Below are 72,089 nucleotides of genomic sequence, written 5' to 3' on the forward strand. Positions count from 1 at the left end.
TGACATCCTTTGCTCCCTCAGCTTGACACATTTCTTAGTCTGGCTAAAAGGATGGTCTCTTTCCTAATGTTCACAATTAAAGGGCTGGTTTGTCCAGGAGATGGCTGACATTTAAGGAGACAGTAAATTAATATGGGACTGAGATATGCCGAGAGTTATTACAAAAGAACATAAGAAATAGGAGCAGGGTAGGCCATCTAGCTCCTCGAGCCTGCCCCGCCATTCAACAAGATCATGGCTGATCTGATAGTGGTTTGGTTCCACTTACCAGCCTGCTCCCCATAACCCTTAATTCCCTTATCGATCAGAAATCTATCTACCTGTGACTTAAACATATTTAACGAGGTAGCCTCCACTGCTTCAATGGGCAGAGAATTCCAGAGATTCACTACCCTCTGAGAGAAGAAGTTCCTCCTCAACTTTGTTATAAACTGACTCCCCCTTATTTTGAGGCTGTGTCCTCTCGTTCTTGTTTCCTTTCTAAGTGGAAAGAATCTCTCTGCCTCTACCCTGTCTCGCCCCTTCATTATCTTATATGTCTCTATAAGATCTCCCCTCAGCCTTCTAAACTCCAACGATATATTATATTGTTAGTTTGTTATGTTATACAGATTAGATATATTTATTGTTGTATAATAAAGTACATTTATTATTACTAGTCTTGTAATATAGTACTTTAGTTACATTATACATTTCCACTCAGTCATTTCAGTCAATAAATATTTCTAGATAGGTTTCTAGATATTGAAGATCTCAAGGGATATGGGGATAATGTGGCAAAATGATGCAGAGGTCGATTGGCCAGTGATCTCACTGAGTGGTTGAGCAGACTTGATGGGCTGAATTGCCAACTGCAGGTCCCATTTGTTGTGATCTTTGTATTCAGGACAGGAAGCAGTGAGCATGGATCTGTCGATCAGCCTGAATCAGCCCCTTCAGGAGAATTGGGAGGGTGAATATTAGATACAGCAGAGTGAGAATGGAGGGAGAGTTTGTGGGATGGAGATTTACATCTTTTGGGGAATGAGAGAGGAAAGAATGTTCCATAGAAACTCAAATTGTCTGTTCTGAATTTTATCCTGTACTGACATTGAAGTATTTTCTAAATTGTTCTTAGAGGCGAATCACAGGAATACGCCCATTTCCTTGGGACCTGAATATCATCGGCCTTTGAATCTCAAAGGACGAATGTTTGCCCAGTCTGTCTGCTGCAAGTGATCAGTGTGATTGTAAGAGTATGAAGACACACAGACTCCTGAGTGAGATTTCCAGTGCACCGACTGTGGAAAGTTAGACCAGTTACACAGCCTGAACAACATCCATTCACAGTAGTGAGAGACCGCACACATGTTTTGAGTAAGGTCAAGGCTTCAACTGATTGTCTGACCTGGAGAGGCACAAGGACACCAAAAACATGGAGAAACCGTGGAAATGTGTGGACTGTGGGAAGGAATATGGAGCCCCATCTGTGCTGGAAGCACATCGACGCATTCACACCGGCGAGAGGCCGTTCACCTGCTCTCAGTGTGGGAAGGGATTCACTCTGCTATCCCATCTACAGTCACACCAACGAGTTCATACTGCAGAGAAGCTATTCACCTGCTCTCAGTGTGAGAAGGGATTCAGACATTCATCTGCTCTGCAGCGACACCAGTGGGTTCACACCATGGAGAGGCCATTCACCTGCTCTCAGTGTGAGAAGGGATTCACTCACTCATCCCAACTGCAGGCACACCAGCGAATTCACACTGGGGAGAGGCCATTTGCCTGCTCTCAGTGTGGGAAGGGATTCACTCACTTATCCCACCTGCGGACACACCAACGACTTCACACTGGGGAGAGACCCTTCACCTGCTCTCAGTGTGGGAAGGGATTCAATCAGTTAATCAGCTTGCAGACACACCAGCGAGTTCACACTGGGGAGAGGCCATTCACCTGTTCTCAGTGTGGGAAGGAATTTACTCAGTTATCCCATTTGCGGACACACCAGCGAGTTCATACTGGAGAGAGACCATTCACCTGCTCTCAGTGTGAGATGGGATTCAACCAGTTATCCAACCTGCAGACACATCAGCGAGTTCACACTGGGGAGAGGCCATTCACCTGCTCTCAGTGTGAGATGGGATTCACTCACTTGTCCAATCTGCGAAGACACCAGAGAGTTCACAATGCGGAGAGACCATTCATCTGCTCTCAGTGTGGGAAGGGATTTAGTGAATTATCCAGCCTGCAGGCACACGAGCGAGTTCACACTGGAGAGAGACCATTCATCTGCTCTCAGTGTGGGAAGAGATTCAGCCATTCATCCACCCTGCGGACACACCAGCGAGTTCACACTGGGGAGAGACCATTCACCTGTTCTGAGTGTGGGAAGGGATTTTGTAATTCATCCCACCTGCTCAGACACAAACAAGTTCACGAGTGATGACAGGGGTTGGACTCCGCTGTTATTGTTTCTGCTCTCAATTACATCCATGACTTCATTTTGTTCATTCTCACAGTTGATTAATGTGGAGGGTTGGAGGGTTTCTTGATGCTGGACTGGCCGGTCTCCAGACTTTGCCTCCAGTGGGTTGATACTCTTTGAACCTTGTTGCAATTATATGGCTTCGGATTTCTCAAGAATGACAGAATGACAGGGTGTTAGGAAGTTAAAAATATTTTGTTTGCAATTCTGTTTGGAAACCTCCCAAAGTGTGCTATGTTGCCATGAAGATGGGCTGTGCTAGTCTGTTGTGGGACTGTTGGCATTCTACCTTTTACAGACTTTGTTCTCTTTGATTTGATTTATTGTTGTCACATGTATTAGCATACAGTGAAAAGTATACAGACAGAGCATTTGATTTGATTTGATTTAGATTTGATTTATTATTGTCACATGTATTAACAGTGAAAAGTATTGTTTCTTGCGCCTATACAGACAAAACATACTGTTCATAGAGAAGGAAACGAGAGAGTGCAGAATGTACTATTATAGTCATAGCTAGGGTGTAGAGAAAGATCAACTTAATGCAAGGTAAGTCCATTCAAAGGTCTGATGGCAGCTGGGAAGAAGCTGTTCTTGAGTCGGTTAGTACGTGACTTCAGACTTTTGTATCTTTTTCCTGAAGAAGGTGGAAGAGAGAATGTCTGGGGTGCGTAGGGTCCTTAATTATGCTGGCTGCTTTGCTGAGGCAGTGGGAAGTGTAGACAGAGTCAATGGATAAGAGGCTGGTTTGCGTGATGGATTGGGCTACATTCACGACCTTTTGTAGTTCCTTGCGGTCTTGGGCAGAGCAGGAGCCATACCAAGCTGTGATACAACCAGAAAGAATGCTTTCTATGGTGCATCTGTAAAGGTTGGTGACAGCCGTAGCTGACATGCAAAATTTCCTTCGTCTTCTGAGAAAGTAGAGGCGTTGATGGGGTTTCTTAACTATAGTGTCGGCATGGGGGGACGAGGACAGGTTGTTGGTGATTTGGACACCTAAAATCTTGTAGCTCTTGACCCTTTCTACTTCATCCCCGTTGATGTAGACAGGGGCATGTTCTCCTTTATACTTCTTGAAGTTGATGACAATCTCCTTCGTTTTGTTGACATTGAGGGAGAGATTATTGCTGCCGCACCAGTTCACCAGATTTCTATCTCATTCCTGTACTCTGTCTTGTCATTGTTTGAGATCCGACCCACTATGGTGGTGTTGTCAGCAAACTTAGGTGTATAAGGAGAATAGTAGGGGGCTGAGAACACAGTCTTCTGGGGCACTAGTGTTGAGGATGATCGTGGAGGAGGTGTTGTTGCCTATCCTTACTGATTGTGATCTGTGGGTTAGGAAGTTCAGGATCCAGTCACAGAAGGAGGAGCCGAGGCCCAGTCCACATACTTTGGAGATAAGGTTCGTAGGAATAATGGTGTTGAAGGCTGAGCTGCAGTCAATAAATATGAGCCTGACATAGGTTTCTTTGTTATCTAGGTGTTCAGGGTTCAGTGTTCAGGGCCACAGAGATGGCATCTGCTGTGGACCTGTTGTGGTAGTAAGTGAACTGTAGTGCTGGTGAGGCTAGGAATAGGCAGATAGTGCAGCTCAACACGTGGCTAAACAGCTGGTGTAGGAGGGAGGGTTTCAGGTAAGTCATGGGGTTACAGTTGCCTGGGCTTGCAAAATCTCACTAACTGTCCTGGCTGGAGACAATACACATCTCTTTAACCTGTGCTTAACCCTCCACTCACATTGTCTGTACCTTTAAGACTTGATTACTTGTAAAGACTCGCATTCCAACCATTATTTTGTAAATTGAGTTTGTGTCTTTATATGCCCTGATTGTGAACAGAACTCCCACTTACCTGATGAAGGAGCAGCGCTCCGAAAGCTAGTGGCTTTTGCTACTAAATAAACCTGTTGGACTTTAACCTGGTGTTGTGAGACTTCTTACTGTGTTTACCCCAGTCCAATGCCGGCATCTCCACATCCTGTGCTGGACACAGAGATCTGAATATCTCCATGCAGGCTGCCAGGCCTGTGTGACTATGTGACTGGGCAAAAAATGTGTGCAACATGCAGACTGGGGGAACAAGGGGGGGGCGGGGCTCCCGAGTCCGCACGCCTGAACCTGGAGACGTCACCGCAGAGCAGAGTGATTGCTATTGGCTGATTCAGGCAAGGCTCCATTGTGCTGTCACAATGACTGAGGGGCGTTCCCAGCACACAGTGTCCCATTGGCAGCAATATCCTGGTTACAGAAGCAAAACACTGCGGATTGGACACAGCTCAGCGCGGCTGGCGGTCAAAGCCCCGCCCACCCCCACGTGGGCTCTGGCTCCGCCCCCTCATTATCTACATGCGGGAGATTGACCAATGGCAATGCGCGGATGGGTGCTGGTCCACCAGCCAGTCATAATCCGGGCCTTGTGTCAATGGTGACATGGAGCCTCCTCTACACATTAAGATTTGATTTATTATTGTCGCGTGTATTAGGATAAAATGAAAAGTATTGTTTCTTGTGCTATACTGACAAAGCATCCCATTCATTGGAAAGGAGACAATGCAGAATGTAATATTACAGTCATAGCTAGAGTGTAGAGAAAGATCAACTTAATGCAAGGTAAGTCCATTCAAAAGTCTGATGGCAGCAGGAAAGTTGTTGTTTTTGAGTCGGTTGTATGTGTCGTCAGACCTTTGTATCTTTTTCCTGAAGGAAGAAGGTGGAAGAATCATAGAAATCCTACAGTGCAGAAGGAGGTCATTCAGCCCATCGAGTCTGCACTGACAGCAATCCCACCAAGGCCCTATCCCCGAAACCCCACATATTTACCCTGCTAATCCCTCTAACATTCATATCGCGGGACACTAAGGGGCAATTTAGAGAGTATGTCCAGGGTCCGTGGCGTCCTTGATTATGCTGGCTGCTTTTCTGAGGCAGTGGAAAGTGTAGACAGAATCAATGGATGGGAGGCTGGTTTGAGTGATAGGCTGGGCTTTGTTCATGCCCCTTTGTAGTTTATTGCTGTCTTGGACAGAGCAGGAGCCGTACCAAGCTGTGATACAACCAGAAAGAATGCTTTCTCTGGTGCATCTGTAGAAGTTGGTGAGAGTCGTAGTGGACAAGCCAAATTTCCTTGGTCTTCTGAGAAAGTAGAGACATTAGTGGGCTTTCTTAACTGAAGCATTGGCGTGAAATCATAGAAATCATAGAAACCCTACAGTACAGAAAGAGGCCATTCGGCCCATCAAGTCTGCACCGACCACAATCCCACCCAGGCCCTACCCCCATATCCCTACATATTTTACCCGCTAATCCCTCTAATCTACGCATCCCAAGACACTAAGGGGCAATTTTAGCATGGCCAATCAACCTAACCCGCACATCTTTGGACTGTGGGAGGAAACCGGAGCACCCGGAGGAAACCCACGCAGACACGAGGAGAATGTGCAAACTCCACACAGACAGTGACCCAAGCCGGGAATCGAACCCAGGTCCCTGGAGCTGTGAAGCAGCAGTGCTAACCACTGTGCTACCGTGCTGCCCGTGGAGGGACCAAGACTGGTTGTTGGTGATCTGGACACCTAAAACCATGAAGCCCTCCACCATGTCTACTTCGTCCCCATTGATATAGACAGGGACATGTCCTCCACTATCCTTCCTGAAGTATTGACCAATAGCAACGCATGGAGGACCTGAAGGGTGCATGTTCTCAAGCCAATCAGAGTCCGGGCCTTGTGCATGGCCCCATGGAGCTTCCTCCATTGTTAGACCAGCAAAGCTGCTGCTCCTTTCTCTCTGAATGAAGATTGAGCTTCAGATAGACTAATATTGTAGTGCAGCTACGTTATATATTTCCAGTCGTTCATCTCTTGCCTGATTCCACATGGATCAGTAGAGGCTGAGGATCATTGAATATATTCCAGGATGAGTTAGACTGATTTTTGATTGATAAAGGAGTCAAGTGTTATGGGGAACAGGTAGGAAAATGGAGAGAAAGTTAAGATGAGGAGGTGATCTCCTCACTCAAGGATGTGGTGAAGTTTTGGAATTCTGCACCGCAGAGGACTGTGGAGCCTCAGTCATCAAGAATTTTCAAGACAAAGATTGATAGGTTTTGAGATTTTGTTGACAGCGAGCGGTCTGGGGGATAGCGTGGGAAATGGTGCTGAGGTAGATTGTCCAATTCTCAATGAATGGTTGAGGCAGTTCGATAGGCTGAATGGCCAACTGCAGCTCCTACTTCTGAAAAGTTGTGTGCTGGACAGGAAGCAGTGAGCATGGATCTGTCAATCAGCCTCAATCAGCACCTTCAGGAGAATTGGGAGGGTGAATATTAGATACAGCAGAGTGAGAATGGAGGGAGAGTGTGTGGGATGGAGATTTACAGCTTCTGGGGAATGAGAAAGGAAAGAATGTTCCATAGAAACTAGAATTGTCTGTGCTGAATTTCTGTCCTGTACAGTTAGTGGTGACTTTTGTAAACTCTTTTTACAGAATATCAGAAGGTGAGGATTTACAGACAGAAATCTCAAACCAAACTTCACATCAAAATCTGACAGTCATTCAATTAATCAGAACCTGAATATCAGCGACCTTTGAATCTCGAAGGAGAAATGTTTCTCTGATCTGTTTGCTTCAGAAGATTTTAAACATCAATGTGACTGGAAAGCACCAAGACACACACACACACACACACACACACACGAGTGAGAGTGTTCCAGTGCACTGAGTGGAAAGAGTTTTAACCAGTTACACAGCCTGAAAATACACCGCAGCATTCGCAGCGGGGAGAGACTGTACCCGTGTTCTGTGTGTGGACGAGGCTTCAACTGATCGTCAAACCTGGAGGGTCACAAGGACACCCGCACCATGGAGAAATCATGGCAATGTGGGGACTGTGGGAAGGGATTTAGGTTCCCATCTCAGCTGGAAATTCATCGACGCAGTCACAATGGTGTGCGGCCATTCACCTGTTCTGTGTGTGGGAAGCGATTCACTCAGTTATCCAACCTATTGAAACACGAAGTCACTCACACCAATGAGAGACCCTTTAAATGCTCTGACTGTGGGAGCGGCTTCAAAAGTTCTGCAGATCTGACGTCCCACCAGCAAATTCACTCCGAGGAGAGACCGTTCAGCTGCTCCCACTGCACAAAGAGATTTCGAAGATCATCCAACCTGCGGCTACACCAGCGAGTTCACACCGGGGAGAAATCATTCACCTGCTCTGTGTGTGGGAGGCAATTTGCTCAGTTATCCAATCTGTTGAGACACAATCTCTCTCACACCAATGAGAGACCTTTTAAATGCTCTGACTTTGGGAGTGGATTCAAAAGCTCTCAGGAACTGATGTCCCACCAGCGCATTCACACGGAGGAGAGACCGTTCAGCTGCTCTCACTGCTCAAAGAGGTTTAGAAGGTCATCCCACTTGCGGATGCACCAGCAGGTTCACAATGGGGAGAAACCATTCACCTGCACTGTGTGTGGGAAAGGATTTACTCGGTTACCCAATCTGCAGAAACACAACGTCATTCACACTCAGGAGAGACCCTTTAAATGCTCTGACTGTGGGAGTGGCTTCAAAAGCTCTGAGGAATTGATGTCCCACCAGCGCTTTCACTCTGAGGAGAGACCATTCGTCTGCTCTCACTGCACGAAGAGATTTAGAACATCATCCCACCTGCAGGAACACCAGCGAATTCACACCAGGGAGAGACCGTTCACCTGCTGTGTGTGTGGGAAAGGATTCTGTCAGTTAACTAATTTGCGAACACACCAGCGAGTTCACAAGCAATTACAGGGGTTGGATTCTGCTGTTAATCACATCCAGACTGAACCATGTTCATTCTGAGATTTGGTGAAGTGGGAGAGTCGGAGAATTTTTTCCAGTGGACTGACTGTTCTCATGACTTTGCTTCCAGTGGGCTGATGCTCTTTGAGCCTGGGAGGGCACATTTCCACTGAAATGATCCACAAAAACTGATGAAGGACATTTATTTTATCCTGGATTTTTCTACCACGACAGGTAAATACAGAAAGAAGTGGAAAAACACAGCAGGTCTGGCAGCATCTGTGGAGAGAGAAACAGAGTTAATGTTTATTGTCCAGTGTAACTCTACTTCAGAACTACAGAGAGGGAGAAATGTGATGGGTTTGATGCTGCTGAGAAAGGGGGGGGGGGGGGGGTGGCGTGTGGTCAGATAGAAAAAAAGAGAAAATCAGGGATTGGTTAGAGGGCGGGTGAGATTAAATATCAAAAATGTCCTTGAACAAGAGGCAAAGGGAGAGGTAATGGTTGTAGAAACAAAGCATTTGTCCAGAATAAGTGTTAATGGCAGAATAAAGGACAGCTCTGTCTGGAAACAAAAAAAACATGAAACATGATGCATACTGGCACTCGGCAAAAACAAATCAAATGGAGGAGAGAGTTCAGGGTGTGAAGTTGTTAAACTCAAATTGAGTCCAGAAGGCTGTAAAGTGCCACATCGGAAGAGGGGCGGGGGGGTGGCATTGCTAGCCAGGGAAAATGTTACAGCAGTGCTCAGGCAAGACAGATTAGAGAGCTTGTCTACCGAGGCCATATGGGTGGAACTGAGAAACAGGAAAGGTATGACCACATTAATGGGGTTGTATTATAGACCACCCAATAGTCAGCGAGAATTGGAGGAGCAAATCTGCAGAGAGATAGCAGACAACTGCAGGAAACATAAAGTTGTGATAGGAGGGGATTTTAATTTTCCACATATAGATTGGGACTCCCATACTGTTAAAGGTCTAGATGGGTTAGAGTTTGTAAAATGTGTTCAGGAAAATTTTCTAAATCAATATATAGAGGTACCAACTAGACAGGATGCAATATTAGATCTCCTATTAGGAAACGAGTTAGGACAAGTGACGGAAGTGTGTGTAGGGGAACACTTTGGTTCCAGTGTTCATAACGCCATTAGTTTCAACTTGATCATGGATAACGATAGATCTGGTCCTCGGGTTGAGGTTCTAAACTGGAAAAAGGCCAAATTTGAAGAAATGAGAAAGGATCTAAAAAGCGTGGATTGGGACAGGCTGTTCTCTGGCATGGATGTGAATGGTAAGTGGGAGGCCTTCAAAGGAGAAATTTTGAGAGTGCAGAGTTTGCATGTTCCTGTCAGGATTAAAGGCAAAGTGAATAAGAATACGGAACCTTGGTTCTCGAGGGATATTGGAACTCTGATAAAGAAGAAGAGAGAGATGTATGACATGGATAGGCAACAGGGAGCAAATAAGATGCTTGAGGAGTATAAAAAGTGCAAGAAACTACTTAAGAAAGAAATCAGGAGGGCTAAAAGAAGACATGAGGTTGCTTTGGCAGACAAGGTGAAGGATAATCCTAAGAGCTTCTACAGGTATATTAAGAGCAAAAGGATAGTAAGGGATAAAATTGGTCCTCTTGAAGAGCAGAGTGGTCGGCTATGTATGGAACCAAAAGAAATGGGGGAGATATTAAATGGGTTTTTTGCATCCGTATTTACTAAGGAAACTGGCATGGAGTCTATGGAAATAAGGCAAACAAGTAGGGAGGTCATGGAACCTATACAGATTAAAGGGGAGGAGGTGCTTGCTGTCTTGAGGCAAATCAGAGTAGATAAATCCCCAGGACCGGACAGGGTATTCCCTCGGACCTTGAAGGAGACTAGTGTTGAAATTGCAGGGGCCCTGGCAGATATATTTAAAATGTCTGTATCCACGGGTGAGGTGCCGGATGATTGGAGGATAGCTCATGTTATTCCGTTGTTTAAAAAAGGCTCAAAAAGTAATGCAGGAAATTATAGGCCGGTAAGTTTGACGTCAGTAGTAGGTAAATTATTGGAAGGAGTATTAAGAGATAGGATCTACAATTATTTGGATAGACAGGGACTTATTAGGGAGAGTCAACATGGCTTTGTGCGTGGTAGGTCATGTTTAACCAATCTATTAGAGTTTTTCGAGGAGGTTGCCAGGAAAGTGGATGAAGGGAAGGCAGTGGATGTTGTCTACATGGACTTCAGTAAGGCCTTTGACAAGGAGGTTAGTCAGGAAGGTTCAGTCGTTAGGTATACATGGAGAGGTAGTAAATTGGATTAGACATTGGCTCAATGGAAGATTGTGATGTGGAGATGCCTCCACTTCTTGCCTTCAAACAACCGCACAACCTCAAACAGACCATTGTCCACAGCAAACTACCCAGCCTTCAGGAGAACAGTGACCAAGACACCACACAACCCTGCCACAGCAACCTCTGCAAGACGTGCCGGATCATCGACACAGATGCCATCATCTCACGTGAGAACACCATCCACCAGGTACACGGTACCTACTCTTGCAACTCGGCCAACGTTGTCTACCTGATACGCTGCAAGAAAGGATGTCCCGAGGCATGGTACATTGGGGAAACTATGCAGACGCTGCGACAACGGATGAATGAACACCGCTCGACAATCACCAGGCAAGACTGTTCTCTTCCTGTTGGGGAGCACTTCAGCGGTCACGGGCATTCGGCCTCTGATATTCGGGTAAGCGTTCTCCAAGGCGGCCTTCGCGACACACGACAGCGCAGAGTCGCTGAGCAGAAACTGATAGCCATGTTCCGCACACACGAGGACGGCCTCAACCGGGATATTGGGTTCATGTCACACTATTTGTAACTCCCACAGTTGCGTGGACCTGCAGAGTTTCACTGGCTGTCTTGTCTGGAGACAATACACATCTTTTTAGCCTGTCTTGATGCTCTCTCCACTCCCATTGTTTTGTTTCTTAAAGACTTGATTAGTTGTAAGTATTCACATTCCAACCATTATTCATGTAAATTGAGTCTGTGTCTTTATAAGCTCTGTTTGTGAACAGAATTCCCACTCACCTGAAGAAGGGGCTTAGAGCTTCGAAAGCTTGTGTGGCTTTTGCTACCAAATAAACCTGTTGGACGTTAACCTGGTGTTGTTAAACTTCTTTCAATGGAAGAAGCCAGAGAGTGGTTGTGGAGGATTGCTTCTCTGAGTGGAGGCCTGTGACTAGTGGTGTGCCGCAGGGATCGGTGTTGGGTCCATTGTTGTTTGTCATCTATATCAATGATCTGAATGATAATGTGGTAAATTGGATCAGCAAGTTTGCTGATGATACAAAGATTGGAGTTATAGAGGACAGTGAGGAAGGTTTTCAAAGCTTGCAGAGGGATTTGGACCAGCTAGAAAAATGGGCTGAAAAATGGCAGATGGAGTTTAATGCAGACAAGTGTGAGGTATTGCACTTTGGAAGGACAAACCAAGGTAGAACATACAAGGTAAATGGTAGGACATTGAAGAGTGCAGTAGAACAGAGGAATCTGGGAATACAGATACATAATTCCCTAAAAGTGGCGTCACAGGTAGATAGGGTCGTAAAGAGTGCTTTTGGTACATTGGCCTTTATAAATCAAAGTATTGAGTATAGGAGTTGGAATGTTATGGTGAGGTTGTATAAGACATTGGTGAGGCCGAATTTAGAGTATTGTGTGCAGTTTTGGTCACCTAATTACAGGAAGGATATTAATAAGGCTGAAAGAGTGCAGAGAAGGTTTACAAGGATGTTGCCGGGACTTGAGAAACTGAGTTACAGAGAAAGGTTGAATAGGTTAGGACTTTATTCCCTGGAGCGTAGAAGAATGAGGGGAGATTTGATAGAGGTGTATAAAATTATGATGGGTATAGATAGAGTGAATGCAAGCAGGCCTTTTCCACTGAGGCTAGGGGAGAAAATAACTAGGGGACATGGGTTAAGGGTGAGGGGGGAAAAGTTTAAAGGGAATATTAGGGGGGGCTTCTTCACACAGAGAGTGGTGGGAGTTTGGAATGAGCTGCCAGATGAGGTGGTGAATGCGGAGTCACTTTTAACATTTAAGAAAAACTTGGACAGGTACGTGGATTTAATCTCAGTTGTTTGGATTTAATCTCAGTTGTTTGGGTTTAATCTCAGTTGTTTGGGTTTAATCTCAGTTGTTTGGGTTTAATCTCAGTTGTTTGGATTTAATATCAGTTGTTTGGATTTAATCTCAGTTGTTTGGGTTTAATATCAGTTGTTTGGGTTTAATATCAGTTGTTCTGGGTTTAATCTCAGTTGTTTGGGTTTAATATCAGTTGTTTAGGTTTAATCTCAGTTGTTTTGGGTTTAATCTCAGTTGTTTGGGTTTAATATCAGTTGTTCTGGGTTTAATCTCAGTTGTTCTGGGTTTAATATCAGTTGTTTGGGTTTAATCTCAGTTGTTTGGGTTTAATCTCAGTTGTTTGGGTTTAATATCAGTTGTTAATATCAGGGATTTGTTCCCAGGAGCAGGCTGAGGGTAAGAGAGTGGGTTTTCTGACTTTAATTAATTATTTATTTTTTCAGTTAATTTTGGGTTTAAAATCGGAGGTTTTTTTCAAAACCGGAAGTCGGGCCAGGAGAGGCCTGGGGAAGTTTTTGGAGGGTTTAAAAGCGCACCAAAGTATACAGCGGGCAGCATCGTAGCGGGCAGCAGAGTGAGTGGGAAGTTGAGTGAGCTGTCAGGGCTTTGGCTCACAGGGCTTGGACGAGCAGGGGTGAGTTTTTGTTTCCTTACACTCTTATTAACTTTTCACTGTCTTGCTTGACATAAAGTGTCCAGTATGAGTGTGAAACCAGTGTGTTGTTCCCAGTGTAGGATGTGGGAGGTCCTGGAGGCATCTGGCCTCCCGGACATCCACATCTGTGAGGGGTGTGTCGAGCTGCGGTTCCTGAGGGACCGTGTTAGGGAGCTGGAACTGCAGCTCGAGGATCTTAGGCTGATGAGGAGGTGATAGACAAGAGCTATCATCAGGTGGTCACACCAGGGCAACGGGAGGAGGCCAAGTGGGTGATGGCCAGGAAGGGTAAGGCTAGGGTGGTTGAGAGCACCCCAGTGGATTTGCCCCTGCACAACAAGTACTCCTGCTTGAGTACTGCTGGGGGGGACAGCCCGCCTGGGGGAAGCAGCAGTGGCCGTGTCTCCGCAGTGGAGTCCAGCCCTGTAACTCAGAGGGCTAAGGAAAAGAGGAGGAAGGCGGTATTAATCGGGGACTCGATGGTGAAGGGGACAGACAGGCGTTTCTGCGGAGGTAGGCGGGATTCTCGCATGGTGGTCTGCCTCCCTGGGGCCGGGATCCAGGATGTCGCTAGTCGCGTCCCGGAAATCCTGAGGTGGGAGGGAGAGGAGCCTGAGGTAGCGGTACATATTGGTACCGCTGATGTGGGTAGGAAGGGAGAAGGGGTCATGAAAAGGGAGTACAGGGAATTAGGGAGACAGCTGAGAAAGAGGAAAGCAAAGGTAGTAATCTCAGGATTACTGCCTGTGCCACGGGAAGGTGAGGGCAGGAATGGAGTGAGGTGGAAGATGAATGTGTGGCTGAGGGACTGGTGCAGGGGGCAGGGATTCAGGTTCCTGGACCATTGGGACCTCTTTAGGGGCAGGGGTGATCTGTATACAAAAAACGGGTGGAACTTGAATCACACGGGGACCAATATCCTGGCCGGTAGGTTGGCTAAGGTTACTGGGGAGAATTTAAACTAGATAGGTTGGGGGGAGGGGAGCTAGAAGAGTTGACTAGGATCAAGGAACTAATTGATGGGGGGGAGGATGCAGGGGTAAGGGGAATTACAAAATTAATGGTAGAGGAGAGGGTGCAAGTGAATGAAGGCGGTAATTTAGATAAGGGAGTAGAGGGAGAGGGTGTTCGCGACTCATCAAAGCGGGTCCAGATAAAAGCTGGAATAAGGACACTTTGCCTGAATGCACGAAGCATTCGGAACAAGGTAAATGAGTTGATGGTGCAAATCAGCACGAGTGGGTACGATCTAGTGGCCATTACAGAAACGTGGCTGAAAGGTGACCAGGACTGGGAGATGAATATCCAGGGGTATCAGGCGTTTAGGAAGAATAGACAGGAAGGAAAAGGTGGTGGGGTCGCGCTATTAATAAGAGATAATATCAGGGTAGTACTGAGGGATGACATAGGCTCTGAGGAACAAAACGTGGAATCATTATGGGTAGAGATGAGGAATAGTAGAGGGAGAAAGACACTAGTAGGTGTGGTATATAGGCCCCCAAATAATAATGTTGAGGTAGGGAGGGCTATAAACAAGCAGATAAGGGATGCGTGTAAAAACGGAACGGCAATAATCATGGGGGACTTCAACATGCACATTGACTGGCAGACTCAAGTCGGTAAGGGTGGAATGGAGGAAGAGTTCTTAGAATGCTGTCGGGATAGTTTCCTTGAACAGCATGTTACGGAACCGACAAGGGAACGAGCTATTTTGGATCTGGTATTGTGTAACGAGGTAGGTAGAATTAAGGATCTTATTGTGAAGGACCCTCTTGGGTCTAGTGACCACAATATGGTCGAATTTCTGATTCAGATGGAAGAGGAGAAAGTTTGGTCCCAAACCAGTGTCCTCTGTTTGAACAGAGGGAAATATAATAGGATGAGGGATGAATTGGCTAAGGTAGACTGGGAGAGCAGGCTGGCAGGTAGGATAGCTGAGGAACAGTGGAGGATTTTTAAGGAGATCCTTTTCAGTTCTCAGCAAAAATATATTCCAGCAAAAAACAAGGATTGTAAGAAAAGGGAGAACCAGCCGTGGATAACGAAGGAAATAAAGGAGAGTATTAAAATAAAAACAGCTGCGTACAGAGTGGCCAAAAATAGTGGAGAAACAAGTGATTGGGAAAAATTTAAGAAACAACAAAGAGAGACTAAGAAAGCGATAAAGAAAGGAAGGATAGACTATGAAGCTAGGCTAGCAATTAATATAAAAAATGATAGTAAAAGTTTTTATAAATATATAAAAAGGAATAGAGTGGCTAGAGTGAATGTTGGACCCTTGGAGGACGAGAGGGGGGAGTTAATAGTGGGAAATGAGGATATGGCTGAGTCTTTAAATAAGTTTTTTGTGTCGGTCTTCACGGTGGAGGACACAAATAGTTTGCCAAATATTAACGATAGAGGGTTGGCAGCAGGAGAAATACTTAATACAATTAATGTTACCAGAGAGGCAGTGCTGGGTAGACTAATGGGACTGAAGGTGGATAAGTCCCCGGGTCCGGATGGAATGCATCCCAGGGTATTGAAAGAAATGTCAGAGGTAATAGTGGATGCGTTAGTGATTATTTATCAAAACTCGTTGCATTCTGGGGTAGTGCCGGTTGATTGGAAAACGGCTAATGTTACGCCGCTGTTTAAAAAAGGAAGGAGACAAAAGGCGGGTAACTATAGGCCGGTCAGCTTAACGTCTGTAGTAGGAAAATGCTGGAATCCATTATTAAAGAGGAGATAGCAGGGCATCTGGATAGAAATGGTTCGATCAATCAGACGCAGCATGGATTCATGAGGGGAAAGTCGTGCTTGACGAACATGTTGGATTTTTATGAAGATGTGACTAGGGCGGTTGATGGAGGAGAACCGGTGGATGCGGTGTTTTTGGATTTCCAAAAGGCGTTTGATAAGGTGCCCCATAAAAGGCTACTGAAGAAGATTAGGGCACACGGAGTTGGGGGTAGTGTGTTAAAATGGATTGGGGACTGGCTATCCGACAGGAAGCAAAGAGTCGGAATAAATGGGTGTTTTTCCGGTTGGAGGAAGGTAACTAGTGGCGTGCCGCAGGGATCGGTACTCGGGCCGCAACTATTTACCATTTATATAGATGATCTGGAGGAGGGGACGGAGTGTAGGGTAACGAAGTTTGCAGACGACACAAAGATAAGTGGAAAAGTGAATCGTGTGGAGGACGGAGAAGATCTGCAGAGAGATTTGGACAGGCTGAGTGAGTGGGCGAGGATATGGCAAATGGAGTATAACGTTGAGAAATGCGAGGTTATACACTTTGGAGGAAATAATAACAAATGGGATTACTATCTCAATGGAAACAAATTAAAACATGCTACCGTGCAAAGGGACCTGGGGGTCCTTGTGCATGAGACGCAAAAGCCCAGTCTGCAGGTACAACAGGTGATCAAGAAGGCAAATGGGATGTTGGCCTATATTGCGAAGGGGATAGAATATAAAAGCAGGGATGTCTTGATGCACCTGTACAGGGCATTGGTGAGGCCGCAGCTGGAATACTGTGTGCAGTATTGGTCCCCTTATATGAGGAAGGATATATTGGTATTGGAGGGAGTGCAGAGAAGGTTCACCAGGTTGATACCGGAGATGAGGGGTTTGGATTATGAGGAGAGGCTGAGGAGATTGGGTTTGTACTCGTTGGAGTTTAGAAGGATGAGGGGGGATCTTATGGAGACTTATAAGATAATGCGGGGGCTGGATAGGGTGGAGGCGGAGAGATTCTTTCCACTTAGTAAGGAAGTTAAAACTAGAGGACACAGCCTCAAAATAAAGGGGGGTCGGTTTAAGACAGAGTTGAGGAGGAACTTCTTCTCCCAGAGGGTGGTGAATCTCTAGAATTCTCTGCCCACTGAGGTGGTGGAGGCTACCTCGCTGAATATGTTTAAAGCGCGGATGGATGGATTCCTGATCGGTAAGGGAATTAAGGGTTATGGGGATCAGGCGGGTAAGTGGTACTGATCCACGTCAGATCAGCCATGATCTTATTGAATGGCGGGGCAGGCTCGAGGGGCTAGATGGCCTACTCCTGCTCCTATTTCTTATGTTCTTATGAGAGGGGTGTGGAGGGATATGGTCCAGGTGCAGGTCAGTGGGACTAGGCACAAAAATGGTTCAGCACAGGCAAGAAGGACCAAAAGGCCCGTTTCTGTGCTGTAATGTTCTATGGTTCTATGTTCTGTTTCATTCATAAACTTTTATCAGTAAAAATATTTGATTTTTCTGGACTTTTCCTGATGAGATTGATGCACTTTAAGGAAAGTGGGTGAGAGGGGTTGGCGGGCTCTTTAACAGAGGTATCTCTGAGGTAATTGGCAAAGGAGCCAGAGGGGAGATGAGATTTTATTTTTGACTCAGCGATGTTAGAAAATGGGGTTCAGTGAGTCAATCAACCCTTTCTCCCCTTTTCCCAAACTCTGAAATGATTCACAGTGATAATCCTTATTGGTGACAGTGGTTAGATTTTATTTAGTATCAATAAGAGCTGACAGATGCTAATCATAGAAACCCTACAATACAGAAGGAGGCCATTCAGCCCATTGAGTCTGCACCGACCACAAACCCACCCAGACCCTACCCCCATATCCCAACAGATTTACCCACTAATCCCTCTAACCTACGCATCTAAGGACACGAAGAGCAATTTTTAGCATGGCCAATCAACCTAACCTGCACATCTTTGGACTATGGGAGGAAACCGGAGCACCCGGAGGAAACCCACGCAGACACGAGGAGAATGTGCAAACTCCACACAGACAGTGACCCAGCCGGGAATCGAATCCAGGTCCCTGGAGCTGTGAAGCAGCAGTGCTAACCACTGTGCTACCGTGCTGCCCACAGTCGCATGTTTGTGGGCGGCACGGTACTGCTCAGATGGTACTGTCTGAGCAGTAGTATCAAAGTGCAGCAGCATTACCATTACACTCTGGGTAGAAGCACCATCTGCATGGAAATTCTCCCTGCCCTGCCCCAGATGCCATGGCACCAGTCAATGCAATATGTAAAACCGCGACAAATCTCTGTGCTCGGGGAATCCCTTCTTATACTTTTTTACATCACAAACTCTATGGAGACTGATTTCACCCAATCATTGCTGAGCTAACATTTAAACGGACCAATTACAAAACCTGTCATTGAACCATCTGTACCTGCCCAAGCCACATGAAACTCTCAAACAATTGTCTTCCCACGCTCTGTCAGCATCTCCATGCCAAGCAGTGAAAACATGGTGATCTCAACACCCAAGTGTCATCTAGGATTCAAGGCAGTCTTGTTTTCTCTGTCCTCTGGGAGCTGTTTATCTCCCTGTTCCCACACAGCAAGTCATCTGTTCTGAGCTCTGCTGGTTTTCTGCTGAAGTTTTGCCCCTTTTACACCTTTCGAATCAATAAAGCATTTGGTCAATGAAGACCCAAACCACACTTTTCGTATGAGAAATGGTCGAGGACTCTGGGTCTGTACTCGTTAGAGTAGATTCTTATTGTCACAGATATTAACATACAGTGAAAAGTATTGTTTCTTGCGCGCTATATAGACAAAACATACCGATCATAGAGAAGGAAATGAGAGAGTGCAAAATGTAGTGTTACAATCATAGCTAGGGTGTAGAGAAAGATCAACTTAATGCAAGGTAAGTCCATTCAAAATTCTGATGGCAGCAGGGAAGAAGCTGTTCTTGAGTCGGTTGGTACATGATCTCAGACTTTTGTATCTTTTTCCTGAAGGAAGAAGGTGGAAGAGAGAATGTCCAGGGTGCGTGGGGTCCTTAATTGTGCTGGCTGCTTTGCCGAGGCAGCGGGAAGTGTGTAGACAGAGTCAATGGATTTGCTGGTTTGCGTGATGGATTGGGCTACATTCATGACCTTTTGTGGTTCCTTGCGGTCTTGAGCAGAGCAGGAGCTATACCAAGCTGTCATACAACCAGAAAGAATGCTTTCTATTGTGCATCTGTAAAAGTTGGTGAGAGTCGTAGCTGACATGCCAAATTTGGCCATACAGTCGTAGGTGTATAAGGAGTATCGTAGGGGGCTGAGGACACAGCCTTGTGGGGCACCAGTGTTGAGAATGATCGTGGAGGAGGTGTTGTTGCCTATCCTTACTGATTGTGGTCTGTGAGTTAGGAAGTTCAGGATCCAGTCACAGAAGGAGGTGCTGAGGCCTAGGCCACGGAGTTTGGAGATGAGTTTCATGGGAATAATAGTGTTGAAGTTTAGAAGGATGAGGGGGCATCTTATTGAAACTTACAGGATACTGCGAGGCCCGGATAGAGTGGATGTGGAGAGAATGTTTCCACTCGTAAGAAAAACTAGAACCAGAAGGGGCACAACCGCAGGCTAAAGGGACAATCCTTTAAAACTGAGATGAGGAGGAATTTCTTCAGCCAGAGAGTGGTGAATGTGTGGAACTCTTTGTCGCGGAAGGCTGTGGAGGCCAGGTCATTGAGTGTCTTTAAGACAGAGCTGGATAGGTTCTTGATTAACAAGAGGATCAGGGGTTATGGGGAAAAGGCAGGAGAATGGGGATGAGAAAATTATCAGCCACGATTGAATGGCGGAGCAGACCCGATGGGCCGAGTGGCCTAATTCTGTTCCGATGTCTTATGGTCTACTTTACCATCCCCTCACCTGTCAACCAGAGTATAATCAGAACAGGAATAAAAACAGAAGTGTAACAATCAAATTCAAAATAAATGCACAGCCAGTCATAGAATTTAATTTAATGTCCACTAATTAGCAAGAAAACCCAAAATAAGGGGTCCCCAGGATTCTGACAGTTCTCACCTTGAGGGGCAGGAGAACTCTCTCTCTCAACCATCATGCAATTTCACGCCGTTATTTTCCAGTTCTTTATTAAAACGAAGTTCCTAAGCAAAGAATAGAAATATTTCTGAGAGAAATCTATCACTTATTTATTTAATCTACAGTTTTCTGACTTTCTCTCAAATGCAGATGGATATCAGATTGATATCCAGTAAGGGCGGCACGGTAGCACAGTGGTTAGCACTGCTGCTTCACAGCTCCAGCGACCTGGGTTCGAATCCCAGCTCGGGTCACTGTCTGTGTGGAATTTGCACATTCTCCCTGTGTCTGCGTGGGTTTCCTCTGGGTGCTCCGGTTTCCTCCCACAGTCCAAAGATGTGCGGGCTAGGTGGCCATTCTAAAAAAAATTGCCCCTTAGTGTCCTGGGATGCATAGGTTAGAGGGATTAGTGGGTAAATATGTAGGGATATGGGGATAGAGCCTGGGTTGGATTGTGGTTGGTGCAGACTCGATGGGCCGAATGGCCTCTTTCTGCACTGTAGGATTCTATGATATATTCCACCGAACGACACCCAAGGTGAATTAGAGTGTAGCACACCACATTGGAGGGAGGTTATTAATGTATAGAACACCTCACTGGATAGAGACAGTCAATCTATAACACACCGCACTGGATAGGGACAGTCAGTATAAAACACATCACACTGGATAGAGCCAGTCAGTCTATAACACATAGCACTGGATAGAGATAGTAAGTATATAACACAGCACACTGGATAGAGAGAGTCGGCTTATAACACACCACACTGGATAGAGACAGTCAGTGTATAACACATCGCATTGGAGAGAGACAGGCAGTACATAACACATTGCACTGGATAGAGATAGACAGTGTATAACACAACACACTGGATATAGACAGACAGTGTATAACACAGCACAAAGGACAGAGACAGTGTACAACACACCACACTAGATATAGACAGTCACTATATGACACACCGCACTGCATTGAGACAGTGTATAACACTGGCGCAGAGACAGTCAGTGTGTAACATGGCACACTGGATATCAGCTTGAGAGACTGCTCCAGCCTTGCTACCCATGAGCGAATTTACTCCCTTGAATAGCAGGCCTATGATTAAATTTGTTTTTGTGTATCCAAAAACAGATAACAGAAGCTGCTTTTCTATGCTCCATTGTATTAACAGAATTCGGCCTGTCTACCACTGTGTTTCCCATCATGCTGCATTCAGAATGAAGTTGGCCAAAGTGCACAATACATATATATTGAAAATACAGTTTAAGCTTATAATACTTGGTTAATTTGTGGTTACACAGTTTATAATACCTTTGCAGTTTATAATACCTTTGCATATATTGTTGCAGGCACATTGTGGATTCTTACTATATATAATGCACTTTATAATTACCTTAACCTAGTCTACTTATTATAGTAAAACTAAAATGAAGGGCCTAATACTAGAATTCTATAATACCCCCCCCCCCCCACATCAGGCCCTGCTTTTGGTCCTTGGCTATAGCCCAAGATAAGGCCACTAAATAGAAATGTCCCAATACTTATTGCTGTGTCCTGAAGGACGACTGGTCCCTTTGTATCCTTGCTTGCTCAACTTAACTGCCATCACTGGGACCATCCCTTCTATGGACTTGGACAAACTTGCACAGGCACACTTAATCACATTGACAAGCACCATCAGTGCCAAGATCACCATGAAGAATATTGCAATCCCTTGTAGTATTGATGTTCCCAAGGAGCCCAGCCAGCCTGACAGCCAACCACCTAAGGTAAATGGTTCAGGGTCTTTGAGTTTCTCCACCTCTTTCCTAATATGATTAACCAGATTAGTTATGTTTTCTGAACTATCTGGTATGTCCGTGCAACACCCTGATCCAGTCACTGTACAAGTCCCACCCCTTGCAGCCAAGACTTGATCCAATGCCAATCTGTGTTGAAGTACCTCAGTGCACATGGCTACCATCTCATCATTAACCTTAGCAAGGGTAGGTGCTGTATCATTGGCGACTTGTTCCAAAATGGAGCGTAGAACCAGAATTTTACACATTGCTTTAGCTACTCCATATTAGGGAAACAATATGCCAAAGAACCATTCTGTTTCTGTAATAGCTCATCGATGTCTTGGCAGGGGAGGAAGTTTAGAAGTGTGATATATGTATGGGATTATATATCCAAGGTAACATGACCCCTTTCATTTGACAGGGAGCCAAGGATATGCCCTATCCCCACAAATCCAATATGTTCCATTGAGAGTTGGATAAGCGTTGCCTCCTCTAAAACAATAAGAAATATTGCAAGATTGGTCATTACTGGGTGGACTCAGGCATAACCGGATGTTCGATCTACCATGTGGTCACATTCATTCGTGCCTAAGCTTTCCTCTTGGCCTTCCATGTTTCTAGCAGAATATATCCCTTTTGGTTTTGGTGCTGGCTGTTTTGAATCATAGAATCCTAGAATCCCTACAGTGCAGAAGGAGGCCATTCGACCCATCGAGTCTAAACTAGATGAAACTAAACTAAGAGCTGGTTCCCCTAGGTGTAGATAGGTATATATGTGTTTATATGACCTAACCTCCCTGCACTAGACTCACTGTTAAGAAATTCTTTCCTTACCTCTCTACTGATCCCCCTCCTGCCTGTATGGGGATGTGCGAACATACCCAACACTTCACCTGACTAGTCAATCCAGCATATGTGTGCCATATATAAGTAAGTATTAACACGTACCTCCCGAAGGGAATGTTGAAGGACCTCAGTTGCTGGTCCCACCTGAGTCAAAATCTGTACATTCAATACTAAAAAGATATTATCACATGCATTCATTATAGCAGTCTCTACAATTTCTGCCTTACAATCAAACACAATTGTTGATCAATGTCAGGTAATAATACTAAACTTGCACAATCACCGCGCCATACTTTGCATGCACTCGTGACTTGACTTGCTTCTGCGTTGGGGGATGCCTGGTCGATCTTGATTGGAGCTGTGTCTTGATTGTAGCTGTGTCAGGTCAGAAATCTTCTATGCACATAATCCATAATAGAATCCAGATGGCCTCACGACCTTAAATTTAGCAATGAGAATAAATTTGATCGAATCAGATTCTCTCCACTTCTATATCATAATAAATATTCAGTCGCTGGCTCAGGTTCGCTATCTTGGGGCTTACCACTGGCTTTAACATGAGTACATGGGACTTAATAGGATGGAGGGTTATAGGTAGGCCTAAAAGGTAGGGATATGTTCGGCACAACTTGTGGGGCCGAAGGGCCTTTTTTGTGCTATTGTTTTCTATGTTTCTAAGCTCCACGTGCTCCACGCCCGGGTAAGCGATCAGGTATTCTCGATGATCAGAGACGCTGAAACTTATGAGGATGCGATCGAACTTTTAAAAGGCCAGCACAACAAACAGATTAATGTGATCTACGCCAGACATCTTCTGGCTACTCGCAGACAACAGCCAGGAAAATCGTGCGACCAATTCCTGCGTGCGTTGTGAGCACTTGGCAGGGCCTGCAACTGCAAGGCCGTAACAGCCGCCCAAAACACTGAGGACTTAATCAGAGATGCCTATGTCACGGGTATCAGGTCAAACTATATCTGACAACGACTGCTGGAACAGGGTGGGCTGGACCTACAAAAGACTGTAGCACTTGCCGACTCGTGGCCTTCCGTAATCTCGAGGCCTACACCCCCGACCACGGGAGCGCATCGTGGTCACCGCCACCTCTGTACTCGGGAGGGCCGCAGGCCTACGCCACGCCACGTCCCACCAATGACCCGACCGCTGCGGCAGTCTCTGGAGGCCCGAAGTGCTACTTCTGCGGCCTGGGTAAGCACACCCGACAACGCTGCCCGGCGAAGGATGCGATCTGCTCCGGGTGTGGAAAGAAGCGCCATTACACGAGGGTATGCAAGGCGAAGTCGACCTCCAAGCCCAGTAGCGCCGCGTGCGACTGGCCATCTTGGACACCTTCAGCCACGTGCGGGCCGCCATCTTGGACGCCTTCAGCCGCGTGTGAGCCGTGGGGGCCGCCATCTTGGACGCCGTCAGCCGTGTGTGAGCCATGCGGGCCGCCATCTTGGACGCCTTCAAAATCCAACGGTGGCTTCGGTTACGCTGGACCAATCCAGGCCTCACCAACTCGCCAGGTCCATGATGGACATCGAGGTAAACGGTCGCACTACAAACTGTTCATTTGACTGTGGGAGTATGGAGAGCTTTATTCACCCTAACACAGTGAGTCGGCACGGTAGCACAGTGGTTAGCACTGCTGCTTCACAGCTCCAGGGTCCCGGGTTCGATTCCCGGCTCGGGTCACTGTCTGTGTGGAGTTTGCACATTCTCCTCGTGTCTGCGTGGGTTTCCTCCGGGTGCTCCGGTTTCCTCCCACAGTCCAAAGATGTGCGGGTTAGGTTGATTGGCCAGGTTAAAAAAAAAAAATTGCCCCTTAGAGTCCTGGGATGCGTAGGTTAGAGGGATTAGTGGATAAAAATATGTGGGGATAGGGCCTGGGTGGGATTGTGGTCGGTGCAGACTCGATGGGCCGAATGGCCTCCTTCTGCACTGTAGTGTTTCTATGATTTCTATGACCCATAAGTCAGACCCCCTGGTCGAAAGGGTCCAGCTCCTCCACGCCAACCCCCAATACGCCTATGTGGCGTATCACGACGGGCGGGAGGACACGGTCTCTATTCAAGACCTGGCACCCGCAGGTGCCCCAGGGACCACTACGACCCACAACCCCACACCCCCAACCCCCGTATACAGCACGCCTGAGCCCCGGGAGCTGCCACCACGCGCCCGACAATCGGAAGGGACTACAAACGACTCGAGCGGCTACGGCCTGGCGCCGGAACCAACACCGCGGCCACCGGAACCGACACCACAACCGGCACTACAGTGGTCGCAGCGGCAGATCAAGCCCCCACAGAGACTGAATTTGTAAATATTGTTCCACCCACCTCACCCCTGCCGGAATCTTTTTAAAAAATTGTAATTCTGTAAATATTGTTCCACCCACCTCACCCCCACCGGACTCTTTTTAAAAGCAGGGGGTGAATGTGGTAAACCACTGTTAAGTTTATTGCCTGTGTGTATGTGTGACATGCCTGGGCATGCCCCTGCCAGCCCTGCTTGAGACTCCTCCCCCCCCCCTGGTCCAGGTATAAAGGTGACTGCTCCCAACCCCCCTGCCTCACTCGCCAGACCAGTTCATCAGCATGGGTGTACTCCAAGTCTTTTGTGAATAAAAGCCTATTTGTTCTTGCATACTAACTAGTCTTCGCTTAATTGATAGTGCATCAAGCTGAAGAGGCATTCCCCACCTGAAAATTTATCTCATTTGGTAATATCACAGCTACTGTTGTAGCTATGGTATCTTTACCTGGGAATGCTTCAACCCATCGAGTAAACTGGTCTCCAATTACTAAACAGTACACTTTCCCTGTACCCATGGTAACGGCTCTGTAACATCCATTTGTAAATTCTCCCAGGGTCCTTTGGGTCTGGGTTGACTTCCCATTTTAATCTTGCAGGGATGTCCTGACACCACTAGTGCACAACAAACACCTCTGACAATACTAATATTTCTTCAATAAATCAAGCATCTGTCCCTGCTTTTGTGTGCTATTCCATGATAAATCTTCAGCAGCGAGTGCTGTATTACTTTAGGAATTATTATTTTCCCTTCTCTCCTCAATATTCCATCATGACCTTTCTGCCCTCCGTCTTTTTTCCGTTGCTCCTTTTCCTCTTCATCTGCTGTTCCTGCACTTGTTTTACATCAATATCTGCACTGTCCACAACTGCTACAGCTGCCAACCCTACAGGTTGTGTCCAACCCTACAGGCTGTGTCCAACCCTACAGGCTGTGTCCACTCCCAATCCTCTTCTACTAAGGCCTTTGCTGCCTGGTCGGCAAAATGATTTCCTTGCTGTACTTCATTCTCAATTTTCCTGAGAGCTTGAACTTTTATTACTGCTGCTTCTAAAGGAGCAGTGGCTGCCTGGAGAAAATTCCTGAGTATGTGGGCTATGGAGGATCATTTTCTCCCATCAAGGTGAGGGGCTCTGACCACCCACTAGGCGCAAGTTAGTGCCCTCACACACCGAAGCATCCCTTTGGCAACTGAGTAACTGAGCGGAGTAATATCCTGTCAGTCTCAATCTGTCCCCGTGCTGCTGAGCAACTACAGCTGCCTGTGTTCCATCATCTTCCTCACAGAAAATGTGGAATGGTTTGGTGACCAAAGCTGGGGCTGTCATCAAAACCTGCTTCAAATCTGAAAAAGCCTGTACTTCTGCACCTCCCTACTCTATCTTTTCCTGACTAGCCCTTCCTCCCTTTATCAAGTCCTGTAAGGGCTTTACTACTCGGGCATAATCTTCCACAAAATTCCAACAATAGTTCAAAAGTCTTCAATACTTGTCTTACCCCTTTTCCGGTGAAAAGCCTTTGTACACAAATAACCTTCCCCAGTCCTCTGGAAACTATCTTTTTTTTCCAAATTCTATAACCTAATAACATCTTTGAAACAGAAATCAAACCTTTCAATTTGATCCCAGGCCATAACTTATTTTAATTGTTTGTTCTTATCTTAAATAACATCATTTTATTAAGGTAACTTGCGTACAGCACATTTTCTTCATAGAATCATAGAAACCCTACAGTACAGAAAGAGGCCATTCGGCCCATCGAGTCTGCACCGACCACAGTCCCACCCAGGCCCTACCCCCATATCTCGACATATTTTACCCGCTAATCCCTCTAATCTACACATCCCAGGACACTAAGGGGCAATTTTAGCATGGCCAATCAACCTAACCCGCACATCTTTGGACTGTGGGAGGAAACCCATGCAGACACGAGGAGAATGTGCAAACTCCACACAGACAGTGACCCAAGCCGGGAATCGAACCCAGGTCCCTGGAGCTGTGAAGCAGCAGTGCTAACCACTGTGCTACCGTGTCAGAATCATCCCAAACTTAGAAAACAGTGTTGTGAGCTTTCAACTGCCCATTAGTGTCTATCTTATCTCTTCTTTCCTTTAAGAAAACTTTGTTCCTTCATCCATAGCTATCACCTGAACTGCGTTCTACTTCCTAGAATCCCTTTAAATGCTCTTTTGTATCCAATGAATCCCACTTTTGATTCTGTCCTCCTCTGTTTACTATCAGCTTCTCTGTAACATATCTTTTATTACCCTGTTCATTTTCCTTTCTCATTTATTTCACTGAATTATTTCCCTCATCTCGAATATTAATCTGTCAATTTGGTGTTATAGGTGGGTTCTCCCTTTTAGCCTGTCTGGCATCTAATACAGCTTTCAACCTTCCCATATTCAAAATTTACAACAGGGTGTGCTTTGTGTTCAAAACTACTCTTCCAGTTTTGTGGTTGATTCACTACTTTTCATATCCATGTCACACATTTTAACTAGAATGCATTATAAGGATAATGCAGTATAAGGATTCCCATCATTAAACATGCACTCCCATTCTACCTTATGCAACTCCCCTTTCTGTTAGATTTTTGATTTTATGTCTTAAAACTACTGCAAGTCTGAGAACACAAAGATCCATCCTGTCTGGGACAGAATGGGTTAATTCTCTGCTTGTTTCAGCAGGATGTGGAGATGCCGGCGTTGGACTGGGGTGAACACAGTAAGAAGTCTCACAACACCGGGTTCAAGTCCAGCAAGTTTATTTGGTAGCAAATACCATAAGCTTTCGGAGCACTGCTCCTTCGTCAGGGTGAAAATCTTAAAATTGATTTTCCTTTCCCAAAATTATAATCACAGGAACTAAAAACCTGACAGTCAAAAATTTGGGAAAATATTTCAATATATATATATTTTGAAATATTTTCCCAAATTTTTGACTGTCAGGTTTTTAGTTCCTGCAATTATAATTTTGACATTATCTTCCAAAGGGAATTCCTCTAATTCTGTGCAATGTTCAGATGAAAACAAGATTTAGTAATCTCTTTGAATCTTATTTCCAACCAAGTTCCACCACGGGGACAATTCTTCCAAGTTCACCACAGGACTCTGAACATTTGAGCATCAACAATCCAGTTACAGACCACAAATGTATTATACAGGTCACTAATTGCTCACTCGGACACTGTAGTTTAATTGTCTTTCCCATAGATAATTAGGCAGCACAAAGAGGATGCTACATTATTTTCAGTTTGCAAGATTCTTCCACGTCCATCCTTCTCCCCCCACCCCCCCCCCCCCCCCCCCGCCCCTCCCATCTGAGCCCGCCCCCCCTCCTCCGGCGGATGCCAGCGGAAGGCTAGGAAGGTGCTGCAGGCTCTCGAAGGACTGCAGGTCGGAAGGATGGTGGAGGGAGACCAGCAATCGAGGTAGGTTGGGGGTGTGCTCTGCCGAGGGGGGCCTGCCTCCCAGGGGGGTCCGATCCCGGGGGGGGGGGGGTCTGCCGAGGGGGGCCTGCCTCCCAGGGGGGTCTGATCTGGGGGGGTGGGGGGGGGGGGGGTCTGCCGGGGTGGTTAGCGGGGGGGGGGGGGGGGGGGGGGGGGTGTGGAGGGGGGGGTCTGCGAAGGATGGTCGAGGAGGATGGTGACTTCACAAGGGCAGAGAGGGCTTCGGAGATTCCCCTGCAGAATAGAAATCCGCTTCGGACTTTTATTCTGCAGGTCGCTAAAAGCACGGATGCAGATCAGGCCAGAAGACGGTAAAGTGGGATTTGGCAGTAGAGTTGGGCGCGCGGTTCATTAAGTCGATTTAAATGCATGCATTAGCATTACATTAAATGTATTAACATTTAAATCGTCGGGCCACCCGATCCGGGCGCGGACTGGACCCGCGCCCGAATCGGGTGTCGGTAAAGCCGCGATCTGCTCGGATTCGGGTGCAGATCGCGTTAAAGGCCCGACTTTACCAAAACGGGCGCGAATCTTTGGTAAAATCAAGCCCAGTCAGTGTATAACACATGGCACTGGATTGAGACAGTCAGTGTATAACATATTGTATTGGATAGAGACCTACAATGTATAACACAGCACACTGGATAGAGACAGTCAGTGCATAACACACTACACTGGATAGAGACAGGTAGTGTATAACATATCACACTGGATACAGTATAACACACCGCACTCGATAGACAGTCAGTGCTTAATGCACTGCACTGGATGGAGACCCACAATGTATTTCACACCACACTGGATAGAGATAATCAGTGTATAACACAACACTGGATAGAGATAGTTAGTGTATAACGCACCGCACTGGATAGAGGCAGTAAGTATATAACACAGCGCACTGGATAGAGACAATCAGTGCACAACACAGCACAGTGGATAGGGACAGTCAGTGTACAACACACCACACTGGATTGAGACAGTCAGTGTATAAAAAAAAACACTCTGGGTAGAGACAGTCAGTGCATAACATACCGCGCTGGATAGACAGTCAGTGTCTAACGCACTGCAATGGATAGAGACAGTCAGTCCAACACACTGCACTGGCTAGAGACAGTCAGTGTATAACACACCTCCCTGGATAGACACAATCAGTGTATAACACAGCACACTGGAGAGAGACAGTCAGTGTATGACACAGCACGATGGATAGACAGTCAGTGTGTACTACAGCATACTGGATAGAGGCAGTCTGTGTATAATAACCACACAGGATAGAGACAGTCAGTATATAACTCGCTGCACAGGAAAAGAGGCAGTCAGTGTATAACACAGCACACTGGATAGAGACATTCACTGTATAACACAGCACACTGGATAGCAACAGTCCAGTTTATAACATAGCACACTGGATAGAGACAGTCAGTGTATAACACAGCGCACTGGATAGAGACATTCACTGTATAACACAGCACATTGGACAGAGACATTCAGTGAATTACACAGCACACTGGATAGCAACAGTCAGTTTATAACATAGCACACTGGATAGAGACAGTCAGTGCATAACACACTGCGCTGGATAGAGACAGTCAGTGTACAACACAGCACACCGGATGGAGACAGTCACTGCAAAACATAGCACACAGGAGAGAGACAGTCAGTGTGTAACACAACATACTGGATTGAGACCTTCAATGTATAACACACCACACTGGATAGAGACAGTCAGTGTATAACACACCACACTGGATAGAGACAGTCAGTGTGTAACACACCACACTGGATAGAGACAGTCAGTGTGTAACACTCTGCACTGGATAGAGACAGTCAATATATAAGACAACACACTGGATAAAGTCAGTCACCATATAACATAGAAGATTGGATAGAGACAGCCAGTTTATAACACAGCAGGCTGGATAGATACAATCAGTGAATAACATAACACACTGGATAAAGAGAGTCAGTGAATAACAGCACACTGGATAGAAACAGTCAGTTTATAATACGATGCAGCGGAAAGAGACAGTCAGTGAATAACACTGAAGATTGGGTAGAAAAAGTCAGTGTATAACACACTCTACTGGATAGAGACATACAGTGTATAACACAGCACATTGGATAGAAACAATTAGTGCATACCAGACTGCACTGGATAGAGACAGTCAGTATAGTACACAACACGTTGGATAGAAACAGTCAGCGCATAACACTGAGGGTTGGGTAGGGACAGTCAGTGTATAACACACAACACTGGATAGAGACAGTCAGTGTAGAACACAACACACACTAGTGTGGTGTGAAATACATTGTGGGTCTCCATCCAGTGCAGTGCATTAAGCACTGACTGTCTATCGAGTGCGGTGTGTTATACTGTACCCAGTGTGATATGTTATACACTACCTGTCTCTATCCAGTGTAGTGTGTTATGCACTGACTGTCTCTATCCAGTGTGGTATGTGATACACTGACTACCTCTATCTAGTGTGCTGTGTTATACATTGTAGATCTCTAACCAATGCAGTATGTTACAGTATGTTACAGTATGCACTGGATAGACAGTCAGTGTGTAATGCACCATACTGGATAGAGACACAGTGTATAACGCAACAAACTGGATAGAGCTAGTCAGTGTAAGGCGCACCGCACTGGATGGAGGCAGTCAGTGTATTACACAGCAGATAGGATAGAGACAGTCAGTGTATAACACACCGCACTGATTAGAGACATTCAGTGAATAACTCACCACACCGGATAGAGATAGTCAGTGTATAACACAGCACACTGGATAGAGACAATCAGTTACAACACGCTGCACTGGACAGAGAGACAGTGTATACAACGCTGCACTGGATAGAGACAGACAGTGTATAACACATTGCAGTGGATAGAGACAGTCAGTGTATAACACAGCACACAGCAGGGAGATCACCAGTGTTTAACACACTTCAATAGATTACAAGAATCCGTGAATAACTCAGAGGACGTCTGGTGGAGCTGCAAGTCAGTTGACGTCTGGTGGAGCTGTGAGCCAGAGGATGTCTGGTGGAGCTGAGTGTCACAGGGTATCTGGTGGAGCTGCGAGTCACAGGACATCTGGTGGAGCTGCGAGTCACAGGACATCTGGTGGAGCTGCAAGCCAGAGGACGTCTCGTGGAGCTGTGAGTTACAGGACGCCTGCTAGAGCTGCAAGCCAGAGGACCTCTGGTGGAGCCGTGAGTCAGTGTACGTTTGGTAGAGCTGTGAGTCAGAGGATGTCTGGTGAAGCTGCGAGTCACAGGACGTCTGGTGGAGCTGAGATTCAGAGGACATCTGGTGGAGCTGTGAGTCAGAGGACTTCAAATATTCATCATACTGGTCTGGACAGAATCTGAGAAAATGAGAGGTAGACATATTGGCAAGGAAAAACTGAGGGAGAGCAGCACTGTCAGCATTGAGGGAGTGTCAGGCTGTCAGAGGGTCAATACTGAGGTGGTGTCACACTGTTTGAGTGTCACACTGTCGGAAGGTCACACTTTCGGAGGATCAGTACTGAAGGAGTGTCAAACTGTCGGAAGGTCAGTACTGAGGGAGTGCTACACTGTCAGAGGGTCAGTACTGAGGGAGTGCTGCACTGTCAGAGGGTCAGTACTGAGGGAGTGCCACACTGTCAGAGGGTCAGTACTGAGGGAGTGCTGCACTGTCAGATATCAGCCCGTACACCCAACGCAGACATAGGGAGAATGTGCAAACTCCACACAGACAGTTACCCAAGTCGGGAATCGAACCCAGGTCCTTGGAGCTGTGAGGCAGCCGTGCTAACCACTGCGCCACTGTGCTGCACACAGTGTTATTGTTTATTGCTATGTTATTGTTTATTGTGAGGGGAATTGATTACTGTTGTAGGGAAAAATCCCTTGTACCAGTGCATTCAAGGAGGTCGAATCTCAAGGCAAGGTTCAAAGCGTTTTTCTTTATTGTACAATTACTGTGATCCCAGGGAGACCCCCGTAGCCAGCTTAGAAACAGTGGCTTGGCCACGTTGACCTCAACAGTTACACATTTGCTCTGGATATTTATAGGAATCCAAATTCGAGCGGGAACATTTGCTCATACATTTTTACAATACCTAAAAAGTGTCCTATCTGGTCAGGAAGTTCCCTGGTAGACTTTGTCAATTTGCATCTGTATGGTGTGTGTCCATGTTAATGGGACTGTCTTTTCTTGCCCCGATGTTTTAATGTGTTTCCCATTATCCTCTCGATGTGTCCCCTTATCTAAATCGACCTCTGATGTTTTGTGTCTGTATTCTATGCTTGCGAGATTTGGTGTTAATGTCATTTTGTCCTGCTGTGTGTAGGGGGATTTAATCTAATCTTTTATTCTTTTTATCCTGGTTTATTAAGTTTCTTTGCCTGCCTTGGCCATTTTATTCCCATAATATTTTATTTACAGTACAGTTATGCCATATATCCCACTGCCAGGTCTTGACTCGCAGATATCCCGATCTTCTGGCCAAGGGCCGTTTTAAAATGCAGCTTCGTGCTGTTGCTGGGCAGAATAAAGATCTTCCATCAAACTTGAATTAAAGGTCTCTCAGCTGTGCAGAGGGGGATTTAAACGAATGTCCATTCGGGTGTTCCCCTCTGCATTGTGGGCACGTTATGAATGGTGCCAATCAGTCCAATAAATAAATATGTTTAATGAGGTGAATATTGATGAGATAATAAAAATATGGCTTTGGAAAATGGCCTACTTCATTACAAAGTAGGAAGGTTTTGCTTCATGGGACATGGGTGAGGCCACATCTGCCGTACTGTGTACAGTTATTTAAGGAAAGGTGTAACTGTGTTCAAAGCAGTTCAGAGGTTGACTTGACTAACACCAGGAATGGGCGGGTTGTCTTATAAGGAAAAGTTGGAGGGGTTAGGTTTGTATCCTCCAGATCTATGGTTAAGAGTAAGAGGCGACTTGATTGAAACATTGAAGATCATGAGCAGGGTGGATGTGGAAAGGATTCTCTTGTCAGAGAATCTAGAACAAAGGGTCATGATTTAAAAATTAGGGGTCACTCATCTGAGACAGAAATGAGGAGAAATTGTTTCTCTGAGGTTTGACTCTCAAGGGCGGCACGGTAGCACAGTGGTTAGCACTGCTGCTTCACAGCTCCAGGGACCTGGGTTCGATTCCCGGTTTGGGTCACTGTCTGTGTGGAATTTGCACATTCTCCTCGTGTCTGCGTGGGTTTCCTCCGGGTGCTCCGGTTTCCTCCTACAGTCCAAAGATGTGCGGGTAAGGTTGATTGGCCATGCTAAAAAATTGCCCTTAGTGTCCTGGGATGCGTAGGTTAGAGGGATTAGTGGGTAAATATGTAGGGATATGGGGGTAGGGCCTGGGTGGGATTGTGGTTGGTGCAGACTCGATGGGCGAATGGCCTCTTTCTGTGCTGCAGGGTTTCTAAGTTTCTCTGGAACACACTTCCTTAAAGACAGTGGAAGCAGAGTCTCTGCATGTTTATAAAGTAGAGCTAAATTCTTGATCAATAAGGGGGGTGAAAGGTTATCAGGGGTATTCAGGAATGTGGGATTGAGGTTACAATCAGATCAGCCATGATCTCAATGAATGGGGGAGCAGGCTAAAGGGCCGAGTGGCCTTAACCTGCTCTTAATTCCAATGTTCACATTGTTCACAAGGACAGTGCTGAGGGAGCTCTGCACTGTCAGAGGGACAATGCTGAAGGAATGCTGCACTGCCAGAGGGACAGTAATGAGGGAGTGCTGCACTGTCAGAAGGTCATAACGAAGGGATTTTGGGGTGATCAGCTGTTCCATCGGCTGGGGGAGTGAGGAGCCCTGCAGTTTGGAGCTGAGGGTGTGGATCCACCATTTAGAGGTGATGAGAACTCTCACAGTTTGTAGGAGTTGCTGCAGAGTCACATGTCTTCGGGTTGATGGACACTCTCAGTTTAAGGGGGTGATAAGGTGTCTCACTGATGGGCTCAGTTGTGAAGGGAGGAATTCTCTGGTTTCATGGGGGTCAGAGGGATGGTTGCCAGGGTGATAGACAGGAAAAGGGTTTGGGATCTGGGCTGGTGGATAATCGAGGATGAAGAGAGGAGAGGAGATGAGAAAGAGAAAGGGCTGGGCCAACAGTGGGCTGAGTGAGAGGGTGAGGGCTCTCCAGAGCAGACCCCACATCACCAACCTTTATCGAGCTTCCCACTTACGACAAAGCTTGTAACAGGAGTCTGGATGTAGATCAGAGTCGGGCCCATGTTTGTAGCTGGAATCTGGTTGTAGATCAGAATCTGATCCATGTTGTTTGTAGCTGTTGACTGGTTGTAGACCAGAGTCTGATCCATGTTTTTAGCTGGAGTCTGGCAGTAGATCGGAGTCTGATCCATGTTGTTTGTAGCTGGAGTCTGGTTGTAGATCAGAATCTGATCCATGTTGTTTGTGGTTGTTGACTGTTTGGAGATCAGAGTCTGATCCATGTTTGTAGCTGGAGTCTGGTTGTGGATCAGAGTCTGATCCATGTTTGTAGCTGGAGTCTGGTTGTAAATCAGAGTCTGATCCATGTTTGTGGCTGTTGACTGTTTGGAGATCAGAGTCTGATCCATGTTTGTAGCTGGAGTCTGGTTGTGGATCAGAGTCTGATCCATGTTTGTAGCTGGAGTCTGGTTGTAAATCAGAGTCTGATCCATGTTTGTAACTGGAGTGTGGTTGTGGATCAGAGTCTGATCCATTTTTTTTTTAGCTGGAGTCTGGTTGTAGATCAGAGTCTGATCTATAGAACATAGAACATAGAACATTACAGCGCAGTACAGGCCCTTCGGCCCTCGATGTTGCGCCTACCAGTGAAACCAATCTAAAGCCCATCTAACCTACACTATTCCAATATCATCCATATGTTTATCCAATAACCATTTGAATGCTCTTAATGTTGACGAGTCCACTACTGCTGCAGGCAGGGCATTCCACGCCCTTACTACTCTCTGAGTAAAGAACCTACCTCTAACATCTGTCCTATATCTATCACCCCTCAATTTAAAGCTATGTCCCCTAGTGTTAGCCATCACCATCCGAGGAAAAAGGCTCTCACTATCCACCCTATCTAATCCTCTGATCATCTTGTATGCCTCTATTAAGTCACCTCTTAACCTCCTTCTAACGAAAACAACCTCAAGCCCCTCAGCCTTTCCTCATACGATTTTCCCGCCATACCAGGCAACATCCTGGTAAATCTCCTCTGCACCCTTTCCAACACTTCCACATCCTTCCTATAATGTGGCGACCAGAACTGTACGCAATACTCCAAGTGCGGCCGCACCAGAGTTTTGTACAGTTGCAGCATGACCTCCTGGCTCCGAAACTCAATCCCTCTACCAATAAAAGCTAACACACCGTACGCCTTCTTAACCACCCTATCAACCTGGGTGCCAACTTTCAGGGATCTATGCACATGGACACCCAGATCCCTCTGTTCATCCACACTACCAAGTATCTTACCATTAGCCCAGTACTCTGTATTCCTGTTACTCCTTCCAAAGTGAATCACTTCGCACTTTTCCGCATTAAACTCCATTTGCCACCTCTCAGCCCAGCTCTGCAGCTTATCTATGTCCCTCTGTAACCTGCCACTTCCCTCCGCACTGTCTACAACTCCACCGACTTTAGTGTCATCCGCAAATTTACTAACCCATCCTTCTATGCCCTCATCCAGGTCATTAATACAAACAGCAGTGGCCCTAAAACAGATCCTTGCGGTACACCACTAGTAACTAAACTCCAGGATGAATATTTCCCATCAACCACCACCCTCTGTTTTCTTCCAGCTAGCCAATTCCTGATCCAAACCACTAAATCACCCTCAATCCCGTGTGTCCGTATTTTCTGCAAAAGCTTACCATGAGGAACCTTATCAAACGCTTTGCTGAAATCCATATACACCACATCAACCGCTTTACCCTCATCCACCTCTTTGGTCACCTTCTCAAAGAACTCAATAAGGTTTGTGAGGCACGATCTACCCTTCACAAAACCATGCTGACTATCCCTAATCAAATTATTCCTTTCTAGGTGATCATAAATCCTATCTCTTATAATCGTTTCCAATACTTTTCCCACAACAGAAGTAAGGCTCACCGGTCTATAATTACTAGGATTGTCCCTACTCCCCTTTTTGAACAAGGGGACAACATTTGCTATCCTCCAGTCTTCTGGCACTGTTCCAGTAGACAATGACGACCCAAAGATCAAAGCCAAAGGCTCTGCAATCTCCTCTCTAGCCTGCCAGAGAATCCTAGGATAAATCCCATCCGGCCCAGGGCACCTATCTATTTTTACCCTTTCCAGAATTGCTAACACCTCCTCCTTATGAACTTCAATCCCATCCAGTCCAACAGCCTGCATCTCAGTACTCCCCTCGACACTGTCCCTCTCCAGTGTGAATACTGACGAAAAATATTCATTTAGCGCCCCTCCTATCTCTTCAGACTCCATGTACAACTTCCCACTCCTGTCCTTGACTGGCCCTAACCGTACCCAAGTCATTCTTTTACTCCTGACATACCTATAGAAAGCTTTAGGGTTTTCCTTGATCCTACCTGCCAAAGACTTCTCAGTCCCCTCCTGGCTCTTCTTAACTCTTGTTTGTAGCTGGAGTCTGGTTGTAGATCAGAATCTGAACCATGTTGTTTGTAGCTGAAGTGTGGTTGTAGATCAGAGACTGATCCATGTTTGTAGCTGGAGTCTGGTTGTAGATCAGAGTTTGAACCATGTTTGTCGCTGGAGTCTGGTTGTAAATCAGAGTCTGATCCATGCTTGTAGCTGGAGTCTGGTTGTAGATCAGAGTCTGATCCATTTTGTTTGCAACTGGAGTCTGGTTGTAGATCAGAGTCTGATCCATGTTTGTAACTGGAGTGTGGTTGTAGATCAGAGTCTGATCCATGTTGTTTGCAGCTGGAGCCTGGTTGGAGATCAGAAGCTGATCCATGTTGTTTGTAGCTGGAGTCTGGTTGTAGATCAGAGTCTGATCCATGTTTGTAGCTGGAGTGTGGTTGTAGATCAGAGACTGATCCATGTTGTTAGTAACTGGAGTCTGGTTGTGGATCAGAGGCTGATCCATGTTTGAAGCTGGAGTCTGGTTGTGGATCAGGGTCTGATCCATGTTGTTTGGAGCTGGAATCTGCTTGTAGATCAGAGTCTGATCCATGTTTGTAGCTGGAGTCTGGTTGTGGATCAGGGTCAGATCCATGTTGTTTGTCGCTGGAGTCTGGTTGTAGATCAGAGACTGATCCATGTTTGTAGCTGTTGTCTGGTTGTAGGTCAGAGACTGATCCATGTTCGCAGCTGAAGTCTGGTTGTAGATCAGAGTGTTGTGCCTGCCGCACAGTCTGTTTTCACCCTGAAACGATGCACAAATAACTGCGAGTAAACGTCTTGTTAGTACAACTAATATTTATTTAAGACACACAATCAATAATCACCCACCCAACCAACAATAAGTTATCTTACAGAAAATACTAGAGTTCAAGTCCAATACAAGACCTTGACTTAACTTTGCGTGACTGGCAAGTACCCAAGCAGATATTGGCCTTTATCTGTACACTGGTCTCGGTTGTCCTCTGTGTAGTCTGTTCCTTTGGTCTGGTCTAGCACTCTGGCTCTGGTCTTCCTTCTCGGGTGTGGTGGCTCTCCTCGTGCTGGTCGTCGCTGGCGATGGTCACCGCTGTTGTAGCTCGTCCATGGGGTCAGAGAGAGAGAGAGAGATTCTTGGTTGTGCAGCACCCTTTATACCCCGTTGGGTTTTACGCTCCTTTTGGCCATTGCCAATCAATCGATCAGGACTTGATCACCCTGATCGATAAAGTCCAATCGGGTGCTGCCACACCAATCTCTGGGTGTGTCCCCAACGGCCATGTCTACAGGTGCTGGGGGCACGTAGGGTTCACACGTCCCTCCCAAATAAGGGGTTACGGCACCCTTATGTCTGGTAAACATCCCAGTTTGACCAGGAAGTCTCTTTTGTCCTGGAGATGACCCATATCCTGTGTATTCACCCATCTGGGTTGCAGCCTGTTTATCTCTGTCTTTTAGGCTACAGCCTGTCGTTTTAGTTCTTGCCCAATTGTCCCAGAGTGCTTTACAAATCGCCATTTTAGATGGCCCATTTGGCCACAGTCCCCCCTTTGATCCTGGATGCGAAGCGTGATGGATCACAAACTCAGGACCAGTATCTGTCAGGAATTGCCCAGTCACTCAACAGTCAAGTAAGGCCCAGGCATTGGCATGCACAGTAATAATACATTCCTACAACATATTCCAGAAGCTACAGACAATAGCCCTCTACAAATACAAACAACCACATATTCTAAACCCCATTATTACAATAAGCTAGTTACCCACAAATACAGACAATCAGATATTTCAAACACCATTATTACAATAAACTAATTATAAACCAACATTCAAACAAACATTAGAATAAAGTATTCGCAGATCTGAGGCACATTTTGGTAGTAGAATTTCCAACGGCTCATTAGTACAAATCGCAAAATGGCAGGCTTCCTGTAAACATTGCTCACTGAATTAGAGGGGACCATGGTTCAAGGACGGACCCTACGTTCTGCCTCTGGGTGATCCTCTTTTTCCATCGGCTGAATTGCACTGTGAGGATGATTAGGTATACCAGGTGAACAAAATCTGTACTACCGCCAGGTGTGACATTATGCGAACAAATGGATGGATTTGGATGTTTGAGCCCCAGTTCCAAAGGTCATCCCACCAAGAGGTGACTTTAATTTCTTTAATTCTCCTTTTCACCTCTTGGGTCTGCTGTATTACTTTGGTGAAGGTTCTGGGGGCTGTAGCCAATTTTGCCCGAATCAGGTTCAATTCCTCTGGCAGGAGTTTTAGGCTTGTGTCATATTTCTCATGGTACTCCCCTAGAGTCTGTCGGAGCTCGTCAGTGGCGTTAAAATCTACCCTCTCCCTCTTATGAATGTCTATTAGTTGAATGAGGCCCACCCTGGCTGGTATGTCTGGTTTGATGCAGAATGTGGTGTTAGTAATGTTACAATGTGTCGCGCCATACTGATATTGTTTCAGGGAGGTGGTGAGACAGTATCTCCCTGCTCCCTTGTAAGCCACCCGAGTTATGTCTGTGTCCAGGCTATGAGCTTCTACTGAGCAATTTAGGCTAGTGTTTGTTCTGAAGCCACACAGTGCATGCTCATTCAAGTAAATTGGGTACCGACATGCGATTATTTCATCAGTTTGCTGACATCTGTCCAGAGTAGTGCCTATGAGGCTCCCTTCTTTCTCCACTGCGTACGGTAAAGTGCCGTCGTGCCCTATCCAGATATCCTCATGGATAGTCCCTATATTCTCCACTTCAAAGACCCTCAGTCCGACCTGGTCGTCAGTGATTATGGGGAGCCCTAAGATCATTCCCAGGGCTTTCCCTGGAGTCCCTTTGCAGTCGTCATTGAACCAGACTTTGGTCAACTGTCGCATCTGGCAGCCAGATAACTCGGGGTGTTTCTTACCCGTAAATAAGTGTTCCATCTGTTCGTCACGAATCCAAGATGGAACCTGTCCTCTGCGTACCTGCTCTAGGTTTTCCCTTAACTGTTCTATCATCCACTGTCCATATGCACGACATAAAGTCCGGTTCTGTTGTCGGTCATCATCCTCTAACTTTTCCCTGATAATTTGATTAATTGTCTTGGCGTGTCCTTCTAACACAGCTACCATGTGGCTGCTGGCTGTGTTCCCAGTCAGTTCCCCTTCAGCATCTTGCTGATTGTCCTCATTGATGGAACTTAGTGTCTGTTTAACCTGTTGGGTCAGAACTCTAAGTTTATTGTCCAGGTCAGCTAAATCAAGGGCGTCGATGTTGCTACCCCTGCCCCATATGCTGTGGCCATGTCATTGACTAACTCCCTCCTGGATCTTTCATGTCTTTCATCCATTCCTACCTTCCGTCCTAACAGTCTGCGAGTTAAGTGGAGGTATAATCTCTTAAGTTGGGGAGAGCACCACTCTGGCAGTTGGGTCCCAGCTATATCCACCACCACAGGTACCAATTTGTGGTGAATGTTGTCATACAGGGTTTTCCCTGTGTGTTTTAGTATCAATCCATTCTGTGGGCCGCGAGTGGCTTCAGGACAAATCGAGTGGGATGGGTCTGGGGTTGGCTTCGGCCCAGTTCTTATTTCATACAATGCTAAGTTCCCCTCTATGAGCGTCCCGGGGCACCGCTGCCCGAGCTCTAATCCTTTTTCTGGGCTGTTGGCCAGACATCCAATTTCAGGGCCCCCATTATTTGAAAATCCCCACCAATCCCCTGCTACGGTGAAACTCAGATAACATTCAGTTGAACTGCCATTTGGTTTTCTGTATACCAGCCGCTGGTTGTTACACCCAAACATTATACTCTTCTCGGGGTGCACCCATAACACACCCTCCTCACATTCCCCCGCGTCAGGTGGGGCAAACCATAAATAACCTGGATACCACAAGTTCATCTTGCTTGGAATGTCCTGTGTGCTTATCCCGATGATGAGTCCGCTGAGGTAGATCGTAGGTTGCATCTCTGTTGTCGTCCGTCACTGTCCTGAGAAAATCAATGTAATTTCTGCTGTTACCACATCTAATATTTGATGTATATACATATATTTAAAGTATCCATGCTCCCCCCCACCCCCCTTTTTTTGAATACTTATTTGAGAGTGGTGTGGTCAGGAGGACCCGGGTATCTCAAGTGTCACTTGCATGTCATAACTTTTTAAATTCTAATTGTGGAGCACTACGGAGCAGGTTTTGTTCAGATCGATGAGCAGACGAGTCATGGGGTTGTCAGGAAACAGCTTATTTTAACTGGCCAGCAAAATCAAGGCAGCCGGTTTTAGTCTAGCAGCAGTCACCATTAACTATAGAGATTCGAACAGCACTGGAGTCGGTCTGTAAGGACTTGAAGAAGTGTCTGTTCTCTCAGTGTGTTGGAGTTTGAAAGCGGGCCGCATGTAAAATTTAGCACAAGTGCCTCTCAGAGTTGAAAATGTGTCCCTTGAACATTAGGGGTAAAGAGATGGCCCTTCTATCATTAGAACACTGGAATAAAATTCTCAGTGTCACTTGGAACGCAGAGCAGCTGCATATTGTACCAGGCTTTTGCACTGTAAGAGTTTTGTTTATCTCATTTCCTGTTGAGAATGTAGCTCAGTCGACTTGAAGATTTTAAAATTTAGCACAGCTGCCTCAAAGATTTTAAAATGTAGCATAGCTGCCCAAAGATATGTATAATTTGCTCAATGTTGTCTTAACTGGAGAAAACTGGCGAAAGAGTTGGCGTCGGATTATATAAGTAACCTGGTTAATTGTACTAGCAGTATACAACCGCTTGTAGACTGGTGCTTCCATCAGAGATTCTTGTACCTTGCATTGGTCTGTACTGTAGGCTGAATTTCATCATCTGGTATCTCCTCACTTGGCTTCCATTCCCGTGTCTGTTCGTTGGACTGCACTGTGGGGTCTGCGTTTGAATCAGGGTTCAGGGGTCTTTTATCCTCGTGTCCCAGTCTAATTAATCTATGTGTCTGGTCCCTTATCCATGTGGGGGATGCAGCATCGAGTGTCCCCATCAAAATAACCTGTTGTCATTTAGTCAGGGCCTCACTGTTGGGCCTGGGGCTGTTAAGGTTTATGTTTATGGGAGAATCCATAATGCTGCGAGGGCCGATATCTGGCGAGTCGCGCCAGTCCTCTAGGATGCACAAGTCTCCTGTTATGTCTGGGTCAATCAGTACCCCTAGGGGCACTTCAGGTGTGGACGAGGCTCTGGGCTGTAGCGTGATAGGGGTAAGGGTCTGGTCTGAGCCTGGAAGTGGATGAGAAGGTGTCCGGGGAAATACATTTCCTGGGTGAGGCCATTCCAGTCGCCGAGTGTCATCCTCCCCTATCTCTAATGTGAGATGGTGGAAGTGATTATTCTGAGTCCCGTAAGCTTTCAGTTGATTGACGTGAAACCAACCAGTTTTCCCGTTGGCGATTAGGACTGAGGGGCTTATTTTGTCGGTGATGGTGTGCAGGTCTGCATATCTCGGGGACAAGAAAGCACTGGGGTTGTCGAGAGAAATCATCACCCTGCTGGCCAACTGTATATTCCACCAGGTGTACCCTTTTATCGAAATATGCCTTGCTCTGTTTCTTTTTAACTCCTAATCGGACAGCCGCGGCTAACTGGGCTGCTTTAATGTTTTCGGTTATCTGCTGGACGGCTTTCTTGTGGGTGAGCACTGTGATAGCAGGCTCAGTTACGTCAAACCCCAATAAATATTCAGCTCCCCTCATAGCTCGGCCAGTCATTAATGTGTGGGGGGTGAATCCAATGCAGGGAGGTCATGCTGCAACTGTACAGGGTACTGGTGAGGCCGCACCTCGAGTACTGTGTACCATTTTGGTCCCCTTGTTTAAGAAAGGATATATTAGCTTTGGAGGGGGTACAGAGAAGGTTCACCAGGTTGATTCCAGAGATGAGGGGGTTAGCTTATGAGGAGAGATTGAGTAGACTGGGCCTGTACTCATTGGAGTTTAGAAGATTGAGGGGAGGTCTTGTAGAGACATATAAGATAATGAAGGGGCTAGACAGGGTAGAAGCAGCGAGGTTATTTCCACTTGCAATGGAAACAAGAACTAGGGGGCATAGCCTCTAAATACGGGGGAGTCAATTTAGAACAAAGTTGAGGAGGAACTTCTTCTCCCAGAGGGTAGTGAATCTTTGGAATTCTCTGCCCAATGAAGCAATAGAGGCTACCTCATTAAGTCACAGATAGATAGATTTTTAACCATTAAGGGAATTAAGGGTTATGGCGAACGGGCGGGTAAGTGGAATTGAACCCACTATCAGATCAGCCATGATTTTATTGAATGGCGGAGCAGGCCTGAGGGGCTAGATGGCCTACTCCTATTTCTTATGCTCTTATGTTCTTATAATAGAACTAGAAACGGTATTACGTAACATCTTGAGGGTAAAGGGAAGCACTGTATCCCATGTTGTGCTGTTTTGCTGCACTGTCTTTCTAATGATCACTTTTAGCATTCGGTTCATGCGCTCTACGATTCCACTGGATTGTGGATGGTAGGCGATGTGGAATTTCTGCTTGATGCCAAACATAGCTATAACGTTCTGCATCACCCACCCGGTGAAATGTGTCCCTTGGTCGGACTCTATGCTGCAGGGGAGACCCCATCGTGTAAACACCTGCTGGGCTAATATCTTTGTAGTGGCCTTAGCTGTGTTGGATCTAGTGGGGAATGCCTCGACCCATTTGGTGAAAGTGTCTATTATTACCAGGACGTATTTCAATCCATTCCTGCATGGCGGTAGTGGGCCGATATAATCAATTTGGAGATTTGTCCAGGGGCCTTCTACTGGGCGCGTGTGTCTTAGCTCCGCTTTTCTGGCATACCTATCGGGGTTGTTCTGGGCACAAATTAAACAATTGTTGATATAATGGGTAACATCATCGTGCAGTTCGGGCCACCAACATAATTCTTTTAATTGCTGGATTGTTGTCTCTATGCCCTGATGGCCATGTCCGTCATGGTACTGGTCGATGAGCTGATTTCTGTTCTGGGTAGGGACTATGTATGTGCCTGTCTTTAATATCAAACCATCCTGAATCTGTATTTTGTCCTTCCATTTCTCATACGGGGCTGGGTAGACTCCTTCTAAAATTTGTTTTCGGGAACTGTCAGTGCGCTGTGCCTGGACCAGGTCGGCTATATTAGTTTGGCAAATGGTCACAGCGTTTACTCGCTCTCCTACAGGTGGCTGCCAAAACTGTCCCGTACGAGCACCGGCCTTGGCTCGTGCATCAGCCTTACAGTTACCAGGTGGGGAGGTCTTGTGGTGGCTTCTAACCTTAATGATCCCATATGTGCGCCCTTCGGTGGCCTGCAGAACGTATTTTAATAAGGGGGCTGACAGTAGGGGCTTTCCGCCCGCAGAGACAAAGCCTCTGGCTTCCCATAATGGTAGGAACTCAGTCAGGCTGTTGCACACGTACATACTATCGGAGTGTATGTTGGCGGGGGTTGGAAATAGGTCTGGGTTACTCACTACGTTTGCGACTGCTGCTAGTTCAGCAGCTTGAGCACTCAAATGGCTGGGTCGTTTGAGGGTGAGTTCTATTAGTGGCTGTCCCTGTTGATTTTCTACATAAATGTCACATCCTGTGATTCTGGTCCCATTCTCTTTGATGGATGAACCGTCTACATAAATTCTCATGGCTGAGTCTGTCCGTTGGGTGTCTGTTTGTTTTGTCCCTGATCGTCTCTCTTGTTGTTTCGGGATAAACGGACCTGTGGGGTCCTTTGTGGCTATAACCTGACACTCCTGCGGATCTCCCCCATAATTTAAATTATCTGCCAGAAACGTGGGCACTTTAGTTCGCTTTACAGTGATGTCCCTACCCTGCAGTAGTAGTGTCCAATGGGCAGTGCGGACCTGACTTACTGAGCCGTCTTTAAGGCGGCCATCCAGCAGAAGCTGGGTTGGGGTGTGTTCAGTGAGGATGGTTATTGGGTTCAGTCTGGTGATATAGGCAAAATGCTGCACGGCCCAAAGTACCGCAAGCAGGTGTCGTTCACACCCGGAGAAGCCTTGTTCGACTGGGTCTAAGACTCGTGAGGCATAGGCTACTGGACCTGGTCTACCATGTCTTTCTTGTAAAAATATTGCTGAAAGTGTGTGGTCGGTTGTTGCAACTTCTAAGGCGTACGGTAGATCTGGGTCAGGGACGAGTAAGGCTGGTGCTGTGGCGAGGGCGCGCTTTAAATCGGTTACTGCAGCTGTGAGCTGCTCGGTCCACTTCCAGGTTGCGTTTTTCTTTAGCAATTCAGAAAGTGGGGCTGCCTTGGTGGTGAAGCCGTCTATATGGTTCCGAAAGTACCCTACTGGACCTAGGAAAGATCAGAGGGGACTCACATCTCGGGGCAGTGGAAGGTGCACTATAGAGTCTATCCTTTTCTGTTCAATCTCCCTCTTCCCATGGGTAATCACTGTACGGAGGTATATAACATAGAACATAGAACATAGAACAGTACAGCACAGAACAAGCCCTTCGGCCCACGATGTTGTGCCGAGCTTTGTCTGAAACCCAGATCAAGCTATTTCCTCCCTATCATCCCGAAGTACTCCATGTGCCTATCCAATAGCTTCTTAAATGTTCCTAAAGTTTCTGACTCCACTATCACTGCAGGCAGTCCATTCCACACCCCAACCACTCTCTGAGTAAAAAACCTACCTCGGACATCCTTCCTATATCTCCCACCATGAACCCTATAGTTATGCCCCCTAGTTACCGCTCCATTCACCCGAGGAAATAGTCTTTGAACGTTCACTCTATCTATCCCCCTCATCATCTTATAAACCTCTATCAAGTCTCCTCTCAACCTCCTCCGCTCCAGAGAGAAAAGCCCTAGCTCCCTCAACCTTTCCTCATAAGACCTGCCCTCCAAACCAGGCAGCATCCTGGTAAATCTCCTTTGCACTCTTTCCAGTGTCTCCACATCCTTCTTATAGTGAGGTGACCAGAACTGCACACAATATTCCAAATGTGGTCTCACCAAGGTCCTGTACAGTTGCAGCATAACCCCACGGCTCTTAAACTCAAACCCCCTGTTAATGAACGCCAACACACTATTGGCCTTCTTCACGGCTCTATCCACTTGAGTGGCAACCTTCAGAGATCTATGGATATGAACCCCAAGATCTCTCTGTTCCTCCACATTCTTCAGAATCCTACCTTTGACCCTGTAATCCACATTTAAATTTGTCCTACCAAAATGAATCACCTTGATAACATATAACTTTATAACATAAAACCTTGGGTTGCAAAATTTGGGTCTTTTTCGGGTTGACTTTGCAGCCTAATGAGTGGAGCAGTGCGAGTAATTCATCCAGCAATGTTACATGTTCCTCTTTGGTGTTAGTCTGTAACAATAAATCATCTACATATTGGACCAAGCACTCGGGTCGGGAAAACTTTTCTAGTCAGTAGCTAGTCGCCTGTGAAAGATGGACGGGGAATTATGGAAACCCTGTGGTAGGCAAGTCCAAGTGTATTGCTGTCCTTGGAAGTAAAGGCAAACTTGTACTTGCAAGACCGATTTACAGAGATGGACCAGAAGCCATCACTAATATCTAGTACCATGAAAAACTCTGCCTGGGATCCCTGTCTCATCATGGTGACAGGGCTTGTGGCTACTGGGGGGGCCGTGAGTGGGGTAACCTTATTTAATTCCCAGTAGTCAACCGTTAACCTCCATGATCCATCTACCTTCTTCACGGGCCATATCGGCGCATTATTTGTGGATGCCACTCGTCTCAACACCCACTGCTGTAATAGACTATCAATTACTTTGGCCACCTCCCCCTCTGCCTGTCTGGGGAAACCGTATTGTCTCTGTGGTTTCGGGTCCGGCCCTTCAATTAACACCTCCCCAGGTATCTGGCCACAATCATGTTTATGCTGCACAAACACCCCATTGTTTCTTTGAAGCACCTCCCTGATGGCTGGATCATTGCGAATCGTTAAGGGATCAAACCAATATTCCCCTATTGTGCTAACCCTATTAGCATATGTCCCGACTGGAATGATTGATGGCGCTCTGCTAATCGTAGCCATCTGCCAAATGCATCGATTAGCTGGATCGAATGAAAGATTACATTTATTCATACAATCGGACCCAAGAATGTGTTCAGCGCTTGGGGGAAGGTCAACTAACACTGCCGGATGGTCACTCGCCATGTTACCGAGGCGGACCTGTACAGGGGCTGTAATGCGTCCCACCTGCATGTGTCCTGTGAATCCACTGAGTGTAATTGTGCCCGTAGTTGGCCAAGGGATGTCTGTTTTTAATTTTGAGACATTTAGGGTAGTTTGGGAGGCTCCGGGATCCCAAAGGAATTCTACGAGGTGGCCTCTTACCTCGCCGTTAACTAGGGGTCTCCCTATTCTATCCCACCTGGTGCTACAGACCCAGGTTGGGGAGGCCGGGCACTGTCAATCTAGAGTTCCATAGGCGGGGACAGTTGGATACAGTGATGGGCTCGTGCTTACGGTATGCATGGGGTGACCGGGACCTTCCATCGGTGGTGGGCGGTGTTCTCTCTCATACCTAGGAGCTGCCCTAACTGGTGGAGCCGGTGGTCCTGGTAGTCTCGGGGACCGTGTATATGGTGGCGGGGGTCTCCTACAATCTCGGGTGAAGTGTCCTGGCTACCCACAATTAAAACATGTCCCTCTATCTCTCCCTGGAGCTGCTGTAAAGTGGAGCTGTATTTCTCTGGTATTGGTAATCCCCTCTACCCTCGTTTCTCCATACTGGACCCTGGCTAGCCCTCATCGGAAGCATTCTCGCCTCCCTTTCTCACCGTGACATTGGGGCTCCCTGAACTTCCTGTTCCCAGACTCAAGCTAAGCGTCGGAGAACCCATGATTCATTGTGTGTGGACTCTGCGGGATCAAAATTGATAGGGAGGAAATAGCTTGATCTGGGTTTCAGACAAAGCTCGGCACAACATTGTGGGCCGAAGGGCCTGTTCTGTGCTGTACTGTTCTATGTTCTATGACAGGCTTTTGAATTTAGCCTAGCAATTTGAATCAGGTACTTGGATACAAAGAACCTATTAAATTTAAATCTGATGGTTTTGACAACCTAGGACCAATCCTATTTGAAGGGAAAATCCGGAGGCGAGGCCCTGGAGGGTTACAGATGATTCACAATGTTCATTTTCAGTGTAATAGAGTTGCTTGTTACTGTATCAAGGAGGGTATATTATTGGGTCTGCATTGTGTTAATATTAGTTATTGTTTTATAATTTATCATTGTAGCCTGGACAGTGTACCCCTTGGATAAAGTAACCCCCGGACAGAATAACCCCCGGTTAGAGGCAAGCTGATCTGGCAGCCGAAAATCCGGAAGGCGAAATTCCAGAGGATGAAACTCAGGTGGGCTGCAGATAACTCACAATGATCATTTTATTGTATCAAGAAATGTTTGTTATTGTATTAAGAGGGGTATATTAATTGCTGTATCATGTTTATATAAGTTTGTTGATTTATTATTTCATGGTGTAACCCCCGGCAGGTATAGCCTCGGAAAGTGCAGTCCCGAGAACAGAACCCCGGAGGTGAAACCCTCGGAAGAGAAAAATACAGAGGGCAAAGCCCTGGAAAGTTGTAGATAACTTATAATGAACCCCTTTCTTATTGTAAGGGAGTTGTTTGTTGTTGGTTAAAGGACAGTGTGTTAACTGTCGGTATTGTGTCTATATTATAACTTTCTAGTCGTTGCGAGTTGTTTGCAACCTTGGAAGGCCCGTTGTGGATAACTCAAAATGCATACTAGCTGTTCGTTATTAAGCTATGTTGTTTGTGCTATTATATTAAAAACGGCATGTTTATTGTTAATTTCTATTCTGGACTGACAGTGATGATTTTCTTACAGGATATTTGAAGATCAGAATTTGAAAGCGGGAACTCAAAGCAAACATCAGATCAAAGCCTGACAGAGTCACTCGATTCATCAGAAACTGAATGTAAGTGTGTCTGTGGAAAAAGATTCAAACATCTGTGTGACTGGAAATAAGGAAGGACAATGTCTTGGAGGGATTTGAAAAGAAGGATGAGAATTTTAAATTGAGTTGCTGTTTAACTGGAGCTTGTGTAGGTCAGTGAGGACAGGGTGATGGGTGAGTGTGTGGGACTCAGTGCAGAGGATATAGGCAGCAGAGATGTCACTGATGTGGAGAGATGCTGGATTGGGGTTAGGTGACTGGAGGTAGGGCCCTTAGGCAGTGCTGTGTCCACCTTTCTGAACATGCTATCCACATAGCTCTCAGCCTCATGGATGCGCCAATCTGAACCCCAGAGGTCAGGTTTCAGCAGCTGGCAGCACTTCCTGCTGTCCAGGACACCGGAGGTGTCTATGACTTTGCACATATTACAGGACATACATTCCACTAGAGTGAGCTGCCCTGTCGTGACAACTTCTTCTGCGTTACTATTCTATTTTCAGTTACTTATTTTACCTGACTATATAGGCCCCAATGTTCCCTTATTCCAGACACTAGATTTTCACACATTATCCCTTACAATGAGGACCTCATGACCAATGAGGTCAATCAACGCAGCAGTTTCTTGTCATGTCATGGTTACTTTCTTTTGCCCACTGCTGCCTCACAGCAGCTGAAAAACTCACCAAATAACCATCCTCTTCCCCTGCAGCAGGGCAAGACCACTTTCTGAAGGGAGAAAAAGTTATGGAAAGCAAAAGAGTATCTCATTCCCCTATGTACTGAATCCCCACTTTGATCCAAATTCCCAAATATACTCACTGCAACTGTGTCTCATTCAGGATGAAGTCCCGCCCTCTGCTCATGTGCCGCTTACTGGTGCAAAGTGATGCCTGGAAGCTCAGTTTGGATGAAAATATGACATCAAATTTGTGAACAGTCTGGTTCTGCCTCATATTTGCCAGGGAGAGAGATGGGGCCAGAGTCTATGGAGTGGAGATTATAGCGGGACTGCAGACAATAGATTCATAGAATCATAGAGGTTTACAGCATGGAAACAGGCCCTTCGGCCCAACTTGTCCATGCCGCCCTTTTTTTTAAAACCCTAAACTAGTCCCAATTGCACGCATTTGGCCCATATCCTTCTATACCCATCTTACCCATGTAACTGTCTAAATACTTTATAAAGAAAAGCATTAGAGAATGTTTCTGACCAGCTTTGAACCGGAGACCTTTCGCGTGTGAGGCGAACATGATAACCACTACACTACAGAAACACACCGATGAAACACAATGTCGTCAGTCTTCCCAATATTGAAATACAGGAAATGTGTGTTCATCCAGTATGGGATGTCAGGCAAGTCAGGTTGATGTGTGACTTGGAGGGAGCTGCTGGTGTCGATATAAACATGCTACCCTGGTCTTTCTAGCTGCTGGAGGTTGCAAGTTTGGAAAATTCTATCAGAGATCTGCTCCTGTGTAGGCCCCACCCGCCCCACTCCTGCTCTCTCTCTCTCTCTCTCCTCCCGATTCTTGCATAGGCTCAGACTGGGTGTCCTTTCCTGAAGGACATTACTGAGCCAGTTCAGTTTTTACAACAGTTCAGCAGCTTTAATGGTCATGTTTTCCTAGTGCCGGCCTCACAAATTACCAGATTCATTCAGCTCGATTTCACAACCCGCCTTTATGTTTTTGTGGATTCTCTCTCACTCCCTTTTCTCTATTTTAAAACAATTTTACAGGGTGTTGGAAGGAGAGGGTTTGCAGTTGGGAAACTGAAACCAAACATCATATCAGCGTCTAATTCAAAACCTGAATATCATCAGATTTTGAACATGGAAGGAAAAAGCATCGTTCACAGTGGGGAGAAATCGTACACATGTTGTGTGTGTGGAGAAGGATTCAGCCAATCATCAGACCTGTCAGAACATACATGCCATCACAACAGGAAGGAACTTGAAATGTGAGGATGTTATTCAATTACCCATCAGTGCTGGAAATTCACTGATGGTGTCACACAGGAGAACGATCATTCACCTCCTCAGAGTGTGGGAAGGGATTCAATGTGTTATCCAGCCTGGTGATGCATCAGCGCACTCACACTGGACAGAGGCTGTTCATCTGCTCTGAGTGTGGGATGAGATTCAGTGATTCATCCACCCTGCTGACACACCAGAAAGTTCACAAGGATTTCGCTGTTAATCACATCCAGGACTGAACCATGTTCATTGGGATCTGTTTCTGCTGATCCAGACTAGTTGTATGCTTTAATATTCTGCCTCAAAATCAAATCAATTAACTTTATATCGAGCACACACCACTGAGACTTTTTTGTCTTTTTAATATCACTCACCCTTGTTAGTTCCTTTTGAAGGTCTCTCTCCCTCTCCCCTGTCTCCTCCATCTTCACCTGCAACAACAAGAGTGAGGAGCTCATGGAGCTCCCTTGTCACAAAGATTGAGACAATCCCATCAGCTCTCTGTTGGTTCCACCCTTCCACGGGCCCACTGGGACAAACTATATCTAACATTTCCCCCTTGTCTGAGCCCTGAACCCACATATCTCTCCAGTTTCTCTCCCCTCATTCCCTCTCAGTGTCATCTCGTCCACAAGACCCACCTCCTGCTCCATTGACTCTACTTCCAGTAAACTGCTGATAACCCAATCTCCCGATGCTCATTGATGTGGTTAATGGTTCTTTCTCTTCAGGTACTGTCCCTCTCTCCCTTAAATCTGTGTTCATTATCCTCTCAAAAACAGTATCTTTCACCTCCATCATCTTTTCAAAGCCCTGGCCAATCTCCATTCTCAGTCAAATATTGACACAGTTCCAACATGCAGTCCCCTCCCAAGTACAGGGATTCTCAGTGTGAATAGGGTGGGATATGTTTGGAGACAGGATGTCCCAGTTCTCATCCTGGGATTCTCAGTGTGAACAAGGCGAGATGTTTGGAGACAGGATGTCCCAGTTCCCCATCTTGGGATTCTCAGTGTGTTGGGAGGGGGAGTGGGGGGGTGGGGGTGGGGGGTTCTCCCAAAAGTGCTGAATTCGAGGCAAAACTGGTCTAGATCGCGTCACTTCTGACACGTCACCTTCTCACCCAAATCTCCGCACTCTGTGCACTGCAGAGGTCCCAGTCGTGAATCTCATTAAAAACCCAGGGGAGCGGGGCCTATTCGTGTCGGAGTTTGACAGTTCTGGAGCTCTACGCATGTGCGGTGGCCCCAAACTGTCAGACTCCGGTTTGCTGGCCAGCCCAATCGCTGGCCAGACAGTGGCGATCATCCCACCCCCCCTCACCCTGGCAGGCCCTCCCTCACCTGCTGACCCCCACCCCCCCCCCTCCCTCCCCCACGGAGGCAGCCCCCCCCTCCCGCAGAACAATGCCCCCCCACCACCCCTCCCGCAGCCTGCCCCAATTGCTGCCCTCTCTCCATCCCAGAACGATCCCAATGCAGAGTGGCAGCGGGGCCGCACACCCCCACCAATCGCACCAGGCCCCCGCCCCCTTAGTACTGCCTGATGCCCGATGGGCAATGCCAAGGTGCCCCCTAGGCATGGGCACTTTGTCCCTTGGGCAGTGCTGGGGGCACAGGCTGGCATTGCCACGGTGCCCATGCCCAGGGGGCACCACCCCCCTGCCGCTCGACCCCCTGGGGGACCCTGATTGCCCCCCCCTTCATACCAGTGGGGTCTCCCGCTCGCTCCCCAAAAGTGGGGAGCTAGTCTGAACCCTGCCGGAATGAAGTACTCCTGGCGGGGTGGGAGATTTAGGTCCCGATATTTAACTAATCTACATATTTAAAATAGATTAAAATAAGATTTAAATTGCTTACCTGCCTTCCCACTGGTTTCCACCGTGATCTGGCGGGCGACTGCTCGCCGGTTCCGGGAGATGCACATGCGCAAATCCCCGTTCCAGGCCGCAGACTCATGTCTCCCAGCCAAACCCGTCAGAAAAGTGGCGGGCACGGATGGGAAAATCGCGGCTAAGATGTCCCAGTTCTCCACCGTGGGATCCTGTGTAAACAGGTGGGATGTGTTTGGAGACAGGATGTCTCAGTTCTCCACCTTTAAAGGGACAGGGAGAGGACCAGCTGGGCTGAATGACACTGCTTCCTGACAGCACTGCAGTGTCTCATAACGATCCTCCCTGCTCAGTTTATATTTCTTAATGAAGTTTTAAAGTTGCTGACACTGGAACCTTGAATAGAGTCATAGAGGTTTACAGCATGGAAACAGGCCCTTCGGCCCAACTTGTCCATGCCGCCCTTTTTTTTTAAACCCCCAAGATAATCCCAATTGCCTGCATTTGGCCCATATCCCGCTATACCCATCGTACCCATGTAACTATCTAAATGCTTTTTAAAAGACAAAATTGTACCCGCCTCTACTACTACCTTTGGCAGCTTGTTCCAGACACTCACCACCCTCTGTGTGAAAAAATTGCCCCTCTGGACACTTTTGTATCTCTCCCCTCTCACCTTAAACCCATGCCCTCTAGTTTTAGACTCCCCTATCTTTGGGAAAAGATATTGACTATCTAGCTGATCTATGCCCCTCATTATTTTATAGAGCTCTATAAGATCACCCCTCAGCCTTCTACACTCCAGAGAAAAAAGTCCCAGTCTATCCAGCCTCTCCTTATAACTCAATCCATCAGGTCCCGGTAGCATCCTAGTAAATCTTTTCTGCACTCTTTCTAGTTTAATAATATCCTTTCTATAATAGGGTGACCAGAATTGCACACAGTATTCCAAGTGTGGCCTTACCAATATCTTGTACAACTTCAACAAGCTGTATAATACATTGTATATCTTTTCTCTTCTGTTTCTCTGCAACTTACAAACCTTCATTTAGACTATATTTTACTTGTTTTACTGATGAAATTTTGTTGTTAAATTTTGTCTCCTAATTAAATCTCTAAATTGGTCCAGTTTGGTTAATTTTTAAACACAGAGTTTGCAGTGGGGATTGAAACGGGGACTTTGTAAAGTTGCGGTGATCATGAGTGCCCTGGGGAAATGAGTGCGAATCCCCCAGCCCCGGACAGAGGGGAACTGACCATCCATCTCCAGCTCTAATTCCCGAACAGCAAGTCAGCCTGAGGTTGTGGCCACTCCCACCATCTGAAAACGTCACAATGCCCGGCTGATTGACGGCAGCTCCAGACCAATAGGAAGAGCGCTGGAGCTGCTGGTCGTCCAACCAATCGGAGTGAGTGGGGGCGGGCTGATAGTGGAGCATGCGTAGTGTGAGCAATGGCGATGGGGAGATGGTGATGTGATGTCCAATCGGTAATTGGGTGGAATGGCGGCTCGGAGGGAGCGATGGATCCAGCAGGCGGGCGAAGAGGCCTCGTAAATATATTGTGTAAATTGTATTCCTCCAAAAAGAACTTTCTGGTGCACCGTTTACACTCACCTTTTCCAAGTTGCAGACCCGCCGTGATTCCAGTGGTAAGGGCGCAGGCGCGGCCGCCATGTTTCTGAGGGGCAATACACAGAAAAACGCAAGCGTGGCCCCATCTTTATTGACTGGTAGTGGAGCATGCCTAGTGTGAGCAATGGCGATGGTGATGTGATGTCCAATCGGTAATTGGGTGGAATGGCGGCTCGGAGGGACATTGACACAATGGGAACAAGTTCCATAGAATCTCCACCGTGTGGGAGGAGGTCATTCAGCCCATGTAGTCTGTACCAACTCTCTGACTGAGCACCGTAGCCAGACCCACCCTATGTTGTGTTCACTCCCATCCTCAAGGGGAGAAGATTTGACGTGAGTAAGCACACCAAGCCAAACTGAAATCAATGGGTATCAGGTGGCAAACACTTTGCTGGTTGGAGTCATACCTGGTACATAGGAAGATGTTTGTAGTTGTGGAGGGTCAGTCATTCTAGCTCCAGGACATCTCTGCAGGAGTCTCTCAGGGTAGTGTCCTAGGCCCAACAATCTTCAGCGGCTTCATCTATGAGGTTCCCTCCATCAAAATGTCAGAAGTGGGGATGTTCGCCGATGATTGCACAATGTTCAGCATCATTCGCGACTCCTCAGATGTTGAAGCAGTACATGTTCAAATGCAACAAGATCTGGACAATATCCAGGCTTGAGCTGACAAGTGGCACACAAATACCAGGCAATGACCATCACCAATAAGAGTAACTCTATCCACCGCCCATTGACATTCAATGGTGTAACCATCACTGAATTCCCCCACTGTCAACATCCTTGGGGGTTACCTTTGACCAGAAACTGAACTGAATTCACCACCTAAATACAGTGGCTACAAGAGCAGGTCAGAGTCTAGGAATACTGCTGAGGGGGCTTTGACAAAGGGTCATCTGGACTCAAAAAGTCAACTCTTTTCTCTCCTTACAGATGCTGCCAGACCTGCTGAGATTTTCCAGCATTTTCTTTTTTGGCTAGGAGTTCTGTAGCGAGTAACTCACCTCCTGACTCCCCAAAGCCTATTCACCATCTACAAGGCACAAGTCAGGAGTGTGAGGAATACTCCCCTTTGCCTGGATGGGTGCAGCTCCAAAAACACTCAAGAAGCTTGACACCATCCAGGACAAAGCAGCCTGCTTCATTGGCACCACATCTACAGACATTCAATCTCTCCACCACCAATGCTTAGTAGCAGCAGTGTGTACTATCCACAAGATGCACTGTAGCAATTGTAGATCCTTAGACAGCACCTTCCAAACCCATAGAAATCATAGAATCATAGAAACCCTACAGTGCAGAAGGAGGCCATTCGGCCCATCGAGTCTGCACCGACCACAATCCCACCCAGGCCCTACCCCCACATATTTTACCCGCTAATCCCTCTAATCTACGCATCCCAGGACTCTAAGGGGCAATTTTTAACCTGGCCAATCAACCTAACCCGCACATCTTTGGACTGTGGGAGGAAACCGGAGCACCCGGAGGAAACCCACGCAGACACGAGGAGAATGTGCAAACTCCACACAGACAGTGACCCGAGCCAGGAATCGAACCCGGGATCCTGGAGCTGTGAAGCAGCAGTGCTAACCACTGTGCTACCGTGCCATGACCATTTCCATCTAGAAAGTCAAGGAGAACAGATACATGGGAACACCACCACCTGCAAGTTCCCCTCTCAGTCAGTCACCTTCCTGACTTGGAAATATATCGCTGTTCCTTCGCAGTCACTGGGTCAAATCCTGGAATTCCCTCCCTAATGGCATTGTGGGTCAATGCACAGCACGTGGACTGCAGCAATTCAAGAAGGCAGCTCACCACCACCTCCTCAAGGGCAACTGGAGATGCTCAGTAAGTGCTGGCCAGCCAGCGATGCCCATGTCCCACAAATGAATAAAAAAAACCACGGACAGCAGAGTTTTGGATGAGCTCAAGATTATTGGGAGGTTGAATGTAGGAGGCCATCCGGGACTGTGTTAGGATAGTTAATTCTAGAGACAACAAAGGAATGCATGAGAGTTTCAGCAGCAGATAAGCTGAGACACGGGTGGTCAGTCTTGGTGATGTGAATATATGATTGGAAGCCCATCTTGTGGCTAATATGATACCAAGGTTTAGAGCAGCCTGGTTCAGCCTCAGACTGTTGTCAGGGAGAGGGATGAAGTTGGGTCCAGGGAGTGGAGTTCATAGCGGGGACTGAGGACAATAGCTTCAGTCTTCCCCATATTTAAATGGATGGAATTTCTGCTGATGCAGTACTGGATGGCTGACAAGTCAGGACAGTGTGATTTTGAGGGGAAGTTGAATGTGAGGATGTTCACATACAACTGCCAGCCTGGTGCGTCAAGTTGGTGGAGGCTGAGGGTTTGCGGATATTGTTAAAGTTCTACTTGCATTGTAGACACGTGAAATATATTTCCACCTCCTGCCACTGCTAGCTCTCTGTCTGTCTTTCTCTCTCGCTCTCATAGATGCCAAAGCCTTATGTAAGTTCAGGCTGGGTCCCTTCCCTGAGGAACAAATGTTCCACATGGAAGGGACCACAAATTACTGGATTCATTCAGCTCAATCTGCCTTTTTTTTGTTGGTTCTCTGTCACTCCCTTTTTTTTCTGTTTTGAATCAATTTCACAGAGTGTTCGAAGGGGAGGATTTACAGTTTGGAATCTCAAGACAAACATCACATCAGGATCTGACAAATTTGCTCAACTTATTGTAACCTGAATATCATTGGAGTTTGACCATGGAAGTAAAAAGCACTGTTCACAGTAGGAAGAAGCTTTGCATGTGTTCTGTATGTGGACGAGGATTCAACCAATTACCTGACCTGTCAAAACATAAATGCAGTCCCAACAGGGAGAAGCTATGGAAATGTGAAGACTGTGGGAAGGGATTTGATTATCCATCAGAGCTGGAAACTCATCGACGCACTCACACTGGGGAAAGACCATTCATCTGCTCCAGGTGTGGGAAGGGATTCACTCAGTTATCCAGCCTGATGATACACAAGCGAGTTCACACTGGGGAGAAACCATTCACCTGCCCCGAGTGTGGGAAGGGATTTAGTCGGTTGCCCAGTCTGGTGATGCACCAGCGGGTTCACACTGGGGAGAGACCATTCACCTGCCCCGAGTGTGGAAAGGGATTCACTCAGTTATCCAACCTGCTGAGACACCAGCGAGTTCATATTGGAGAGAGACCTTTTAAATGTGCAGATTGTGGGAAGTGCTATAAAAGTTCCAGGGAACTGATATCCCATCAAATCATTCACACTGATGAGAAACCATTCAGATGCTCTCACTGTGGGACCGGGTTCAGGGCATCATCCAACCTCACTGTACATCAGCGCATTCACACTGGGGAGAGGCCATTCACCTGCTCGAAGTGTGGGAGGGGATTCACTGAGTCATCCACGCTGTTGAAACACCAGCGAGTTCACACTGACGAGAGACCTTTTCAGTGTCCAGACTGTGGGAAACGCTTTATAAGTTCCAGTAAACTGAAATCCCATCAACGTGTTCACACTAATGAAAGATCTTTTAAATGCTCAGACTGTGGGAATTGCTTTAAAAGTTCCAGGGATCTATTGTCCCATCAACTTGTTCACTCTGATGAGAGACCGTTCAGGTGTTCCAAATGTGGGACTGGATTCAAGACATCATCTAATCTCGCTAAACATCAGCGCATTCACACTGGGGAGAAACCATTCACCTGCTCCCAATGTGGGAAGGGATTCAGAGACTCATCCACTTTGCTGAGACACCAGCGAGTTCACAGCAACGAGAGACATTTTAAATGCACAGACTGTGGGAAATGTTTTAAAAGTACCGGGGAACTGACGACCCATCAACATGTTCACACTGATGAGAAACCATTCAGCTGCTCTCACTGTGGGTCTGGGTTCAGGACATCATCTCATCTCACTCGACATCAGCGAGTTCACACTGGGGAGAGGCCATACACCTGTTCCATATGTGGGAAGAGATTCACTGAGTCATCTGCTGTGCTGAAACACCAGCGAGTTCACACTGACAAGAGACCTTTTCAGTGTACAGAATGTGGGAAGTGCTCTAAAAGTTCCAGTGAGCTGATGTCCCATCAACAAATTCACACTGATGTGAGACCTTTTAAATGCCCAGACTGTGGGAAGTGTTATAAAAGTTCCAGGGCACTTATGTTCCATCAACGTGTTCACACTGATGAGAGACCGTTCAGGTGCTCTCATTGTGGGACTGGGTTCAAGACATCTTCTAACCTCACTGTACACCAGCACATTCACATTGGGAAGAGGCTGTACAGCTGCCCTGAGTGTGGGAAGGGATTCACTTGGTCATCTGACCTGTTAACACATCAGCAAGTTCACACTGGGGAGAGGCCATTCATCTGCTCCGAGTGTGGAAAGGGATTCATTACCTCATCTCACCTGCTAAGACACAGTGGGGAGAGGTTGTTCACCTGTCCAAGTGTGGGGAGGGATTCATTAAGTCATCTGACCGGCTGAGACACCAGCGAAATCACCAGTTTGGGATTTTGCTGTTGACCAAATCCAGAATTGACATTGAACATTAGGGTCTGTTTCTATTGATATTAGTAAGCTCCAACCCAGTTAAATGTATTAATATTCTGGATCAAAAGTCAAATAAATCAGCTTTGTATTAAACACACTCTGCATCGAGCCTTTTTATTATCTGTAACATTGTTAGCTTCACTGTTAGTCTGTCCCGTCACCTCCATCCTCATCTCCAACAACAGCTGTGAGGAGTTCATGGAGTTTCTTTGTCACTAAGATTGAGACAAACTCATCAGCTGCTTCCCTCCCTTCCTGAGGAAGGATGTTCTCACTCTTGGGGGAGTGCAGTGAAGGTTTACCAGGCTGATTCCGGGGATGGCGGACTCATGTATGAGGAGAGATTGACTAGGTTAGGATTGTTTTCGCTGGAGTTCAGATGAATGGTGGGGGAATCTCATAGCGACTTATAAAATTCTACAGGACTAGACAGGGTAGCTGCAGAGAGGATGTTCCTGATAGTGGGGGAGTCCAGAACCAGGGGTCACAGTCTGAGGATTCAGGGTAGACCATTTAGGACGAAGGTGAGGAGACATTTCTTCATCCAAAGAGTGGTGAGCCTGTGGAATTCATTACAACAGGAAGTAGTTGATGCCAAAACATTGAATGTATTCAAGAGGCAGCTGGATATAGCACTTGGGGCGAATGGGATCAAAGGTTATGGGGAGAAAGCAGGATTAGGCTGTTAAATTGGTTGATCGGCCCTGATCGTAATGAATGGTGGAGCAGGCTCAAAGGGCCAAATGGCCATAACATGTTTCTATGTTTCCACTGGGACAAACTGTCTCTTAAGCTCCTCCTTGTCTGAAATCTGAACCGACATCTCTCTTTAGATTCTCTCCTATCTTCCCTTATGCTCCCTCAGTGTTCATCTTGTCCAAGGGATCCACCGCCTGTTGCATTGACCCTATTCCCACAGCTGATTACCAAACTTCCCCTTATTTGTTTATATTGTTAACGGTTCTCTCTTGAGACTGTTTGTCTCATCTTTAAATCAACAGTCACACCCATCTTAAGAAAAACGCTTGACCCACTGTCTTTCCAAATAACCGCCCCACCTCAACCTCCCTTTCGTCTCTAAAGTCCTTGTACTTGGTGTCCCCCCAAGGACCTATCCTCTCCACTTCCATCGACATGCTGCCGCTAGGTGACACCATCCAAAAGCACCGTGTTAGTTTTAACACATACACTGCCAACACCCAGCTCTACCTCACCCCCATCCCTCGCCTTTCCACCACTGTTCCTAAATTATCAAACTGCTTCTCCCACATCCAGTACTGGATTAGCAGAAACTTCCTCCAATTAAAACGGGGAAGACCAAAGCTATTGTTTTCAGTCACCACTACAAATCCCATTCCCCATCTACCCAGTCCATCTACAAATCCCATTCCCCATCTACCCAGTCCATCTACAAATCCCATTCCCCATCTACCCAGTCCATCTACAAATCCCATTCCCCATCTACCCAGTCCATCTACAAATCCCATTCCCCATCTACCCAGTCCATCTACAAACGCCATTTCCTATCTCCGAGTTCATCGACAAATCCCATTCTCTAACTACCGAGTTCATCTACAAATCCAGTTCTCTAACTACCGAGTCCATTTACAACCAAAAGAGAAAATGCTGGAAAATCTCAGCAGGTCTGGCAGCACCTGTAAGCAGAGAAAAGAGCTGATGTTTCGAGTCCAGACGACTCTTTGTCACATCTCCTTACAGATGTGGCACGGTAGCACAGTGGTTAGCACTGCTGCTTCACAGCTCCAGGGTCCCGGGTTCGATTCCCGGCTCGGGTCACTGTCTGTGTGGAGTTTGCACATTCTCCTCGTGTCTGCGTGGGTTTCCTCCGGGTGCTCCGGTTTCCTCCCACAGTCCAAAGATGTGTGGGTTAGGTTGATTGGCCAGGTTAAAAATTGCCCCTTAGAGTCCTGGGATGTGTAGGTTAGAGGGATTAGCGGGTAAAAATATGTGGGGGTAGGGCCTGGGTGGGATTGTGGTCGGTGCAGACTCGATGGGCCGAATGGCCTCCTTCTGCACTGTAGGGTTTCTATGATTTCTATGCTGCCAGACCTGCTGAGATTTTCCAGCATTTTCTCTTTTGGTTTCAGTTTCCAGCATCCGCAGTAATTTGCTTTTTACTTAAGTCCATCTACAAATCCAGTTCCCTAACTACCGAGTCCATCTACAAATCCAGTTCTCTAACTTCCGAGTCCATCTACAAATCCAGTTCCCTAACTACCGAGTCCATCTACAAATCCAGTTCCCTAACTACCGAGTCCATCTACAAATCCAGTTCTCTAACTTCCGAGTCCATCTACAAATCCAGTTCCCTAACTACCGAGTCCATCTACAAATCCAGTTCCCTAACTACCGAGTCTATCTACAAATCCAGTTCCCTAACTACCGAGTCCATCTACAAATCCCATTCCCTAACTACCGAGTCCATCTACAAATCCCGTTCCCTAACTACCGAGTCCATCGACAAACCCCATTCCCTAACTACCGAGTCCATCGACAAATCCCATTCCCTAACTACCGAGTCCATCTACAAATCCCATTCCCTAACTACCGAGTCTATCTACAAATCCCATTCCCTAACTACCGAGTCTATCTACAAATCCCATTCCCTAATTACCGAGTCCATCTACAAATCCCATTCCCTAACTACCGAGTCCATCTACAAATCCCATTCCCTAACTACCGAGTCCATCTACAAATCCCATTCCCTAACTACCGAGTCCATCTACAAATCCCATTCCCTAACTACCGAGTCTATCTACAAATCCCATTCCCTAACTACCGAGTCTATCTACAAATCCCATTCCCTAATTACCGAGTCCATCTACAAATCCCATTCCCTAACTACCGAGTCCATTGACAAATTCTATTGCCTTACTATCGAGTCTATCTACAAACCCCATTCCCTAACTATCGAGTCTATCTACAAACCCCATTCCCTAACTACTGAGTCTATCTACAAACCCCATTCCCTAACTACCGAGTCTATCTACAAACCCCATTCCCTAACTATCGAGGGGCAGGTGTGACCTGTTTAAAAAAGACGGGTGGCACTTGAATCCCAGGGGGACCAATATCCTGGCGGGAAGGTTGGCTAAGGCTACTGGTGAGACTTTAAACTAGAAAGGTTGGGGGGAGGGAATCGAAATGAGGGGACTGAGAGCGAGGAGGTTAGCTCGCAAATAGATAAGGAATGTAGACAGGGTAAGAGGGAGGTTAGACGAGTGAGGGAGAAGGGAAGTGCTCAGGCTGAAGGTCTGAGATGTGTCTATTTTAATGCCAGGAGTGTAGTGAATAAAGTGGATGAGCTTGGAGCGTGGATTGCTGCTTCGAATTGTGATGTGGTGGCCATTACGGAGACTTGGATGTCTCAGGGACAGGACTGGGTGCTTCAGGTGCCGGGTTTTAGATGTTTCAGGAAGGACAGGGAGGGAGGCAAGAGAGGGGGGGGAGTGGCACTGTTGATCAGGGATAGTGTCACGGCTGTAGAGAAGGTGGACGCCGTGGAGGGACTGACTACGGAATCTCTGTGGGTGGAGGTTAGGAACAGGAAGGGGTCGGTAACTTTGCTGGGTGTTTTCTATAAGCCGCCCAATAGTAACAGAGATGTTGAGGAGCAGATGGGGAAACAGATCCTGGAGAGATGTAGGAATAACAGAGTTGTCGTGATGGGAGATTTTAATTTCCCAAACATAGATTGGAATATCCCTAGGGCTAGGGGTTTGGATGGAGAGGAGTTTGTTAGGTGTGTCCAGGAGAGTTTCCTGACACAGTATGTGGATAAGCCTACTAGAGGAGAGGCTGTTCTTGATCTGGTGCTGGCTAATGAACCTGGACAGGTGGAGGATCTCTCGGTGGGTGAGCATCTTGGGGATAGCGATCATAATTCTATCTCCTTCACGATAGCATTGGAAAGAGATAGGGTCAGGCAGGCTAGGAAAGTGTTTCTCTGGAGTAAAGGGAAATACAGTGTCATCAGGGAGGAAATTAGACGGGTAAATTGGAAGGAGGCATTCTTGGGGAAAAGTACCGAAGGAAAGTGGAGGATTTTCAAGGAATGTTTGTCTGGAGCTCTGCATGACAACGTTCCGATGAGACAGGGGGGTGTTGGTAGGGTACGGGAACCGTGGTGTACGAAGGTTGTGATGAACCTGGTGAATAAGAAAAGAGAGGCGTACAGAAGGTTCAGAGAGCTAGGAGGTGTTAAGGATTTAGAGGAGTATACGCGATGTAGGAAGGAGCTTAAGAAGGAAATTAGGAGAGCGAGAAGGGGTCATGAGAAGACCTTGGCGGGTAAGATTAAGGAGAATCCCAAGGCTTTCTACAAATATGTCAAGAGTAAAAGGATGAGATGTGAAGGCATAGGACCCTTAAAAGGTGAAGGGGGAAAAGTTTGTGCGGAACCGTTAGAAATGGCGGAGCTGCTTAATGAATACTTTACCTCGGTATTCACGGTGGAAAGGGATCTGGGTGGTTGTACTGCTGGATTGCGGAGGACAGAAAGGATCGAGCATGTGGACATAAAGAAAGAGGATGTGTTGGAACTATTGAATGGCATCAAGGTTGGTAAGTCGCCGGGACCGGATGGGATGTACCCCAGGTTACTGTGGGAGGCGAGGGAGGAGATTGCGGAGCCTTTGGCGATGATCTTTGCATCGTCGATGGAGACGGGAGAGGTTCCGGAGGATTGGAGGATTGCGGATGTGGTCCCTATATTCAAGAAAGGGAACAGGGACAGCCCGGGAAATTACCGACCGGTGAGTCTAACCTCAGTGGTTGGTAAGTTGATGGAGAGGATCCTGAGAGACAGGATTTATGATCATCTAGAGAAGTTTAGTATGATCAAAAGTAGTCAGCACGGCTTTGTCAGGGGCAGGTCGTGCCTTACGAGCCTGGTTGAGTTCTTTGAAAATGTGACCAAGCACATTGACGAAGGAAGAGCGGTGGATGTGGTCTATATGGACTTCAGCAAAGCGTTCGATAAGGTCCCCCATGCAAGACTTCTTGAGAAAGTGAGAGGGCATGGGATCCAAGGGGCTGTTGCCTTGTGGATCCAGAACTGGCTTGCCTGCAGAAGGCAGAGAGTGGCTGTGGAGGGGTCTTTCTCTGCATGGAGGTCAGTGACCAGTGGAGTGCCCCAGGGATCTGTTCTGGGACCCTTGCTGTTTGTCATTTTCATAAATGACCTGGATGAGGAAGTGGAGGGATGGGTTGGTAAGTTTGCTGACGACACCAAGGTAGGTGGTGTTGTGGATAGTTTGGAGGGATGTCAGAAGTTGCAGCGAGACATAGATAGAATGCAAGACTGGGCGGAGAAGTGGCAGATGGACTTCAACCCGGATAAGTGTGTAGTGATCCATTTTGGCAGATCCAATGGGATGGAGCAGCAGTATAAAATGAAGGGTACCATTCTTAGCAGTGTAGAGGATCAGAAGGACCTTGGGGTCCGGGTCCATAGGACTCTTAAATCGGCCTCGCAGGTGGAGGATGCGGTCAAGAAGGCGTATGGCGTACTAGCCTTCATTAATCGAGGGATTGAGTTTAGGAGTCGGGAGATAATGCTGCAGCTTTATAGGACCCTGGTTAGACCCCACTTGGAGTACTGCGCGCAGTTCTGGTCACCTCATTACAGGAAAGATGTTGAAGCCATTGAAAGGGTGCAGAGGAGATTTACAAGGATGTTGCCTGGATTGGGGGGCATGCCTTATGAGGATAGGTTGAGGGAGCTTGGTCTCTTCTCCCTGGAGAGACGAAGGATGAGAGGTGACCTGATAGAGGTTTACAAGATGTTGAGGGGTCTGGATAGGGTGGACTCTCAGAGGCTATTTCCAAGGGCTGAAATGGTTGCTACGAGAGGACACAGGTTTAAGGTGCTGGGGGGTAGGTACAGGGGGGATGTCAGGGGTAAGTTTTTCACTCAGAGGGTGGTGGGTGAGTGGAATCGGCTGACGTCGGTGGTGGTGGAGGCAAACTCGTTGGGGTCTTTTAAGAGACTTCTGGATGAGTACATGGGATTTAATGGGATTGAGGGCTATAGATAGGCCTAGAGGTGGGAATGTGATCGGCGCAACTTGTGGGCCGAAGGGCCTGTTTGTGCTGTGGCTTTCTATGTTCTATGTTCTATGTTCTATCGAGTCCATCGACAAACCCCATTCCCTATCTATCGAGTCCATCGACAAACCCCATTCCCTAACTACCGAGTCCATCTACAAATCCCATTCCCTAACTACCGAGTCTATCTACAAATCCCATTCCCTAACTACTGAGTCCATTGACAAATTCTATTGCCTTACTATCGAGTCCACCCCTCTCCCGAGGAAGTGACTGCGGCTGAAACACATTCTTCACAATCTCTATAATCGCCAGTCACACAACCCTATGAGAAATCTGCAGTCCTCCCAGTCTGGCGTCTTGAACATTCAGGATTTTAATAACTGCACCATTGGTGGCTGTGCCTCGATGTGAAGCTTTGAAATTTCCTCCCTAATCCTCTCCAGCTCTCTCCTCATTAAAGATGTTTGTTAAAGTCTGCCTCTCCAATCAAGGCTTTGTCCAATTACCCAAATATCGCCCTATGTGACTTGGTATCATTTTTTTTAAGAACTCCTCTGAAACGTCTTGGGATATTTTATTTTTTTAAGTATATTCTACAAATACAACTTGTTACTGTTTAACGTTAACCAGTTTGTCCACAGTAAAATTCCACAATCAGCTCTCAGACTAACTGATTAATCCAGTGTGTTTAGTGTTGTTAGCTAAAGCAGGAGTGTTGGTCCCACTGCACCAAGGGAACTCCCCTATGGACAGTATGTGGATTTGTTGAGCTCTCCTGAGCTGAGTGTGGAGCTGATTGAGCTGTCGGGCCTGTAGTGTACATTGAAGAACCACTGCCTGTGATCTTTCTTTTTCAATCACTGACTCCCAGCCGAAGTTCCTGCAGTAAAATAGTTTAATTTTGAATATCAATCTCAATGTAATCTTTGGAGCAAAATCCACTGTAAAAGAGAAAGAAAATTATTGTGTTCATTCAGCATCTTTCATAGCGTCCGAACATCCTGAAGTGATCCTCAGTCTATGATGCAATTTGGAAGGAAGGAACATTAGACCGCATCTACAAACTTGTCACTCTCACTTCCAGTTAAGAAGAGCAAAGGTGGATGGTTGGATTACTTTGAAAATATGTTTACTGTCTAATGTGATTTTCCCCTCTCAAAAGCCCATCGGGTTTTTGTCAGTCGCTTATTCAATTGTCCATTAGCAAGAGACTGATATTCAAGGTAATCCCTCCTATTTCCATCAGAAGTCCATGAAGTCATTTTGTGGCTCATCACTTGCTGAGACACCCTGTTTAACCTTTACTTAAACAGCTGGTTTACATCTGGGGCCTGACATCCCACCACCATATCAAGTTTGTCTTGTTTCAGGGCCTGTGCTAGAGACATGTCCTTAGCAGAGATAACAGGCCTGTCCTGTGTGACTCACCTGATGAAGGGCCAGTGCTCCGAAAGCTAGTGGCTTGTGCTACCAAATAAACCTGTTGGACTCTAACCTGGTGTTGTGAGACTTCTTACTGTGTGTATCAAACCAGGAATCTTTCTTCATAGAAAGAGATTCATACATATTCAATACTTTTCTGGTGATTTCATGAGATTAATAGACAATGTTTTGAGGTATTCATTGGGTAATTAGTCAGTGATTTCTTACAAATCTCCCCACATTGAAAAGGGAATATCCTTTTTGATTTCTCACAACTGACCTCCGATTTCTGCCTAACCTCGGTATTTCTAAGCTACGAGCTTGTTTTCCTAATTTCTCAATGACAGACTGTCAATAACACACTGAAACTAGAATGATCAGAATCAGCAACACAAACCTTTAAGCTGCCACCAAGAATAAATATCAAAATCTTTCCACTAAAATGTGATAACTATCAACTTAGATTCATCCTCCCAACCTGCTGATCATCTCACACAATTCTAAATTATTGTTATGTCGGAAACATCTGGCTCAAACAAAAGTTTGTGCACGGACTTTAAAGATTCTCCCGCTCTCTGTTCACCTGCATCCACCTTGTAGATATTTTCTAACTGATTCTGGACTTTCCATAACTGAATTTGTCTTTTCTGAAACCTTTTGAGGATCGACTCGTAATCCCCATCACCCTCTTCTCCAATCCACAGGATATCTCTTACCCCGGCTCGCCTGTTTTCTCCGTCTGACTATCTATCAATCATTCCCTGTAATATTTAAATGCCATTGTAAACTCCTGGCTTCACTTAGGAACTTCCCCATTCACGTTTAACTGAGACTATTGCTTCTCAAGTCCATACGATATTGACCACTGTGATCCCACTTCTAACAGCACTTGTAAGGTTTAGGTTCGCGGGTCACAGATTACCCGAAAATCATAGAATCATAGAATAGAATCATAGAATCCCTACAGTGCAGAAGGCCATTCAGCCCACCGAGTCTGCACTGACCACAATCCCACCCAGGCCCCACTCCCACAAACCCACATACTTATCCTGCCAATCTCCTAACACTAAGGGGCAATTTAGCATAGCCAATCAACCTAACCCACACATCTTTGGACTGTGGGAGGGAACCAGAGCACCCAGAGGAATCCCACGCAGACACGGGGAGAACATGCAGTGACCCAAGCCGGGAATCAAACCCAGATCCCTGGAGCTATGAGGCAGCAGTGCTAACCATTGTGCCACTGTGCCAAAAAGGGATTGAGCTCAGAAGTGATTTTAAATTAGTTTATTGAGAAACAATATATTAAATATGATGTGGCAGCTAAATTGACAGGAAAACACATGATCCGGGACAGGTGAAAACTGTTTACCGGTCCCGGAGGACAACAGACGGATGATGCAGAGTGAGTGCTGGTCTCTGTAGCTGGTGATGGCAGTCTCTTCTGAATGGTTAACTGGTGGGAGCCAGAGTGTGGGTGTTGGACTGAAGCTGATTTGACATTGACTCAGAATACTAAACTCCAGCTCAGTTACAGGGATTATTAATATCAGCAGAAACAAACCCCAACTGTCAGAATGAACATGATTCAGTGCTGGATGTGATTAAAATCAAGAATAACAGCAGAATCCAATCCCCGGAAACACTTGTGAACTCACTGGTGTTGTACCTGTAAAATCTCAATACTTTTTGACCCGTTTACTTACTCAAAGATTTTACCCTGCTGCCCTTATTTGCAAGATGGACAAAGGACAAACACAAGTAAAGATTCAATGAGTTTATTAATAATACCCACATAATATTATATTACCCACATAAAACAAGAGGATACCCCAGATTCAAGTGTACTACCTAAAGATTGTTTGGTTAAAGTGCAGGCCTGATTCGCTGAGTCCTTTTATCCGCTGTTACAAAGGTGAGTGTCGATGGAGCTTCTTCCTTCCTTCCTTCTGTGGTCAGTTTTCCGGATGGTCAAGGTCATCTCCCTCATCAAGTCTTCGCTGCTGGTGAGATGTGTACCTTTATCCCTCTCCCTCCTGCCTTTCCAGAAACTTCACTGGCTTCCGGCCAATGAGGTCTTGGGAGAGGGTCCCAATACCCAGTGGGTTTCTTGATGTCTGCCTGACAGGACATCGGGGCCCCCTGGTGTCCATCTCCATGGTTTTGCTCACATGTAACCTGTTGCCATATAAGGTAACTGCAGGAACTCCAAGTGACAGAAAGTCTGACTTGATCTGGGCTTCCAACAATAGGCCGGTGTATTTCAATGGGGTGCGATGATCTCCTGCTGGGTCTCAGTGCGATGATCTTTGATGGGTGATTGATGGGACAGGCCAGGACATGTTTCTGTGTCTTTGTATATTTGACCGTAGTCAAGTCTGGCCTGCCCGAGGTTTGACTGTGTTTAATTTTAATATGCTCAATTCTTTAATTTAGGATATCCAATTTAATCGGCCTTAAAACTAGGTCTTGATTATATTACCACAGTCCCTCCTTTGATCCAGTGAGCGTTAGCGAACCGGATCACACAACCCTTACCAAACCATCTCAATGAGCAAGTACCCCGAATCTGGGGTTTACAGTATCATCCCTAACTCATAATAGTAACAACAAATTTAAAGGAAATAAAATAATAAAAGAAGCAATAAAGAAACAATACATCAATAGGGTATCTACAAAACAAAGCAATAAACTGTACAAAGTGACAAGTGACTATACACATTGCCATATAGATGGGAGAGTATCAAGGTTCTTGATTGTAGAGTCTTTCCAGATGTCGGATGGCCCTTGCCGAGTCCAGGTGTTGTTGGAATTCCTTCTTCCAAAGGGCGAATTTAAACGTGAGGATGGTTAGGTACACTGCCATAAGTAGGATTTCTATTATGGCCAGGTGTGACAGAATGTGGACCCATGAGTGGATCTGGACATTTGAACCCCAATCCCAGAGGTCCTCTAATTTCACTAATGTTCTTTTTTATTTTTCCTGTTTGTTGCACCACTTTGACAAAGGTCTTGTGTGCTGTGGTCAATTGTGTCCGAATTTGTTGAAGTTTCTCGGGTAGAAGTGTTATCCCAGTATCAAATTTTTCAAAATAGTCCCCAAGCAACAATCTTTTAAAATAGTCCCCAAGCTTTGTCTTAATTCCTCACAAGCGTTTATTAGTGTTTTCTCTCTTCTGTGTATGTCTACCATCTCAATCAATCCTATCCTGGCGGGAATGTGTGGTTTAATGCAAAAGGTAGTGTTGTGGATGTTACATATGGCTGTGCCATATTGGTAATTTTCTAGTGAGGTTGTCATACAATATTCTCCTTCTCCCCCCCCCCCCCCCCCCCCCGTAAGTCACCTGGGTTACATCCCTTTCCAAATTTTGAATTTCCAGTGTAAAATTTAGGTCAGTCGTTGTTCTGAATCCACACAGAGAATGTTCATTTTCACACACCGGATATGGGCACATGACCATTATGTCTGTGTGTTCACATTTCTCCAGACTGATGCCTACGAGCTCCTCCTTTCTCAACCACATATGGTAAAGTCCCGTGGTATCCCATTCACATCCCTCCTTTAATGATCCCTATATTTTCGGCTTCAACAAGTCTCAACCTGACCTTATCTTTTAATATTACTGGAATCCTCAACACCATTCCTAGTGCCGTCCCCAGGGTTCCTCTACAACTATTGTTAGACCAGACCTTGGTCAGTTGTGGCAATCGGCAGTTAGTGTCTTGGGGTGTCTTTTTCCCCGGTACAGGTGTTCAAGCTGTTCATCTCTGATCCAGGACGGAACTTTCCCCCTGCAAAAGAGGGTTCTCTCGTAGTTGCTCAACCATTAGGAAATTAGGAGAGCCAGAAGGGGTCACGAGAAGGCCTTGGCAGGTAGGATTAAGGAGAACCCTAATGCGTTCTATAAATATGTGAAAAGTAAAAGGATGAGACGTGAAGGAATAGGGCCTATAAAAGGTGAAGGCGGGAAAGTCTGTACGGAACCAGTAGAAATGGCAGAGGTGCTTAATGAGTATTTTGCCTCGGTTTTCACAGAGGAAGAGGACCTGGGTGGATGTACTGTGGGCTTGCGGTGGACTGAAAAGATTGAGTATGTGGACTTTAAGAAAGAGGTTGTGCTGGAATCTTTGAATGGCATCAAGATAGATAAGTCACCGGGTCCAGATGGGATATACCCCAGGTTACTGTGGGAGGCGAGGGAAGAGATTGCAGAGCCTCTGGCGATGATCTTTGCGTCGCGATGGAGACGGGAGAGGTGCCGGAGGATTGCGGATGTGGTTCCTATTTTCAAGAAGGGGAATAGGGATAGCCCAGGAAATTACCGACCGGGTGAGTCTAACCTCAGTGATTGGTAAGCTGATGGAGAAGATCCTGAGGGACAGGATTTATGAGCATTTAGAGAGGTTTAGTATGCTCAACAATACTCAGCACGGCTTTGTCAAAGGCAGATCATGCCTTACGAGCCTGATGGAGTTCTTCGAAAATGTGACTAAATACATTGACGAAGGGAAAGCGGTAGATGTGGTTTATATGGATTTTAGCAAGGCGTTCAATAAGGTCCCCCATGCAAGGCTTCTAGAAAACGTGAGAGGGGATCCAAGATGCTGCTGCCCTGTGGATCCAGAACTGGCTTGCCCAAAGGAGGCAGAGAGTGTGTATAGATGGGTCTTTTTCTAAATGGAGGTCGGTCACCAGTGGTGTGCCCCAGGGATCTGTTCTGGGACCCTTGTTGTTTGTCATTTTCATAAATGACCTGGATGAGGAAGTGGAGGGATGGTTTGGTAAGTTTGCCGACGACACGAAGGTTGGTGGGGTTGTGGATAGTCTGGAGGGATGTCAGAAGTTACAGAGGGACATAGATAGAATGCAAGACTGGGCGGAGAAGTGGCAGATGGACTTCAACCCAGATAAATGCGTGGTCCATTTTAGCAGGTCAAATGGGATGAAGGCGTACAATATTAAGGGAAAGACTCTTAGTACTGTAGAGGATCAGAAGGACCTTGAAGTCCGGGTCCATAGGACTCTAAAATCGGCCCCGCAGGTGGAGGAGGTGGTTAAGAAGGCGTATGGTGTGCTGGCCTTTATCAATCGAGGGATTGAGTTTAGGAGTCTGGGGATAATGATGCAGCTATATAAGACCCACGTCAGACCCCACTTGGAGTACTGTGCTCAGTTCTGATCGCCTCATTACAGGAAGGATGTGGAAATGATTGAAAGGGTGCAGAGGAGATTTACAAGGATGTTGCCTGGATTGAGTGGCATGCCTTATGAGGATAGGCTGAGGGAACTCGGTCTTTTCTCCTTGGAGAGACGTAGGATGAGAGGAGACCTAATAGAGGTATATAAGATGTTGAGAGGCATAGATCGGGTGGTCTCTCAGAGGCTTTTTCCCAGGGTGGAAATGGCTGCTACGAGAGGACACAGGTTTAAGGTGCAGGGGAAATGTTAGGGGGAAGTTTTTCACACAGAGGGTGGTGGGCGAGTGGAATCGACTGCCGTCAGTGGTGGTGGAGGCAAACTCAATAGGGACTTTTAAGAGACTCCTGGATGAGTACATGGGACTTAATAGGATGGAGGGTTATAGGTAGGCCTAGAAGGTAGGGATATGTTCGGCACAACTTGTGGGGCTGAAGGGCCTGTTTGTGTTGTAGTTTTTCTATGTTCCTATGTTTCTATCCATTGCCCATAAATGCTCGCGTTTGGTTCTGTTGCCTGGCATCATCTTCCACCCTGCCTCGGGCCATCTGATTCATA

At 46.5% G+C, this 72,089-nt stretch overlaps 1 protein-coding gene across 1 annotated transcript; it reads left to right on the plus strand.

The window, feature by feature from the left end:
* The first annotated feature begins 1,133 nt into the window (after nt 1-1,133).
* LOC144502019 (uncharacterized) lies at nt 1,134-58,877 on the plus strand. Its single transcript, XM_078226035.1, is given in 3 exon segments — nt 1,134-2,419; nt 52,749-52,858; nt 56,905-58,877. Coding segments are annotated over 3 exon segments (2,982 nt in total). The 5' UTR covers nt 1,134-1,414; the 3' UTR covers nt 58,772-58,877.
* Nucleotides 58,878-72,089: the final 13,212 nt, after the last annotated feature.

Source organism: Mustelus asterias, chromosome 12 (assembly GCF_964213995.1).
Source record: "Mustelus asterias chromosome 12, sMusAst1.hap1.1, whole genome shotgun sequence".
NCBI lineage: Eukaryota > Metazoa > Chordata > Chondrichthyes > Carcharhiniformes > Triakidae > Mustelus > Mustelus asterias.